The 52,069-nt window shown below is 37.8% G+C and overlaps 1 non-coding gene across 1 annotated transcript; it reads right to left on the bottom strand.

Moving 5' to 3' along the window:
* Positions 1 to 8,300: 8,300 nt before the first annotated feature.
* TRNAY-GUA lies at positions 8,301 to 8,390 on the bottom strand. Its single transcript is given in 2 exon segments — positions 8,301 to 8,336; positions 8,354 to 8,390. It is a non-coding gene; the product is annotated as a tRNA-Tyr (tRNA).
* Between the last annotated feature and the right edge of the window lie 43,679 nt (positions 8,391 to 52,069).

Raw genomic sequence — 52,069 nt, 5'->3', positions numbered from 1 at the left:
ATTCCATTCCATTCCATTCCAGTTTCTTGTTGTGTCCCATCTAGTCAGAACAGACCTGCTTCTGATCCTCCAGCTGGTTTTTAGAGGCAGTACGTCACATGAGTGGAGATTGTCTATCTTTCTCCCACAGAGCAGCTGTTGGATTAGAACCATGTACCTTTGCATTAGCAGCACAATTTCTTACCTCTAAGCTACAAGAGAAGGATGGGCAATATAGTCTCGTGTGATTAACTGCCTCTGAAAACCCACAGGAGGGTCAGCTATGGGTCGGTTGTGACTCTATGGTACACAACAACAACAAGAAGAAATTCTAGAACACCTCAAACCTTAAAAATGTCAGTATTTTTCATTCTAGATCTCACCCAAGAAATTCAGGTGCTGCACTCAACATTCTGCTCAAGATTTCCACTGGATAAGTATCAAAATTTAACATATCCAAAACCAAAGCATTTGTATTTTATACCACTTAATCTTTTCCTTGGATCACAGGTTATACACTTAGCACCAGCAGTCAGGAGATCAGAAAATATATTGTGTTGGGAAAGTCTGTAGTCAAATTGAGAAGCAAGTATGTCCAGGTGAGCACTAAGGTGCACCTGATTCAAACTATGGGCTTTTCAGTCATTTTTTTTATGCATCTGAGAGCTGGACATTGAATGCAGGTGATGGAAGAAGAATTGATCCCATTGAACTGTGGTGTTGGAGAAGAGTACTGAATATCTCATGGACTGCCAAAAGAACAAACAGATATGTCTTGATAAAGTACAGTCAGAGTGCTCCCTGAAGGCATGTTGCTAGGAAAGATTACTACTTAAAGAGGGCCATCATACTTGAAAAGGGGGAGAGACAGCAAAGGAGAGGAAGACTCTCAGCCAGGTGGCTGAGCTATGTGGTTGAGCTTGAGTGTGTCAGAGACTGAAGATGGCACAGAATAGGACAGGAGTCATATCTCATACAGGTGAGTACTCAACTCGATGGCACCTAACGGCAACAACAAACCTTTCCTTAAACATTCTTCTTTATCTGTAAATGTCAATTTCATATTTCTGGTTACTCAGATCTAAAAAGCTTCAGTATCTATGAATTATAACTTTTCCCATGTCCCATATTTAATTTCTCAACAAATTCTATCTGTTCTTCCTTCAAATAGCTAGAATTCAATTAGTTTCTATCTGTTCTATCAGTGCCATATAATCTTCCATTTGTTCTCAACCTTACTCTCTAAACATAAATGGCTCCATTGACCTTAATTGTTAATTTAAGCCAGGACAGGCGGGGTCTGCGGGGTCTGAGAGGGGGTACAGGCGTCCGACTAGCTGAAGCTGGGCAGCTTAGAGGCCAGTCTCAGACCCCGCAGACCCCGCCCATCTTCCCAGGTAATCGAAGACGCAAAAACCACGCAGGGTCTGAGACTGGCCTCTAAGCTGCCCAGCTTCAGCTTGTCAGGCGCCTGTACCCCCACTCTGAGCGGCCTGCTGAATGAATGTCGCTTGGTTTTTGCGTCTCTGATTACCTGGGAAGATGGGCGGGGTTTGCGGGGTCTGAGACTGGCCTCTAAGCTACCCAGCTTCAGCTAGTCAGATGCCTGTACCTGGAAGAGATCGATATTTGTTCCTATCCCAAAGAAAGGTGACCCAACAGAATGTGGAAACTACAGAGCAATCTCACTGATTTCACATGCAAGCAAGATTTTACTGAAGATTATCCAAAAACGGCTGGAACAGCACATCAACAGAGAATTGCCAGAAGTCCAGGCTGGGTTTAGAAGGGGTCGTGGTACTAGGGATATTGTAGCTGATGTTAGATGGATCTTGGCTGAAAGCAGGGAATACCAGAGGAATGTCTACCTGTGTTGCATTGACTATGCAAAGGCATTTGACTGTGTAGATCATAACAAACTATGGCTGACTCTGAGAAGAATGGGAATCCCAGAATATTTAATTGTGCTAATGTGAAACCTATACTTGGACCAAGAGGCAGTAGTCAGAACAGAGCAGGGTAACACTGCATGGTTCAAAATTGGGAAGGGCGTACGCCAGGGATTCATCATATCTCCATACCTTTTCAACCTATATGCAGAACAAATTATCCGGAAGGCTGGGCTCTATGAGGAGAAATGTGGAGTCTAGATTGGTGGACAATTTATCAACAATTTGCGTTATGCGGATGACACAACCCTGCTTGCTGAAACTGAAGAGGACCTGAAGCGCCTGCTGCAGAGTGTCAAGGACTGCAGCCTACAATATGGATTGAGGCTCGATGTCACGAAGACAAAGATTCTCACCACTGGACCAATTGGCAGCATCAGGATGGACGGTGAAGAGATTGAGATTGTACACAGCTTTAGTTTGCTTGGCTCCATAGTCAACAGTCTTGCCACCAGCAGCCAGGAAATTAAAAGGCGTATTGCCATGAGAATGTCTGCTGTTAGGGACCTCTCCAAAGTACTGAAGAGCAATGGTGTCTCTCTGGAGACTAAGGTGTGTCTGATAGAGGCCATGGTCTTCGTAGTCACTTGTTATGCATCAGAGAGTTGGACAATGACCAAGGAGGATAGAAGGAGAATTGATGCCTTTGAGCTGTGGTGCTGGAGAAGAGTATTGAGAATACCATGGACTGCTAGGAAAACAAACAGATTTGTCCTGGAAAGGGTTAAACCGGGTGGCTCCTTGGAGGCAAGGATTCTGAGGCTCCATCTAACATACTTTGGACATGTTGTGAGGAGAGACCGGTCCTTGGAGAAGGACATCATGCTTGGGAGGGTGGAGGGACAGCGCAGGAGAGGAAGGCTCTCTATGAGGTGGATTGATTCAGTGACTGGGATAATTGGGATGGGAGTGTCAGAGACGGTACGATTGGCACAGGACAGAGTGGAGTTTAGGGCTGCTGTACATAGAGTCGCTATGAGTCGCAAGTGACTCGACGGCACATAACAACATATATATGTGTGTGTGTGTGTGTGTGTGTGTGTGTGTGTGTGCGTGTATATTCCTTCATATATATGTTGTTGTTGTTGTTGTGTACCGTAGAGTCAGAACCAAGCCATAGCTGACCCTCCAGAGGCAGTTAAATACACAGGAGGAGATTCCCCATCCTTCTACAGCGGAGCTGTTGGCAGCCTTAAATAAAGTGCCTTCAGGATTGCAGTGCAGATTCTTGCCACTAGGGCACCAGAATAACATTATAAGGTAATGTGTTTCTATCTATCTATCTATCTATCTATCTATCTATCTATCTATCTATCTATCTATCTATCTATCTCTTGTAATTATGTGTCGTTGAGTCAACTGAAACTCATAGTGACTATACGAACAATAGTTCTGAATCCTGACCTGTCCTGAGCCAATCCCACTGTTTCCAGTACACCTTCTCTCCTTGTCCCAGTTACTGTGTCATTTCATCTCCTCCAGGGTTTTCCTCTTCTGTGCTGACCCCTTCAATCATGATGCCTTTTTCTGAGGACTCCTAGAACATGCCCATAGTATGTCAGATCCTCAAAATTCTTGTCAAAAAAAAAAAAAAATCCTTGTCTCCAAGGAGCAACTTGGTTTCACTGTCTTTAGGACAGAGCTGTTTATTCTCTTGGCCTTCCATAGTATGTATGGTCAATTGTCTTCTCTAGCACCACAACTCTAGCACCACAACTCAGATATTGATTCTTCTTCTGTCATCCTTAGTCATTGTCCAGCTCTCTGAAGCATAGCAAGTAATTGTGAAGACCATGACTTAGATCAGGCACACCTTGGTCTCTAGACTGACATCATTGTTCTTTAGCACTTAGAGAGGTCCCTGAAAACAGACCTTCCTAATTCAATTTGTCATTCTATTTCTTGTGTTGGTGCCAAGAGTTTTGATTGTGGAGACAAGCAAGCTAAAATTGTGAACAATCTAAATCTCTTTTCCATCTATCATAGTATTGCCAATTGGCCCAGTGATTGGAATATTTATTTTCTTCATGTTGAACTACAATCCACATGGAAGACAGTAGTTCTTGACCTTCTGTAGCTAAAGCTCCAGGCCCTCGTCAGTTTAGACAAGCAAGGTTGTGTCATCTTCATAACACATTGATGAGACTTACTCCTGTCTTGACACAATTCTCCTTATCAAGTTCAGCCTCATGAATTATCCGTTCCGTATTTAGAATGACATATTATGGAGAAAAGAAACATCCCTAACATACTCCTTTCTTGATTTTGAACCGTGTAGTGTTTTATTGCTGTATTCTGATTACTACTTTCTAGTCCAAGTATAGGTTTCACATAAGAATAATTCAATGTTCTGGGATTCCCATTCTTCTCAAGGTTAGTCATAATTTGTTATGATCCACACCATCAAAGGGCTTTGCATAGTCAATGAAACACAGGTAGACAGTCTTCCAGTAATCTCTGCTATTAGCCAAAACCAATCTGACATTGGCGATAATATCCCTAGTGTCATAACCTCTTCTAAACCCAAGTATTTATGGTAGTTTTCTGTCAATATACTGTTCTACTCATTTTGTGACAATGATCAGCAGGATTTTGCTTGGGTGTGATATTTGTGATATTGTTGGATAATTTTCACACTTTGTTGGATGACCTTTTTTGGAATGGAAATAAATATGGATCACTTCCAGTAAGTCGGCCAGGTAATTGTCCTAAAGACAGATTCTTGGCACAACCTGGTGAGCACATCCAGGGCTGTATTTTCTCTCTCTCTCTCTCTCTCTCTCTCTCTCTCTCTCTCTCTCTCTCTTTGTTGTTGTGTACCATTGTGTTGGAACTCAACCATAGCTGACCCTCCAGCATGTTTTCAGAAGCAGTTAATCACATGAGAGGATATTGTCTCTCCTTCTACCTTGGAACTGGTGATAGATTTGAACTGTGAGCCTTTTGGATTGCAGCAGAGCTTCTTGCTTCTAGGCCATTAGGGCTCATATGTTGTTGTTGTTATTTGCTGTCAAGTCACTTGCAACTCATAGCGACCCCATGATAATCTTATTGTCTCAGACACACCTACCATCATTATCCCAGTCACTGAATCAAACTATCTCATCAAAGATCTTCCTTTATCCTTCCAAGCATGATGTCCCTTTCCAAGGAATGGTGAGAGAGAAAGATTTCAAGGGTTCAAATTGTCATAGAGATGTCTAGGTAAGCTAATGAGCCCAAGTTGGCAGCAGGCAAGCAAGGAGGGTGAGTCTTAGGCTGCTACTGCTGGCTTCAGAGGCTAAAACATCCAAAGACAGTGTCCAAAATCTTGTCCAAAGATGGTGTCAGCAGGCAACCTGACAAGAAAGGTCATAAGACAGGTAGCTTTGAGTACTGCTGGCTTCAGAGGCTGACAGGTCCAAAGATCGTTTATTATCGTTAAGGTCACAGACAATTAGATTTGGATATTGATGAGTTAAAAATCAGCAAGTCTAGATAAATAAGTCTAGATAGACTAGATAACCAGGTGCATATGGGCAAATATATCTCCAGCTTTTTATGCCAGTGTATGAACTTACACCAAGTAGGCCATAGCTCTAAGGAGATGCCTTTCAATTAGAGAAGGCTGATCGTATCTTTATAGATCAATTTCTTTCTTTTTTTGTACATTACAAAACCACTTTTATTACCTTATGTAAAACATTTTTACTAAAATCTGGTAATATACATGCCTTTTTACTCATGTTCATTATATATTCTGGTAAAATAATTACAAGATATTTATAGGTAGTTTTCACTTCCTGTTTAAGGTTTATTTTTTTCTTTTTTTAATTATTAATTTTAATGAAAATTTATAGAGACTTTGAATTTCCATTCATTCATTGTTGCTCTTTTCTCCCTGCCTACCCCTCCCCCCAGTACGCTCTTCTCTTTGAAAAGTAAAAGAAAAAGGTTTTCATTGTTTTACAATCTCTTCCCCAAGATCCACTCCACTATGCAACCTTCATTCTGGACTCCTGTCATGACAAAACTACGTAATCACATATCCCTTTTAAACAGTTTTCTCCGTCATCTGTTTCAATGCAGTATACATTATTTATTCCATCTTTCTCAGTTTTCCCCCAATCCCAATGTCAGTCCTGTTTTACAACAGTTGCACTATGCAGTGTGTGTTCTGTTGTGACTGAGATGTTTCATTCAGCATAATGTCCTCTAGGGTCACCCATTTTGAATAATAGAGAAGCGGTGATATATTCACACAGTGGAATACTACGCTGCATTGAAAAACAAGGAACTCATGCATTATTATTCAAAACGGGTGACCCTGGAGGACATTATAGGTCAATTTCTAATCCTACCTCATTACCATTGTACAGTTTATAGTTTACAGCACATACTTACACTATATAAAGGATCAATCATGTCCATATCAACCCAAAATTTTACCATCACAGTTTGTAAAACAAATAGCAATAAATGATTCATTTGAAAAAAGAAATCAATAATCATGAGAAGATGACGATTATAAATCACAGAAATCAACCCAAAATCTAGTATCTGGAATGCATCAATTGACATGGAAGATATTTTCCTCCCCTTTCAAGTTACAAAGGAAAGGTAAAGTAATTTAGAATCTAAATGACTGAGGCAACACCCAGAAAAGGTATACTGACATTATGGCATTATAGTGGTATTATGGTTTAATGGTATTATGGCTTGTCCTTGGTCTATGTCAGTCTATTTGCTCTCTTTCATAGAATAGTCTCTCAGAAACTAGATCAACCTAAAATCTTATCCATTGGATACATTCTTTCTACTAATTGTATGTTGTTGTTGATTGCCTGAGTTGAGCACAACTAATAACAGCCCTATGAACAAAAGGCCTGAAGCCTTTCTATAACTATTGACTTTCAACAAAGTTCATAGAGATTCTGGAGGCATGTTGTTTAGGAAGTGGATGTCAGTATGTGGTGAGTATATGTTCCCTACAGAGCTTAATAAGATATAAACATAACAGAGTATAAAATCATTTTTTTAAAAATTCTTTTTTCCGAAATTCACCATCTTCCATATCAGGGTCTGCAGAGTTTCATCATAGGTTATGGCAGGTTATTAATTTTAAATTCAGGGATATGTTTCTACAATTGACACCACTCAGCACAAAGCACAGTACTTGAGAGGTCTTGGATTTTTAAAGCAACACTGAACACAACTGTGTGTGCTTCTCTGAACTATGTAATTGATAACCCACAAGATTTCCAGTTTTGAATGGAGCTCAGATCACAGAAGGATTCCTTAGTTGGTAAAACCTTGATGTAAGCACCTGTAGCATTGGGCCTTGTGATCAGTCAAAAGCAGTAATAACTGACTTCTCTATTGTGGGTAGAAAGAATTCTTTTATGTATGCGTTGGCAAGCTCTAATAGACACTATTCTACAGATGTCTAAGGTTTCGGAGTAAAGTGATGCCTTTGATAAGCTCTTTTTTAATGTTAGTAGGTTCATACAAAAGGAGAGATGGATGAATTAATAGGATGATTTTTTTCTTATGGGGGTTGACCTGATTACTACCACTACTGAAGGTAGCCATTGTTTTGTTGTTGTTGTTGTGTACCATAGAGTCAGAACCAACCCATAGCGGGTTTTCAGAGGCTGTTAATTGCATGGGAGGAGGTTACTCATCCTACTGCTGCAGAGCATCTGGTGACCTCGAACCATATGCCCTCAAGACAGGATAGTAGCACAACTTCTTATAACTAGGCCACCTGAGCTCAAAGGTAGCCATTATCAGAGGCAAGTGCTGATAATATTGGAGTATTCCCTGGAGAATCCAGATAACATCTGGTAATTATTGACTGCATCAGGCATTTTGTATCAGAGAGGGAGAAGAGATATTATCTTCAGTATAAATCTATATTCAGAATACTGATTTGCCTTCCTTATCTACAGTATACACATAAGCACAATCATTACAATCATCTAAGACTCTGTATAGTCTCAGATGATTTTAGGTAATGCCTTACTCATTGTCATAGCAAAGAAATGCTGTTGTTGTTGTTGTTGTGTGCTTGCGACTCATAGCGAACCTATGTACAACAGCCCTAAACTCCACTCTGTCCTGTGCCAATCGCACCACAGCTCAAAGGCATCAATTCTCCTATCCTCCTTGGTCATTGTCCAACTCTCTGATGCATAACAAGTGACTGCAAAGACCATAGCCTGTATCAGACGCACCTTAGTCTCCAGAGAGACACCATTGCTCTTCAGTACTTTGGAGAGGTCCCTAACAGCAGACTTTCCCATGGCAATGTGCCTTTTAATTTCCTGGCTGCTGGTGCCAAGACTGTTGACTGTGGAGCCAAGCAAACTAAAGCTGTGTACAATTTCCATCTCCTTCGAGCCGAAATCGAACCAGCGACCTAAGGATAGCCACAGACACAAGCCCTACAGTCCTCCGCTCTACCAGCTGAGCTATCGAAGGGAGATAGCAAAGAAATAACTTCTTAAATTTTCAAAATTTAAACCTTCATTTAATTTTGGTTTCTACACTGACAAATATTTCTCCATTAGCCCCCTTCATCTACTCTCTACCACAATTATTGTAATAGCCTCTAACTTGTCTTACTACCTTTGTCTGTGTTTACATCTAGCCTACTCTCAAGACAGTATTCAAAGTAATCTTTTTAAAACATGAATCTGGTCATGAAACTTTTCAACTAAGAACCTTTAACTGGTTTTCACTTGAATTCAGAATTGAAGTCCATTCCCTCATCTATCAAATCCCATATGATTGGGTTCTTTCTTATCTCCCATTCTCTTCAACTTCTTTCACTTACCCTGTCAGGGGAACTCTGTCGGCAGTTCCCACCACACACTTGTGGCTTCTACTTGGAATGCTCATCTTCAAATAGGGTGAGTGTCCTCCTTTCTCACTGCCATTATGACAATCTACAAATATCACCTTCTGAGAGATATGTTTCTAGACCACAACGTCTTACGTTTCAATTCTTCCAACACCTTCTATTCCACTTCCACACTTTGTTTCCTTAATCTACTCTTCACCTTATTTTGTTTTATTTATCTAGTTTCTTTCCCCCCCCTCTCTCTCTTAAATGCAAACTCAAACTCATGTCCATGGAGTTGAAATTGATCCATAATTGATCCTCCAGAGGTTTTTCTGAGTCTGTAAATTGCACAAGAGGAGATTGTTCCTTTTTTTCCTTCCAAGAGGTGAACGGATTTGAACTGCCAGAAAGGCTCTACCTGTAAGTTAGCTGTGACCTTCCCCACAGACAGTCACCAGATCTCTTCTGCCCTTCTGGGAAATGAATATCAGAGTTACAAAGATTTTGTTCAGAACCCTCACTCAAGAACTAGACGTGTGCCTATCCCATAGCAGCTATTCAGTTAATATTTGTCGAATGAATGAGCTCGTTCATTTATTCTCAATTTACTCAGAGTAGAAGTGAAAACTTTTTCATTCTAATATTGATTACCTCATCAGTATGAATCAATTTATCAGTCATCAGTTTGTGAACCATAGAGGAATATAAAGACATTAACCTTCCCTCCCCCCACCTCTTCTTTCTTTCAAGAAAAGTTCCATTATTCAAATTGTGTCACCTACATTAGTGAACAGGCTTTCTCCTCAATTGCTTAATTTCCAGAGACCAAGTCCTCCACTGAGAAGATAATTTTTACCACAGTTTAGACTGATAAAACGATCATGCCTGTGACAAAACATAGTTTTATGATGACCACACTGCATACAAAATTATTCACCTGTCACAGATCTTCAGGGAGTGCAGGACCATTGACAGATCTTAGAGCCCCGAGGAAGGATTTTAATCTCACAAGTGAAAATGCATTCCCTTTTGCCAAAAACCCATCACAGTACATATCAGGAATTTTGTCAGTATAACACACTAACTGCAAATGCCTATCGTATTTGTGCAATCCTATGATATATCTTAGCATTTGTCAATTTAAAATAGACCCATGAATAAGGATGAAATTTTGATTTTTTGATTTAGAAACAAGATGATTTCATATACAGTGGGTCATAAAAATAACTGGTTTATGAAAGGAACCCTTCTCAACATATTCCTGGAAAACAAAAAGGCGTTTAAGACTCTAAAGGAGTCTTAATAGCATAGTAGATTAAGTCCTGAACTGCTAACTGCAAAGTCTGCAGTTCGGACTCACCAATTGTTCTGAGGGGGTGAAGAAAAAAAAAAGGCAACATTTAAAGCTTTGTAGACTGGATGGAAGATTGCCATGAATCAGAATTTATTCCACAGCGGTGGGTTAGGGTTTTGGTTTTCAAAAGGAAGCAGATATTCTGGAATACTCTTTTGGCAGAGTGCTCAGAATTTTCAACGTGGCGTATCAAATACAATTTTCCTAGGTCTTAAAAGTTGAATGTGGAGTTCACCAAATGTAACACTATCTGTTAATGGTTGAGTATTAGAACATTCTTTCAGTCCAATTATTTAACTCTGCCAGTTCATGTATCATCAGTTATTATTCAATAACAAATGAACAAAAACAAATCTAGCTGCTATCTATTATTGCTGACTCATAGTAACAGTAGAAGGCAGAGTACAGCCACCCATAGAATTTCTAAGGCTGTAAATCTTTATAGAGCAGACTGCTTCATCTTTGTCCAGTGGGACAGCTGGTGAGTTTGAACCACCAATTTTTTGGGTTTTAGCAAAGCACTTAGCCATTATATTCCCTGGGTCATTAAAATCAGACTAATGTGCAAATTTATGAAAAAACAGAAATTAATAGCACCTGAACTGAAGACATTTGTGCATTTTCCCACATTTTTTTCCCTATTTTGTTCCTCAGGCTTAATACAAACTTGCCATTTTTTTTATTTCTCTTTGGGGTACTTTCCAGTAACTGACTCAACCCCTCTGTGTCTATCTTCTAGAGATAGTTTACGTTTTGGATAGGATTTCTACAGTGAAGAGTTCTTTAAAAGTGTGATTACTCAGATCCTATTGTGGAATCTGTCCAAAAAGAAAGGTAGAAGAGGAAAAATGCTTCCTTTGAAAACTAAAGATAACAAACTCACTGTTGTGACAGAGTAGAGCTCTGTTTTAAAATACTTACTGTCAATATCTTATACAAAGATGAAACAATGCTTAGACGTTCTCAGGAAGCTCTATAAAGGGGTTTCCCCAACTCCTCCTCCATGGCTTGACCCAATTCTTGGCTATTAACAATACCCTAGATTTCAATGTCTAATATGTAAGCTTTATATACCATCAATATTTAATTTAAAGGTATTTTTAGCTTTTTCTTAAAAAACAGAAAAGAATTTCATGGTCATGAAAGTGGATATTTTACTAGAACAGTTTGAAGAGGTCTGAATCTTATTTCCTTTTTCTGTAAATATATTTGGTTTAAAATTGTTCTAGGAAAAAATATTAAGTCAAATACTTCTAAGTTTTGCTAAAATACACCTGAGAAATATCAGAAGGGGCAGTCAATCAAAAATTGCAGTGACTTTCACTAACATATTTTCCCCAATGAGAGAAAAACTTAGGAAACATACTAAAGATAATGTTGTTTTTAACCAGAAATAAAGATGTAATTTTAAACCAAATATATCAAATATACATCATAGGTTAAATATTGGCATCCATCCATGGTAAATACAAGTTTAATATCACCCATTAAGAGATACACACTCTACTTTGGAGTATATATAGATAAAACTCCAATTCTACCATTGAGAAAATGCTAATTCCAGAGAATTCTAAGAACTAAGTTCAAATCATGTCCATCTTCCAACACCTATTCATCCAAAGTATTGCTTGTTAATTGTTCAGAGATGTTGATTTGGTGATGACTGCTGTTTCAAGTTAGAAGAATTACCCTGGAAAGTTACAGTCATGTTGTTGTGTTCCATCAAGTCAGACCCAACCCATAGCTGATCCACCAGTGGATTTTTGAGAGGCAATTAATTTCACAGGAGAGGATTTCCCATCCTTCTCCTGGGGAACAGTTGATCGATTCAAACCATGTGTGTTCAGGATTACAGCACAGCTTCTTACCACTAGACCATCAGAGCTTCCTTTCACTCTTGAAGGAGTAAGAATCAATATATAAGCCAATCTATAATTGTTAAGTTGGTTGAGTCCTAGTGACTCTAGAGAAAAGAGTAGAATGGCCCCACAGGGTTTCTGAGGATATAAATATTTTATTATTTTTATTAGTCCTCAGGTCAAGTACAACTCATAGTAACCCTATAAACAATAGGTCTGAACCCTGTCCTATCTTGTGCCAACCTCACAAGCTTTGACACACTGAAGCTCATTGCTAGTCATTGTGTCAATCACCTGACTGAAGGCCATCCTTTCCTTTGCCATTTCTCCATCCTTCCTAGCATGATGCCCTTCTCCAAGGCATAGTCTTTCCTAACAACATGCCCAAAGTATGCTAGACAAAGCTTCACCATGCTTGCTTCCAAGGAACAATCTGGCTTCACCATTCCCAAGATATAATCTGTTTGTTCTCTTGTCAGTCCATAGGCTATTCAATACTATCCTCCAACACCACAACTCAAAGATAACAATTCTTCTTGTGCCACCTTTATTCATTGCCCATCTTTCAAATGCATAGCAGATGATTGAAAAGACCATGGTCTGAATCCGGTGCATCTTAGTCCTCAAACTAACACCAACACTCAGTAATTTGTAGAGATCCCTCCTGAGTACAGGCTATACGAGTACAATATGTCTCCTGATATACTCACTGCTAGTGCTAAGTGTATTTATTGTGAGTCCAAGTAAGATTCATGGACAGTTTCAGTCTTTTTTTCTATCTATCATGATTTATGTCTTTATGGGAGTATTAATTCTTTTTAAAATACTTGATAGAACATGCCAATTAAAAACAAAAATGACAACTATGACATAAGAACACTATTATAAAAAGCTAAGGAAAGGTGTCTTTCTTCATTGTTTTCATGTTCCTCTGTTGTTTGAAATAAGGAAAAAGTGAGTGAGGGTAATCTGAAAGTATGGTCTTGGTGACAGAAATGAGACCAGAAACAGAATGATCACATTTTGTATGTTCAACGATTTATTCATCACAAATACTATCTTTTTAAAACAAAACATAAATGACCACGTCACACATGGAGCTCACCAGATGGATGGTATAGGAATCATACTGACTATATCTGAGGAGGACCTCAGTTTCAGCAATCCAAACAAGGCCAAGTGTCAACTGTGGATCATCAATTTCTCACCTGCAAGTTCAAACTGAAGATAACAGAAATTAAAACAAGTTCCTGAAAACCAAAATATGATCTTGAGTCTGACTCACCTGATTTAAAAATCATCTTAAGAATAAGTTTGAAGCATTGAACAACAATGGTCCAGGATTGGATGAGTTGTGGGATGACATCAAAGATATTATCCAGAAAGAGAACTAAACCAACTACAAAGAGAGAGGAGAGAGAAAAAACCAAAATTGACACCAGAAGAGACCCTGAAAATTGCACTTTAGAAACCAAAACAAAGGGAAAAGATTTTGAAGTAAAAGAGTTCAACAGAATATTTGAAAGGGTAGCTAGAGAAGATAAAGCAAACTATTAGAATGTGTAGAAACCTAGAATTGGAAGGAAAAAAAAAAAGGAAGAACTGCCTCAACATTGCTCAAGCTAAGAGAACTGAAAAACTAATTGAAGCCTTCAGTTGCAATACTGAGAGATACTATAGGGAAGAATGCTCCAGGGAGCATCAAAAGAAGGTGGAGGGAGTACACAAAATCACTGCACCATAAAGAATAGGCTAACACTGAAATATCTCAGAAAATACCCTATAGTAAAAAGCTAACGGTAAGTAAGTAAGAAGTCCAAGCAGTAATGAAGGCATTGGCAAAAAATAAGGACCAGGAATTGAGGGGATAGTAATTGACATGTTATAATTATATATACAGCCCTGGATTTGCTCTCAAATCCACTCCAGGAAATTTGAAGGATTAGCTGTCTGGCCAACCAATAGGATGGGATCCATATTTATTCCCATTCCCAAGAAAGGTGATCCAACAGAATGTGGAAATTATCAAATAACACCATTAATATCACATACAAGCAAAATATTACTGAAGACCATTCGAAGACATCTAGAACAGTACATGAATAAGGAGCTGCCAGAAGTTCAAGCTGGATTCAGAAGAGGCCGTGGCACCAGGGATATCGTTGCTGTCAGATGGATCCTAATGGAAGGCCAAGAATACCAGAATACTACCTATTTGTGCTTTATTGGCTATAAAAAAGCTTTTAACTGAGTGAATCACAACATGTTATGGGTAACATTGAGAAGAAGAATCCCAGAATGCTTAATTGTGCTAATGTGAAACTTGTACCTAGATGAAGAAGCTGTAGTGTGAACAGAACAAAGGAATCCTAAATGGTTTAAAATTAAGAAAGGTGTGGATCAGAGTTGTATTCTTTCTAAATACCTTTTCAATCTTTATTGAGCAAATTCTTTTAGAAGTTGGACTTTATGAAGAAGAATGTGACATCTGGTTTGGAGGAAGACTCATCAATATCCTTCAGTATGCAAGTAGCACAAGCTTGCTTGCTATAAGTGAGGAAAACTTGAAACACTGCAGAAGATCAAACACTGCAGCCTTCAACATGCACTACATCTCAACATCAAGAAAATAAAACAATTCTCACCAATGGCCTGATAGGCAACATCATGATAGATGGAGAAAAGATTGAAACTGTCAATGACATCATCTAACTTGGATCCACAATTAATACCCTTGGTACCAGCACTGAGGAAATAAGGAGACCTATGATATTAGCCTGAAAGCAGGACAAATAAGGATGCCACAAGAAAAATTGGTTCATTTGAGTTGTAGTACTGAAGGAGAATACTGAATATCCCATTGGCTTCCTAAAGCACAAACAGATATGTCTTGGAGAAAGTGGAGCCAGGGTACTTCTTGGAAGCAAGGATGGTGAAGCTTCATCTAGCATAGTTTGGATGTGTTGCTAAGATAGGCTATTCCTTGGAGAAGGTTATCATGCTTGAAAAGGTGAAGGAACAACCTAGGAGAGCAAGACCTTCAAACAGGTAGATTAACACAGTAACAGCAGAGTTGGGCATGAGGGTATCAGAGATTCTGAGATTGGCACAAGATAGGACAGAGTTCAAATCTGTTGTTCATAGCATTTCTATGAGTCATATTCAACTTGATAGCACCTAAAAACAAAAAGGAGAGTTTTATGCACATAATCAACTCTGAAGGGTTAACAGAAGGGATTGGAGGAAGAGGGAAAAATAAATAAGTGAGCTTGGTGAAAAGAAAGGCAATGCAGAATAATTTGTTGGTTAAACAATATAATTATTAGTTATGCTGATTGTTGATAACTGATGTTCTGAAACAAAATGTCTATGAATGATTATGTGAAAAATTAGTATCATTCATAAATTTTTACTTTAAAAAGTTTTAAAAATAATAAAAATTAAGAAAAAATTAAATAAATCGTTACAAGAAGACTGCTTTATTTGTCCTTGGAAGTACTGTGGACTAAAGTTGGGCAGTTATGAAAAAAATCAGGAGTTAGTAGTACTCAACGACTGTGGGTAAAAGGTAAGATCATCTGAGTCTGTAAAGATTTACAGCCTTAGAAAATCTATGGACAGTTCTACTCTGCTTTGCTGAGTCAATATTAAAATAATTTCAATGTTGGTGGGTCATGCAGTTCAAGTATCACGTAAGTTGATATTGTTGTTGTTGACTGTCATCGAGTCAAGCATGACTCATAGTGACCCTATGAACAAAATACCTGAAGCTTTGTTATAACTATCACCATTTCTCAAAATTAATTGAAGTTTCTGGATGCACGTTGTTTAGGAAGTGGATGCCACTCCTGCTCCCAAACCTGTCCCAAACTGGGAGCTCCACTAAACACTGCCCAAAATGGTTAACCGTTATGCCATTTGGCACCTCAGTGGCACAAGTTTCAGCATCACAGCAACCCCAGGCTACCCCAGCACAGCATATTGACAGAAGAGTGCTGTGCACTATAGACAAGGATTAAAACAAATAAATATGTTGACCTTTATATACGTTTAGGTCCTGCATGATTTGAAAATTAGGCTGATATCTTTACTCCAACTATATGCGAATGTTGTTTTTGTTACAGGCTTTCTAGTCAACTACAACTCACAGAGACCATATGAAAAACAGATCTGAAGCTTGCTGTATCCTGCAACACCCTCAAGATATCTGCTATGTTCCAGTCCATTGAGGTAGTCACTGTATCAATTCTTTTCTTTGAGAGTCTTCCTCTTTCTTTGATCTTTCACCTCTCTGAGCTTGATTCCTATTCAGAGAACTGCTTCATCATATCAATAGGTCCAAAATATATGATAAAAAGGGTTAACCAACTCTTATTTTAACTAAGGAGCACTCTGGTTTCATTTGTTCTTTTGGAACAAATAAGCAGTAGTATATTCAGTAATCTTCTGCAACATTAAAGACATGATTCTTCAGTTTTTCATATTCATTATCCAAATTTCAGATGCATAGGAAACAACTGAAAATACTATGTCTTAGATCATGCACAAATTAGACTTTAATATCCTTGCTCTTTAACACTTTGGAGTGGTCCTTGATGGATTTCCCAATGCAATAACTTTAATTTCTTGATTGCTACTGTCATGTGTGTTAATTATGGGACCAAGCAAAATGAAATTGTTGACAATTTCAATTTTTTCTCCATCCATCGTGATGTTACCTAATAATCCACTGGGGAAGACTTTTGTTTTCTTGATTTTGAGATATAATCCATATTGAGGGCTGTACTCTTCGATCTTTTGCAGTAAGTGCTTTAAATCTTCTTCACTTTCTGCAAGCATGAATAGATCATTTGCAAAATTTAGGTTGTTTATGAGTCTTTTTTCTAATACTAATGTCTCATTCTTCTTCATATAGTGCAGCTTCTCAAATTATATATAATAGATATAGAGAAAGGATACAACTCTGACACACACACACGTTTCCGGATTTTAAACCTTGTAGTTTTACCTTGTTCTGCTCAAACAGCTGTTTCTTGATCTATGGAATCTTGAAGAGCACAAGTAAGTGTTCTAGGGTTCTTAATTTTTTTTTCAAGGTAATTGTAATTGTGACACTGATTAGTCAAATGCTAGAATGGTTACCCAGGGTGGACAGTGTTTGGTGGGGCTCACCAATTAAAACAAGCTTGGAAGCAGGAGTGGCATCCACTTCCATAACAGCTTGCCTCTGGAAACCCCTATGAACCTGGAGAGAGGATGAAAGTTATACAGGGATCCAGGACTTTAGTTTGTAAGGTCGCTACGAGTCTCCGACAACTCAACAGCACTTAACAGCAACAATAACTGTAATTGTTAAAATCCACCCAGTTAAATATCTTTGCATAGTCAATAAAACACTTGTAAACATCTTATTACTATATTATTGACATTGTTGATAACTTCTGAACTTCCTGGGATGAACTTTTTTTTGTGGATGGAGTCAAATAAATATATTTCTAGTCAGTTGACCAGGTATTATCTTCCAAATTTCTTGTTATAGAGTAATGTGAAAGGGTAAGGAAACAATGCAATAGATGATATAGAAAAATATGAGTATGTTTGCAAGAGTAAGAGAAATACCTACACAAAACAATTATATAAAAAGTTAAACCTTAAATGAATTAAAAATGCATTGGAAAAATTAAAAATCACCAATTTGTTTGAAGATAGATAGATACATGATAGATATAGAGTGAAAGTGAGAGAGAGAGAGAGGGATAGAGAGAGAGAGATCAGTTGTTACCATGAACAACTTCTCCCTTTGTAATGGAACCAGAATTGAATGGCACCAGACAACCATTACTAAACATTTTCTTCAAAAATATCATACATGTATCCTGATCAAAAGAGAATAACATACAGAATAGAAATTTTAATTGTCAAGCTTTTTGGTGCTCTGGAGGCTGGATGATTTCTGAAACTATTTCCTTGAGATATTTTCAAACTTAAGTTAAAAAAAAAATCTCCTGAAGACTTTTTAAAACCAAACAATGGCTTAGCTTAACTAGTAAAATATGTCCGCCTTGGGCATTATACTCTTTAAGAAATATCTGTTTTCAATTAAATGGACAACAACAACTCAAAATATTAGACAGAAGCCTTAGGGGGTAGTGAATTCATGCTAAGGGATAGAAAATATCAGAAAAGAAGAGGGATAATAATTGCACAACTAGAAGAACGTAGTCAATATCACTGATTGTATCCACTTGAACTATTGAACTGCTCCACGTTCTGTTGTGTATGTTCTCAATCACAATAATGGCAAAATAAAATATAAAAAAAGAAAAGACAATTTGAATCAGAGTCTGTAGATGAAAACTAACAGTTTATCCTATTATTCCAACAAATCCTTAGTCCAGCCACTATTCAGTATATATCTTCATACCTTTTGGTAGCAGGAATCAAAGAGTGACTTTAGAAAAAGGTTTGAATACAAGGGGTATTTTCAATTGCTTCATATGCAAATGAAAGTTGAACAATGAATAATGAAGTTCAAAGAAGAATTGATGCATTTGAACTGTGGTGTTGTCAAAGAGTATTGAATATACGATGGGTTGACAAAAGAACAAACAAGCCTGTCTTTGTGGAAGTACAGCTACTGTAACTCCTTAGAGGCAAAGGTGGTGAAACTTTGTCTCACAGACTTTGAACACATCAGGAGGTATCAGTTCTTGGAAAAAGATGTCAAACTTGTTCGCAGAAGTTGAGTAGCAGTTAAAGAGAAGAAGACCCAAGGACATGAAATGACACAGTGCCTGTATGTTAGGTTTGAGCATGGTGGTGTTTGTGAGAATGGTGCAAGAGTGTGTTATGTTTTTCACTAAATTGCTGTTGGTAATAGTCAACTCAATAGCATCTAACAACATTATATTGTGTTTTACATAGAGTTCCTGTGTGGAATAAATGTTTAATGCTAAAGGCTGATTACCAAAAGTTAGAGGTTAGAATCCAACAAGAGGACACCTTAGAAAAAATATCTGGTTATTCACTTATAAAAAAATTAGTTACTTAAAATCTTTATGGAGCACAGTTCTACTCACACCTGATGTCATTATAGATCAGATTCAACTCAACTGTTTCTGTGTTTATTATTTTACTATATAGAATTAATTTTAATTTTTATTCTCTAAAGAATCTCCCTGTATCACTCTATAATTGATGTTTTTATATCTTTATTTCTTTGCATAGTTTGTTCTTTCCTGTTTTCAGCCCTTAAAATTCTTATTTATTCTTTACTACTCAACCTAAATGATACTTTCTTTGAGAAGAAATATCAGATGGAACATCACCCAGCTTGAACATGAATAGGTAATAGAAGAAATAACAAAGGAAATAAAAAGATTTCTAGGGAGCTCTGGTGACCATGTGGCAAGAAGCTGCAATGCAGCCCCAGAAACGCATGATTCGAATCCACCAGATCCTCCTTTGAAGAATGTACAATCTCCTCCTGTACCAGTCAGATAAGATTTGACAATACACACACAAAACAATAATAAGATAAAATTCTTTTAAAAACCCCTTTTTAAAGAAAAACCTCTGGGATACAGCAAATGGAGTACTTACAGGGTAATATATAGCAGTAAACAAACACACCAAAAGGGAAAAAGAATGAAATTAAAATATTTGACCCGACATTTCCAATAAATAAAAAAAAATAGCAAGAAAATGTATTGTTTCTCTAAAAGGAAACCCTAAATATGAGAGTAGAAATACATGGTATGAAAAACAGAAAAATAACTGAAACTATGAACAAGACCAGGAGTTGGTTCTTCTGAAAGGTCAATAAAATCTAGAAACCAGTGGCAAAGGCTAACAAAGGATAATAAAAGGATGACACAAATATTCCAAATAAGAGATGACAGGGGGTGATGTCACACAGAATCAACTAAGTAAATATAAATGTAAACAAAATAAAATAATGAAATGTGATAAAAACCTACAGGAAATGGGCAAATACTTAGAAACTCATATCACATCCAAATTGGCACAGACTGAAATAGAACACCTGAAAAAATACCTATCACAAGAGAAACAAACAGGTCATTTAAAAAATGCCAACAACCAAAAGCCCTGGATCAGATGGTTTTATCAGCATTTTTACCAAATGTTCAAAGAAGAGCTGTCACCAATTCTGCAAATTATTTAAGAAAATAAATAAAGAAAGAATATGTCCAGAATCATTCTATGAAGCAAATATACCTCTGATATCAAAATCAGGTAAAGACTCCACCAAAATAGAAAACTATAGAAAAATATCTCTCATAAACATAGATGTTAAAATCTTCAATAAAATCCTCACCAAACTAACCTATATTTAAAAAAAAAAAAAAAACCATCACGACCCAGCAGGATTCAAAATAGATATGCAAAGATGGTTCAACATAAGAAAAACAACGTAATTCCTCACATTGACAAAGCAAAGAATAAGAAGCTCATGATCCTATCAACTCTTGCAGAAAAGGCCTTTGCAAAATCCCAAACCCCTTCTTGATTAAAACACTCAATAAAATAAGAATAGAGGGGCATTTCTTTAACATAATGAAAAGCATACAAGAAAAACCAAGCACCAACATAGTTCTCAATGAGAGAAATTAAAAGCATTCCCATTGAAAAAAAGTAGGCAAAAGATTCCCTTTATTGCTATGCCTATGCAATATTGTACTGAATGTCTTAGGAAGAGTGATAAGACAAGAAAAGGAAGTAAAAGGAGGTAGAATTAGCTCTATATGCAGATGATAGGATAATATACTTAGAAAATCCTAAAGATTCAGCAAGAAAACTCTTTGACACAGTTGACTAATTCAGCCAAGTAATAGGATACAAGATCAACATACAAATTCAACTGAATTTCTCTACAGTAGGCAAAGAGAAAATAGAAAATGAAATAAGAAAAATAATAAAAACTGTAGTAACTATTAATAAGATTAAATACTTAGGGATAAATTTACCTAGAGGTACAAATGACCTATGCAAATAAAATTACAAAACATTACCGCTAGAAACAAGGAGGTGTAGAGAAATGGAGTAAAATACTATGTTCATAGAAAGGAAGACTCAATATTGGGAAAATAAGAATTCTACGAAAAGGAAGTTTTATTTTGGCCTAGTGGCAAGAAGCTGCACTGAAATCCTGAAGACACATGGTTTGAGGTTACCAGCTGCTCCACAGAAGAAGGATGAATAATCTTCCTCCCGTGTGATTAACTTCCTCTGCAAACCTGCTGGAGGGTCAGCTATGGGTCACTTCCAACTCTATGGTGTACAACAATCAAAAGCAATCTACAAAATCAAGGCAATCCCAATCCCAATTAATTCTTCCATGAGATTGAAATTCATTCAATCCCAATAACAATTTAATTCATCAATGAGATGGGAAAGGCAATTTCTAATATTATCTGGAATGAAAAGAGACCTTGAATATGTAAAGCACTGTTGTTGTTGTTGTTTGTTGTTAAGTGCCTTCGAGTCCTAGATGACTCAGTGACCCTATGAACGAAAGTTGTCAACACTTGCATGACTTTCATGCTTTCTCCAGGTTCATAGGCTTTCTGGAGGTAAGCTATTTACAGAAGTGGATGCCACTCCTGCTTCCAAGCTTGTAATCAGGGAGCACCATCAAGCACTGTCCACCATGGGTAATCATTATCACATTTGACACAGCAGTGTCACAGTGTTCAGCTTCACAGCAACCACAAGTTACCTCTGTACGGCAAGTGGACATACCAGGGCTATAGGACCTAGAAGAATATTTGACTTGTAACAATTAAAAACAGGCACTTGAGCCTGTGGCCCTCAGGCCGTACAGTATTTTGACATTCTGGCTCACTCAAAGCACTACTGAAAAATTAAATACCAGAGGAATGTATATCTGTGTTTCATTGACTATGCAAAGGCATTTGACTGTGTGGATCATAACAAACTGTGGCTGACTCTGAGAAGAATGGGAATCCCAGAACACTTGATCATGCTAAAGTGAAACCTATACTTGGACCAAGAGGCAGTTGTCAGAACAGAGCAAAGAAACACTGCATGGTTCAAAATTGGGAAGGGCGTGTGCCAGGGATGTGTCCTGTCTCCATACCTTTTCAACCTGTATGCAGAAAGATTATCTGGGAGGCTGGGCTCTATGAGGAGGAATGTGGGGTCAAGATTGGTGGAAGATCTATCAACAATCTGTGATATGCAGATGACCCAACCCTGCTTGCTGAAATTGAGGAGGACTTGAAGCACCTGCTGCAGAGGGTCAAGGACTGAAGCCTCCAATATGGATTGAGGCTCAAGGTCAAGAAGACAAAGATTCTCACCACTGGGCCAATTGGCAGCATCAGGATGGATGGTTGAGAGATTGAGGTTGTTCACAGCTTTAGTTTTCTTGGCTCCACAGTCAATAGTATTGGCACAAGTAGCCAGGAAATTAAAAGACAAGATGTATTGTGATGTGAAAGTCTGCTGTTAGGAACCTCTCCAAAGTACTGAAGAGCAATGGTGTCTCTCTGGAGACTAAGGTGCATCTGACATAGGCCATGGTCTTTGTAATCACTTGTTATGCATCAGAGAGTTGGACAGTGAATAAGGAGGATAGAAGGATAACTGATGCCTTTGAGCTGTGGTGCTGGAGAAGAGTACTGAGGGTACCATGGACAGCTAGGAAAACAAACAGATTCATCCTGGAGAGGGTTAAACTGGGTGGCTCCTTGGAGGCAAGGATTCTGAGGTTCCATCTAATGTACTTTGGACATGTTGTAAGGAGGGACCGACCGGTCCTTGAAGACGGTCATCATGCTTAGTAGGGTGGAGGGACAGAGCAGGAGGAGAAGGCCCTCTATGAGGTAGTTTGATTCAGTGACTGCGGTAATTGGGTTGGGTGTATCGGAAATGGTGCAACTGGCACAGAACAGAGCAGAGTTTAGGGCTGTTGTACACAGGGTCGCTATGAGTCTCAAGAGACTCAATAGCACATAACAACAGCAACAACAAAAGACATCACACTCCCTGATCTAAAATCCTACTACACAGCCATTATAATCAAGATAGCATAGTAGTGGTACAAAGACAGACATATAGATAAAATTGAGAACCCCCAAATCAGCCCATTCACACATGATCAACCAATCTTTGACAAATAGACAGAATCAGTTGAGTGGGGACAATGACTGCCTCTTTAACAAACTGTGCTGGCAAAACTGTAAACCACCTTCAGAAAACTAAAAACCCACACCTCACACCACATATAAAACCCAACTCAAGTTAGATCAGAGGCCAAGGAATCTCTGACTATAAAAACTATAAAGTTCATTAGAGGAAAACCAAGAACAACTCTAGAAGCCCTGTCTATAGCATGAACAAACCTGTAAGTACAATGTAAAACCTACAACCAGGTAAGGATAAAATAGATGAATAAGACCTTCTAAAAATACAGTCACTCTGTACATCAGAAAACTTCTCCAACAGGGTAAAAATGAAAATCACAAAGTGGGGGGGAAATATTTGACAATGACATTTATGGTAAGGGACTTACACCTAAAAATTTATAGAATACTCTAGCACTTCAACTGGTGTCAGGTGGGGGGTTGCAAGGAGGAAAACAGTCCAATCACAAAATTAGCACAAAATATGAATAGACAATTCACCCAAGAGGAAATTCAGATGAGCAACAACACATGAAGACATTTTCAAAATATTTAGCTATCAGAGAGACGTAATTCAAAACAACAGGGAGATATCATCTCACCCCAGTTACTACAGCAAAGTTAACAGGACAGCAAATAACAAGTACTGGAGAGGCTGTAGAGAGATTGTTACTCTCATTCACTGCTGGTGGGAATGTAAAATAGTGCAATCATATGAAAGGTGGTCTGGCACTGTCTCAAAAAGTTGAAAATAGAAATACCATTTGGCCCAGATATCCTACTGATATATAGCATATATACTGGCAATATACCCTAAGGAAATCAGAGCTATGACACAAACAGATGTATGCTTACCCGTGTTTATTACAGCATTATTCAAAATAGCAAAGAGATGCATTGACATGGGTGTAGGTAGGGGAAAAACAAGAAAAGAGTGGATAGATAATGAACACTGCACTGGAATAGATGAAGGAAAGAACAATATGAAAAGAATGTATGATTAAGTATTACATATATGACAACAATTTAGAACAAGAAGTGCACTTACAAGGTGAATTGTGGAGGGGAGCAACAAAAAGGAAGGAAGGAAAATGTGCATGAATGAATGATCAAGCTTTATATAAACTTTCATTAAAATCACACCAAAAAAAATTCTCAGATGGAGGGATGAAGTTGACCCCTGATTAATTCTAGCATTTTGTGATGATACTTAAATTATTTGAATCTAGAAGCATTTGCTGTATAAGGTCAAGATGGATTTCATGTCAATATCAAGAAAATAAAGACTTTCACCAACGGGTCAGTTGGCATCATCATGGTGGAGAAGACATTGTGGTTGTTAATAATTTAATCTTGCTCGGGTCCAAAGTCAACGCTATTGGCACTAGCAGTCAGGACATCGAAAGACAAGTTGTTTTGAGTAAGGCTGCTGTCAGGGACCTCTCCAGAGTGTTGGCAAGCAATGACATCAGTCTAGAAGCTAAGATGCACTTGTTTTAAGCCATGGTCTTTGCAATTACTTGTTATGCATCACAGAACCAAACAATAACTAAGGATGACAGAAGAAGAATTGATGCCTTTGAATGATAGAACTAGAGAAGAGTATTGAATGTACCATAGGCATCCAAGAAAACAAATTAGTCTGTCCTGGAGAAGGTAAAATCAGATTGCTCCTTGGAGGCAAGGATTTTGAAGCTCCTTCTCACATTGGGCATGTTGCCAGGAAGAACGAGTCCTTGGAGAAGAACATAGTAATTGGAAGGCTGGATTTGATGGATTGACGAAGTAACTATGGCAATGAGGGCTCAAGATAGGACAGAGTTGATAGCTATTGTTTGTAAGGTCTTTGTGAGTTGTAGTGGGCTGAACAACACGTAACAATGAGTCTCATTAAAACATGAGCTCTTCAAGGGATTACTGCATATGCAGGGGCCTACTACAATGTCAGGAGAACTCTAAATCAAGTTTAATAAATGAATCAATGGCCAAAAGTCCTAAGCAGCAGCAGTAAGAACATGTTTAGATCTAATGTTTAAATCAGAATTGTTTTCAGACTCCTCTGTTGCCATGTTACAGAGCACATTTCTATAAACTGATTATAGGATCATATCAAGCCATGACTAAACAACATATTTTGCAATGCACCTGGCAAAGCAAGGCCCCCGAAAATATGCAATTAATTCATAGATAAGAATGATAAATCAAGACATAACATTTTCCTCCTAACTTCATAGTGTATATACTATTCATTTCATCTCAATGTTGATTTTAACCGTCTAAAATGAAGAATTAAGAAGGCAAAATTGAGAGACATGATTCAGATACTGTACAGTTTGAAAAAGAAATACTTTTTTTTTAATTTGAAGACCTTTTCCAGAAGAGGCATTTCTGTTAATTTTACAAAGCCCCAAATAGTTATTTCAAGAATATAAAACTTGGGAATATTCCAATCACATTTCAAGGTCCTACAGAAGTCTACATTTAAAAACAACCATAAAAATGAAAGACATTTCCATAATTTTCTGTGTAAATAAAAATAAAAACTTTCTAGAAATGTCAGTATAAAATACATGGCATTTATTGAGAGCAACTTATGAGAAATGCCACATCAAAAGTAAATGGTAAGTTTGTAAATCAGTAAAATGGTATTTTAAGCTAACAAGATACATGGAAATGAATGATTTTTTCCTTTTAAAATCCTTTTTTCCCAAAAAAATTTATTTAGAAAAGTGTTGTTAGAGGTAATTACTATTTCTCAAATAGTTTCCTATGTTTATTAAAAACAACTTTACATACATTTAAGGTAGAAGCATTGGCCTTAAAAATTCTTCTCTGAAAATTTATCCACTAGTGTCCTTAATATACTGTATATGCTTTTCGTATCTATTACTTACAGTCAGACAGAATTTACATGTAGATGGGTGATCATGGTTCATCACACCAAGATGCATGTTTGGACAGGGGCTATTCATTCGGGAAACTTGAGCTGTAAGGATTTTCAGGGAAGAACTATCTGAATGCAAAATGTACATTTAAAAGGAGCTTATCAAATAATTACAAATAGATAGTTACATCCTGACAAAAGACACTAAGCCCTACCTGCACTCTTTAGTATGGTGTTGTCTTCAACTTGGAATGGAAATATTTTAGCTAGCAAGCCCTACATTGACTTCTGTTGTTAAGTGTCGTTGAGTCATAGGTGACTGATAGCAACCCTACGAACGAAAGTCCTTGACACTTGTGTGACTTTCATCCTTTCTCCAGGTTCATAGGGTTTCCAGAGGCAAGCTATTTGTGGAAGTGGATGCCACTCCTGCTTCCAAGCTTGTTTTAACCGGGGAGCCCCACCCAACACTGTCCACCATGGGTAACCATTAACACATTTGACATATTGGTGCCATGGTGCTCAGCTTGACAGCAAACGCAAGTTACCTCAGTACGGCAAGTGGACACACCAGGGCTATATGACCTACAAGAATGTTTGAGCAAAAACAATTAAGAACTGGCCTGAGGGCTGCGGATTAGAGTCACCCACCTTTGGCTTGGTAGCATCACTTTCGGTCCACTGGGCCAGCTGGTATAGGAAATAATTTTTGCTAAATAATTTTTGTGTATGTTTGGGTTTGGTGGTTGTTTTAAGCATAAATGATGAATTCTTTTTTTCCTACTCTAAACTCTTTATGACTACCTCAACCACATTAGGGAACATCTTGGAAAAACCTACTTGTTTCAGTTGCCTTTCTCTATGTATCTAATTTAAATTCATCTCGTCTGCCATTTTTGTGGGGTCATTACTTGCCTGGACCCCACAACCATGTTTTTACCTTTTGTCTGCTGATTTTCTGCTGGTGTTTTCTTCCATTTTCTTCCTATCTTTTCTGCATTCAGTTTCTTTGTTTCTTCTTAATGGCTCTTACTGTTCTTACTGACACCCTTTGTCTCATATTTCTTGAGTTAGCATCTTAGAAAGACCAAAAAACATAGTAAGAATTTTATCATGGTTGTATTTCCCTTACTCTTGTAGAAAACCCTTTCCACAGACTTTTTCTCACTCGCTTTTCTTAAGTGAGAAATCAAGTCTCCGTTTTAATGATTCTGTTAGAAGCATGGCTCCCATTACCTCATACAATTCTCTTTTGGTTGCACATACTTCCGAGGCCCTTTTTTGTTGGTATCAGCCAGGAGATGTGGGAGATGTAAATTTGCTCTTCACTCTGTCATATTTACAATATATTGATCTGCAAGAGCTAAACCAGAAACAGTAATTCAGGAGATGTGCTCTGTGTAGTGTCTTTATAGTAACTCTATTCACTTTTCAGAAATTTTTCCTCTTCTCTGTTGACATCATAGCCCCCTCTACACTCCAGAATCATCTGTACACACTTTGATCTTTGAGTGATTTCTGCCCCATTTCTTGTAATTTTCAGCAACAATTTTGTAGTGAATTGTTACATATTCCTTATCTTGTATGTATAATGGTTTGAGCGCACGCTTCAATCAGCATTATTTTCTCCAAGTAGGACTTTAAAAACCAGACCTCTAGAATTTAATAACTTCCCCCTCCCATCCTATCTGCTAGATACTCAGTGTGGTACATAGATCAGGGAGTTCGGCATCAACTAAGAGGTACAGAACAGTGGGCCTCATCCCAGAGACTGAATGTCAGAATTTATATTTTAACAAGATATCTATGTGATTTTCACATAAGTTAAATCTGAGACGTGCAGCCCTAAGTTTCTGTGTCTCTTTTTCATTAACATCAATAAAGGTGTGTTGGTCCTTTTCTAGAGACACTTGTCAATTCCTCCATTAAAACATATACTTACAAAAGTACTCTTTAACCCGTTTCTTTGTATCTTTCTGGCTTTCCAATTTTCGGCAGTTTTTCTTTCTTCACTGGTTTTAGAAGGGCTTGCTAAGAAGCTGCACTGAAATCCCAAAAGTATATGTTTCAAATCCACCAGCTTCTCCAAGGGAGGGAGAAGTATGGACTATCTCCTCCCATGTAATTCATTTTTTACTGAAAACCCGCTGGAAAGTAATCTATTGGTTAGTTCTGACTTAATGACACACACAATGACAACAGTCTATAGAGAACTCCGCGGCTAATACAAAGGCGGCTACTCTCTGACTGTTTCAATGCACCAACCACTTGACAGGAGAAAAATGGGCACTCTGTTACCTGAGCGTTACAGCCTTAGAAAGCCCCAGGCAGGGTTTAAGTTGGACAAGCAACTACAAACCAAATGGACCATTGTCCATACCTCTGAGTTGAATTTAAAAATAATTCCCAGGCACCCACATTTAAAGAGTCAAGGCAGTGTCTCAATAGTCAGGCTTTCATCAGTAACCTTTCTTGCTGGTTTTTTTTTTCCCTCTTTGTTTCTTTTTTTTCTCTTGTTCTCTGATCCTCACCTTGTTTCTTTCCTTCCTCCTTTTACTGACTGAAGATAAACAAAATCCACATAAGTTTTTTTTTAAAGAAAGAGATGAATTAAAGTTCCACTTTCTATTATATATTTCATTTACTGCTCATATATCCCTTCATTTTCTCTCTCATAATTATAAATTTTTTTAAACAAACTCTATACTTTTTATTCCCTTATCCCCTCATTCTCTTTCCCCTCTTAATTTCCTGTGGCTTTCTCTGTTTTGGTTTTACAGGTTCAAATGCCCCGATGTTTTTACTCACCACAGATACAATGGTAGGTCCATGGAGATCATGATGGGAACTTCATTGTGTAATGAGCGAAAACAGGCTCAGGTAAATGAATTTCCCCAAATCAGGTAGTTGGGCTTTTATTCAGAGATAATATAACCACGAATACCCTTACAACACTGTGAATTAAGGACCTATAGCCTAAGCTTTGGTAGGGATCTTGTTATCAGTGCAGAATGTCAAGCCCCACCCTAGAGCCCTAAATCAGAAGCTACATTTTAACAAGACCCCCAAGTGATTTGTGCACATATTAAAATTTGAGGAGGGTTTATATTACAGAGAGCACTATCAAGTGTAACAGAATAATTACATCTTTTGGAACCCATTAAACAAAGGCAAATATTTTTTAATTTGTATCGGGCTGTAATATTTGGCAACAGGATGCAATTAGCTTTGATGTGCTGTAGTGATTTTTCAGTGAGGCAGGTTGAAGCATCTTTCCAGTGTGTCAAAACCTAGAGAAAATATGTGCATCTCAGAAATTAAAGTAATTGTTTCAACCAGTGCCTTATCAAGGACTAGTACCTGCAGTTACAGAATCTGTAATGGGAGACACTCCCAATTCTGAGTTAGGATTCCATCATTCCACTCGAAGTGGCTCTTAAAAAATATACAAATCTAATATGCCCATAGTACAGATTTGATAACTAATTTCAGACCTTTTTATTTAACACTCTCTCTCTTGTCATTGTCAAGTTTAACACTCTCTCTCTTGTCATTGTCAAGTTGGAATAGACTTATCACTGACCCTCCAGTGAATCACACTAGAGGAAAGAGCCCTCAATCCTCCCTGGGAACACTCTGATGGATTTAACACACCAGAGAGGTGTCCACCTAAAGGCTAATAATACAATTCCTTATAGACTAAGCCATCAAAATCCCTTACCCAACTCTTGTTGTTGGGTGCCATTGAGGTGAAACTGTCCCACAGCTGACCCCACAGCAGATTTTCAGAGGCAACAAATTGCAAGAGAGAAGATTGTCCCTCTTCTTGCAGAGCAGCTGTTGGATTCAAACCACATGTCTTTGGGACTGCAGTGCAGCTTCTTACCACTAGGCCACCAGAGCTCCCCTTTTCTAGTGTTGTTTTTATGTGCCCTAGAGTTACCTGTGACTCGTATCAAGCCCATGTACAACAGCTGTGAAAGCCTGCCCTGCCATGAGCCAGGCTCACTGACTCTGACACACCTACCCCCATTGCCCTAGTTACTGTATCAATCCATCTCCTCCAGGTCTTCCTCTCCTATGACGTCACTCACCTTTCCAAGCATAATGTTATTCTCCAAGGATTGGTCCCTCCTAGCCATATACCTAAAGTATATGAAACAAAGCTTCAAAATTCTAGCTTCCAAGGAGTAACTTGGTATCATCTCTCCAAAACAGGCATATTTGTTTTCTTGGAGGTCTAAGGTATGTCTAAGACTTTTCTCCATCACCACAACTCAAAGGCATCAATTCTTCTTCTGTCATCCTTAGTCATTGTCCAGCTCTCTGATATATAGCAAGTAATTGTGAAGGGCATGGCCTGGATCAGGGACACCTTAGTCTGTAGACTGACTTCTCAGTACTCTAGAGAGGTCCCTGATAGCATATTTACCTAATGCAGTTCATCTTTGGATTTCTTGACTGCTGGTGCCACGAATGTTGACTGGAGAGCCAAGTAAGCTGTCACTCTTAACAACCTCAATCTGTTCTCCATCCATCAAGGTGCTGCCAATAGGCCCATTGCTGAGAATCTTTGTTTCCTTGATGTGTAGCTTCAATCTATATTGAAGACTTCAGTCCTTGACCTTCTACAACATGCATTTTAGGTCCTCCTCACTTTTAGCTAGCAAGATTGTGTGTCATCTGCATTGGTATTCTCTTTTTCCTGAATTCCTAACATATTATATATCTGAAGTGTTCAAAATAAAGTATCACTTTCTCCCTATTTTTTCCTTTGTCCTTATCAGTTAAGCCACCCAAGCCAGAACTCAGACACTGACTTGTAAGCTCTTTTTACCCTCCAATGTCAACAGAACCTGTGAATCCTGACTCACACATTTTTCCGCTTTGGCTTTTCACCACTTCTTCCATGAATTACTATAGTTTCTTACTAAAGGTAAGGTCACACAATTTGATGGGTGGAGGGAGAGGTGGGTAAAGGAAAAGGGAAAGATCCAGTGTGAAAAAACAATATGGATGAACTCTGTAAGTAAACCAGTATAAAAAAAAATAAAATAAAATGATCTCCCTGTCTTCTATCTCTCATCCCTTCAAAAGTTTAACTATGGTCTAAGAGATCTTTCTGAAGGAAATTTTGAGTGTCTCAATCTACCAAATGCTTCTTTCATGGAACCCTGTTGATACAGCACATTAATCTTCCACTATTTTCTGACAAAGACTGGCCAAGCTCTGTTTACTTGTGACTTTCTACTTGAAACAACCTTCCCTTGCCTGAGAGTTTCCCCCAAGTGCTATAGGATCTTGCATAGTCCTTGTATATGGACTGTCAGAAAAGCCAAAAATTAATTACTTCCAGGGGTAAGGCTTAATGAATGAGAGATCTGAGTCAGTGGAAATGACTGCAGTAACCTCTCAGTGAAGCAACTATGAGTATATCTTGCGTTAGTCCTTCCAGGGTCACCAGTGGAACTAAACATTAGTTTTCCACCCTACTCAGCACAGGTATCCACCAGCTGCTCCAAGAGAAAGAGATGGGCAGTCGCCTCCTTTTAGATTTACTGCCTCGGAAAATCCACTGGAGGATGAACTATAAGTGGGTTCTGACTCAACGATACCTAACAACACACATACCATTGATATTACTCTTTCCTATTTCACTTTTCACTCTCTTACTTGACTTTCCCTAAATCATCTTGTAAGGAAACTCTTTGCCCAAGAACATATCTCACAGTTTGGTACTATTTAAGCTTTCTCACCAACATGTGTAATAAAACTGTCACTGAATTACCACCCAGTCAATACTGAAACTTGATAAGGCATATGTGTCAAAGAACTGTTCCTCTGTAAGGGTTTCTAGGACTGAATTCTTCCAGAAATAGATCATCAAATTTTTCTTCTGAGATGCCCCAGGGTAGACTCAAGACAAGCATCAGCCCAAAGCTGAGTCTGAGGTAATACGTGTCAGCTATACCTCCACTCTCTAAACTTTATTTCTTTTTTTTTTCTTTTCTTTTAGTTTTAACAAATTCTGAAACCAGCCATCCTTCTTATGGCACAATATTGTTCTCTGCTGGGTTTAATAATGTGTTACAATGGCCACACAGATCTTACTCATAACTAAACAGAGAGCAGAAGTTCTTTCCTGAAATGCTTTTTCTCATTGTTGTAAAGTTAGAACTGACTCGACCCTCCATTGAGATTCTGAAGATACAAATCACACACTGGAGGTTTTTCATCTGTCTCTCAAGGTGCAGCTGGTGATTTCAAACATCCAAACACCCTATGGACACCACCACCAAAGCTCTCCCATAAAGAATAATAGATATTCAGGATCAGGATCAACTTGGAAGTAGTAAGAACAATTTAGAGTACAGTTTTAGATCAGGACAGCTTCATATTGATACCAACACACAGATCTCTGGCCTCCAGCTTGGCCTCTCTATTTCCAGACAATTTTTAACAGTTTTTTAATCTGTTCTTCCAACACAGTGACTTTGGTTTCAAAATACAAGCTGCATTTCTAATTTTTATTTTAGATAGTAGAGATGTGTTCCACGTCAATTATTGTTGTTAGGTGCCATCAGTCACCTGCGACTCATAGTGACCCTATGTACAACAACCCTAAACCCTGCTCTATCCATTGCCAATATTATTGTCTCTGACACACCTACCCCGATTATCCCAGTGACTGAATCAATCCATCTCATTGAGGGTCTTCCTTTCCTGTGATGTCCCTCCAGCCTCCCAAGCATGACATCCCTCTCCAAGGACTGATTTCACTTTGCAACGTGTCCAAAGTATGTCATACAAAGCTTCAGAATCCTTGCCTCCAAGGAGCAACCTGGCTGCACTCTCTCCAGGATGAACTTGTTTGTTCTCCTAGTAGTCCATGGCATAATCAATACTCTTCTCCAGCACCACAGCTCAAAGGCATCAACTTGCCTTCTATCATCCCTAGTGATTGTCTAGCTCTCTGATGCATAGCAAGTAATTGCAAATACCATGGCCTGTATCAGACCTATCTTAGTCCCAAACTGACATTGTGGTTCTTCAATACTTTGGAGAGGTCTCTGACAGGAGACTTTCCCAATGCAATTCATTTTTTAATTTCCTGGTTGCTGGTGCCAAGAGTGTTGACTATAGAGCCAAGTAAACTGAAGCTGTCAACAATCTCAGTCTCTTCATCATCCACCATGATGCTGCCAACTGGTCCAGTGGTGAGAATCTTTGTCTTATTGATATTGAGCCTCAATCCATATTCAAGGCTATAGTCCTTGACCTTCTGCAGAAAGTGCTTCAGGTCCTCCTCAGTTTCAGCAAGCAGGTCTGTGTCATCTACATTATGCAGATTGTTGATGAATCTTCCACCAGTCCTGATGCCACACTTCTCCTCAGAGAGCCCAGCCTCCTGGATAATCTGTTCTGCATATATATTGAAAAGATATGGAGTGCATCCTTGGTGCACACCCTTCACAATTTTGAACCATGCAGTGTGTCCTTGCTCTGTTCTGATGACTGCCTCCTGGTCCAACTAGAGATTTCGCATAAGCAAAAATTAAGTGTTCTGGGATTTCCATTCTTCTCAGAGTCAGGAAGAAGTTCAAGCTACTCTGAAAAAAAAATGGCAAAAAACAAGGCCCCAGGAATTGATGGCATACAGACTGATATATTTCAACAAACAGACACTTCCTTAGATGTGCTCACCAAGTTTTGCCAAGAAATATGGAGGACAACAACCTGGCCAACTCACCTGTAGAGATCTATATTTGTTCCCATTCCAAAGAAAAGTGATCTGACAGTGTGAAAATTATTGAACAGTATCATTGATATCACATGCAAACAATATTGTGCTGAAGATTATTTAAAAATGACTGGAACACATCAAGAAAGAATTGCCTGAAGTACGGGTTGGATTTAGAAGAGGCCATGGCACTAGAGATATTATAGCTAAAGTCAGATGGATTTTACTGAAAGCAGAGAGTAACAGAGGAATATCTATCTGTGTGTCTCATTGACTATGCAAAGACATTTGACTGAGTAGATTCCATGTCAATAGCAAGGCTGAAAATCCCATCAGATGGGTCACAGACATATTCTTTTCATATTCTCTCCAAATATCCTTGCATATTCTATCCCTGGAGAGCCAAAATAATAAGCAATTCTATTTTGATGGAAGTATGACCAGAGTAATCCTTAGAGACAAGGATGATGCAACTTGATCTCACTTACTTTGAGTATATCGAGTTCTTGGGTAGAGAAATCATGCTGGGAAAGATTGAGGGTCAGAGAAAGAGAGGAAGACATTCAGCAAGATGATTTGACACAGTATTTGCCACATGGACATAAGACTGTAAGGACTGTACAGGATAGAGCAGGATTCAGATCTGTTGTTCATAGGGTTACAATGAGTCATAGTTGACTTGAAGGCAACGAACAACAATATCCAAACCTAGCAAGATTTTTACACATATTATTTACATAATCCTAACTAATTATTTTGTAAGTTAGAATATTGTGAACAGATGACACAGATACTGAGAAAGCCATTGTCTTTCAGTAAAACTATATACAAGTATATTTTAATAAGTTATATCACATACCTATATACTAATAAACATGGTAAAACAAGGTAATGGGATAAAAATATGAAGCAGAAAGAATAAATATGGTATTATCAAATAGCCTGCTTTCTAAGATGCCTTCATATTAATGATAGCTAATGACTTCAGAGTGCCTTAAGATGTCACATGACTTGCACTGTGAGCAATGGGAAATGAACAAACAAAACCACTATCATCAAGTCAATTCTGATTCAAAGCAACTATCTGTCAGATTTCTGAAACTGTAAATATTTATGAGAAGATCTTATCTCGTCTTTCTTCTCAGAAGCAGCTGATGGATTTAAACCCCCAGCACTCTGGTTAGCAACCATAAATACAATGTGGTTACACAACCACCAGGGCTCCATGAATCCATACTTCAAATAGCTTTATTTGACCACATTGTCACTTTCCCCCATTTTTGGACCTACTTCTTGGCATCCTTTCATAGTTTATAACCTCGAGATCTGAATTATGAAACAATCAAACTAAGGGTATTAGAAAAGTCACTACTACTGACATGTTCTTTTCTGATTGTTACTTGATAAGTATTATCTTCAAGTTGATGGCTACAAACGGTCAATAAAATGCAAGCTCTCAGTTAAATCTATTATCAAATACAAATGCATTGAATGGTCATCAATACAAAGTTCTAAGAGAACAAGTAAGTAAGGGTACCACTGTAAACTATGTTATTCAGTGAAACTTCTACTTCCCCCCTAACTTATTCCATAACATATAGAGAACTTGTTTGGATGGTGGTTATGGCTTTTATAGGGTATATTCCCAGTAGTGAAATTGCTAGGTCAGATGATATTTCTATTTCCACCTTTCTGAGTAGCACCAAACTGCCTTCAATAGTGGTTGTACCATTTTACACTCCTAGAAACAGTTAATAAGGGTTTCAATCTCTCCACAACCTCACCACTATGAGCATCCATGGTTATTGCTGTATTATTTATAACAGCAAAGAGAGACGGAAGTAACCCAAGTGCCCATCAACAAATGAATGGATAGAAAAACTATGATATAGTCATACAACAGAATACTATACAGCACTGAAAAAAGAATGAACTTGTAAAACCTTACCCAACATGGGGGATCCCAGAGCACATCATGCTGAGTGAAATATCTCAGTCACAAAAGGACAAATACTGCATAGTACCACTTATAAAGCAGGTCGAACATAGAAGGTTGGGAGGAGAATAGAATAAGAGTCGATAGATAATGACCATTGCATTGGAACAGATGAAAGAACTGTCTAAAATGAATCTATGATTAGGCATTACATATACAACAACAACCTAGAATAAGAGGTCTGGGGTGGGAGAGAGATACGTAATTATACAAAAATGAGTGGTTTTTTTTTTAAAGTGAACTGGGGAAGGAGGAAGGGAAGGCGAAGAGGTAAAATGTGTAACAACAAATGAATGAATCTAACTTCTCAGTAAATATTCATTAAAATCACAATTAATAGAAAATTTTCTTTTAAAAAATAAAAGATAGAATCAGGCCTGTGTATCCTGTATTAATAAGTGTGTGATAATCAAGCCCTGTATAAAATACTTGCCAAACAAACAAACAAAAAATTTAAAAAAAAAAAAAAAAACCCAAAACTTGCCAAACTAAAAATCTTCCCTTCTTTGTCATTAACAAAATACTTAAGGGTCTATCCTCGGGCACTGTTGTTGTTTAATACCATTGAACCAGTTCTAACTCATGGAAACTTTATGCACAACAGAACAAAACACTATCTAGTCCTGTACCATCCATAAGACTATGTTTGGGTTCATTGATGCTGCTACTGTGTCAACCCATCTCCTTAAAGGTCTTCCTCTTCCTTCTTGACCCTCTATTTTATCAAACCTGATTTTCTTCTTGAGAAACTGAACCTATCATATAAAATATCCAAAGAATATGAGACAAAATTTGGAAACAGGAATGGCATTCACTTCTTAAAATGCCTTTGGAAACTCTATGAACTTTGATAAATGATGGTAGTTATAGAAAGGTTTCATGTCTTTTCTTCATAAGTTGCTATGAGTTGTGCTCAACTTAACAACTATCAACAACATGACACAAAATCTTGGCAGTCTCACTTCTAAGATCATTATAGATATACTTCGTCCAAGATAGATTTGTTTGTTCTTCTGGCAATGTACAGTATACTCAATATGCTTTACCAACACCACAATTCAAATGCATCAATTCTTCCTCAGATTTCCTTATTCATTGACCAGCTTTCACATATATATGATGTTATTGTTTTTTATTGTTGTTGTTAGGTGCCCTCGAGTTGAGTAAAAAACATAGTGACACTATGAACAACTTATTTGAACCTTGATCTATCCTTGCCATCCTCAACATTTCTGACACACTTGAGCCCATTGCTGCAATCACTGTGTCAATCTATCTTGAGGGTCTTCAATGTGTATGTTATTATTGTTGTTGTTAGCTGTCATCAAATTGAGTATGATTCATAGCAACCCTATAACAACAGATCTGAACTCTGTCTTATTTTATTCAATCCTTATCGTCCTCAATAAATTTGAGTTTATTGCTGCAGATATTGTACCAATTCATCTCACTGGAGGCCTTTCCCTCTTTAGCTGACCTTCCACCTTTCCAGTCATGATATCCTTCTCCAAGGAATGTTGTTGTTGTTGTTGTTGTTGTTGTTGTTGTTAAGTGTTGTCGAGTCGCAGGCAACTCATAGTGACCCTATGAAGGAGAGTACTTGACGTTTGGGTGCCTTTCATCCTCTCTCCAGATTCATAGGGTTTCCGGAAGCAAGCTACCATGGAAGTGGATGCCACTCCTCCTTCCACCTCCAAGGAATAGCCTCTTCTAATAATATGTCCAAAATATATGAAACAAGCTTCATTGTTTTTTCCTCCAAAGAGCATTCAGGTTGCACTTTTTCTAAGACATATTTGCTTGTTATCATGCATATGATGAAATTGAAAATAGTTTGGCTTGGATCTAGCAAGTCTTAGTTCTGAAAGTGACACATAAGGAAAACAATAACAATTATAATAGAATTTCCAGATGGAAATTCTTAGGAACAACTCAAACTAGAGAAACAAATAATCTATATAAAGAAAATTACAGAACAATACTACAAGAAACAAACAAAAAAATAAATAAATGATGCAGCCAAATATTACAGAGCTTTGTACCTTAAGACTTGACATTACTGCCAGCAACAGAATAAAGCAAAATTCTGACCTCTAAAAAAAAAAAGAAAAAAAGACAAAAGAAACAAACAAAATATAAAACATGGTACAAAAACCTAAAAATGGCCTCGAGGATGCGCCTCCTTAATTTAAAGAGAATCTCAAGGATAGATTTGGTGTATTGAATATTAATAACCAAAGACTGAATAGGTTGAGCAATGACATCAAAGTTGTAAAATATGACAAAAACAACAAGCCATAAAAAAAGGAAAATAGCATAATAAATATCTAAAGAGACTCTGAAAGAAATATATTTTTTATTTTATTTTATTTTTTACATTTTTAAAAATTTTTATTATTGTTGTTGTTAAGTGTCACCAAATTGTAGATGACTCATAGTGACCCTATGAATGAAAGAACTGAACAATTGCATAACTTCCATCATTTCTTCTGATTTTCTATTTAACTTTATCTTTACCAGCCACCTAAAATCCTCAATACCAATACCACAAACATCCTTAAATTTCTAAAATCATCTTGTTTCTTTATATTATTGAGTCTAGTACATACTCTTCCTAGCATCTGCTTAGATTTCACTCTTGTGTCAGTCAAAAGAGTCATGCTATTGTTGTTGTTAGGTGTTGTTGAATCAAGTACAACTTGGCTATCATATGAACAATAACTCCGAACCCTGTGCTATACTCATCCTCTCTGACATACTTGAGTTCAATTCTTTTGTCACTGGTCAAACCAGCTCTTTGAAGGTCTTTCTTTCTCTGAGTCTCCACCCTTACAAGCATGAAGTCTCCTCCCAAAGAAAACATATCTACAACATATCCAAAGTATGTAAGATGAAGTTTCATCATCCTTGTCTCACAGGTGCATTCTGGTTGCACTTGCTCACCTGTTTGTTCTTTAGGTGATCCATGGGATATTTAGTAATCTTCTCCAACACAGCAGCTCAAAGGCATCAATTCATCTTATGCCATCCTGATTCATTGTTCAGCTCTCAGATATACATCAAGAGGAAGTGACTCCACTGGCTTCCTCAACACAAGGCTCAACTGAAAGAGTCATAGAATCCACCATTTATGTAGGAAATGCTTCTAGTGCTTCACATCTCTGCTCCTGGCTCATATTAAAATACCTGAAGCAACTGCAGTGGACATTCAAGTTAGTTCAGATCTCTACCACTCCCACATGGTCCTATCTAAGTGTTCATAGCAAGCATTTTCACATTTTCTCAGAGACTTCTCTAATTCTGGCTCCTATGGAAATGTTTAACCACTGGCTGAAACTTACTACCAGTGGGAACCTAATCAGTTAGTAAGTTAATTCAATTGTCTGGGCTTTTTAAAAGTGAACAATTCTGGGAGATGTTCTTTGGGTTTTTCAAGTTGTACTGGTAGAATGAAGTATTCTGTCCATTGCAAGAACTTGCTAAGACACCTGTTGCTGGCCTTTTGTCCTTCCTTATTTCATTTATACTTCCTGGAATCACATTCAGCAGGAACTATTGTTGTCACTGCTACGAAGTCAGCCCCTGACTCATAGCAATCCCATGTATAACAAAATAAAATGCTGTACAGGTCTTTGTTTCTAGTTATTTTGTTTTGTTTTAGCCTAGAAGCTCTGCTGAAATCTATACATCATTATAGCAACACCTACACCTCCATTTGACAAGACAAGTGGTAGATATATATATATATATATATTCCTTAATCAGGAATTGAACCTGGATTTTCATATGGAAAACAGGAATTCTATCATTGAGCTATCACTGCCTACTGCAAATAAACTAAATCCACCTAAGTTCTTGCCTTAGATTCTTCTCTTGAAGGGGGAAAAATAAACAACACAGTATGTTTTCCTAGAAGACTATCATTGGAATTCTCAATCCTTACTCAATCCCCCTCCAATCCTTACCCACTTGCCTACCATCCCTATGCTCCAAATCAACTGAAGTATTTTTTTTCTTTGCTACCCTTCAATCTTTTATATATCTCAGCTATTTTACTGATCCAAAGCTAAAACAGTTATGGGGTAACACAGATTGTTGGGTCTTTTCTACAGTTTCCTCCAAAACTGATCAAGTAAACTTTCATATGGCCCTCACTCATAGCATGTCACTCCCATTGACTTTCTGCTAGAATGTGACATTTTGAGATTCTTGCTATCATTCTGCCTTATAGCCTCTGTGGTTACTACCAGAGTTGGCACTGACCCATATTTATTATCCCAGGTGCAGCATCTCTGCCAGATTTAGTTCTCCTTCAAGTTACTTCACCAGGCAGAGCAGTCCTGGCTGATATTGCATTGGTTCTCCAAGTCCTTCTGGTCAGGCACTGGCCTCCAGCCCTTGACAGCTTCAAGGTGTTCATGGGAAGTTACTTAAACCCCAGAGTTTTTCCCATTAATGAACAAAAGATGTATTCAGTTGTTTTATGATTGGTTTCTTCTCAATGGCATATTCATTTCTCTAAAGCATTAAAACTGAGGCTCAATGACAAGAAGACACAAATTCTCAACACTGGACCAATTGGTAGCATCAGGATGGATGGCAAAGAGATCGAGATTGCTCACAGCTTCAGTTTGCTCGACTCCATGGTCAACACTCTTGGAACCAGCAGCCAGGAAATCAAAAAACGTATTGCGATGGGAAAGTCTGCTGTTAGGGACCTCTCTAAAGTATTGAAGAACAACGGTGTCTCTCTGGAGACTAAGCCTTGGTGCTGGAGAAGAGTATTGAATGTACCATGGACTGCCAAGAAAACAAACAGCTTCATACTGGAGAGGGTTAAACCAAGCTACTCCTTGGAGGTAAGGATTCTGGGTCTTCATCTGACATACTTTGGGCATGTTGCAAGGAGGGACGGGTCCTCGGAGAGGGACATCATGCTTGGGAATGTGGAAGGACAGCACAGGAGGGGAAAGACCCTCTATGAGATGAGTGTTGACCACGGAGCCGAGCACACTGAAGCTGTCAATCGCACTGCCTCTCACACACCATCATGCTTGGGAAGGTAGAGGGACGGCGCAGGAGGGGAAGACCCTCTATGAGATGGATTGATTCAGTGACTGGGGTAATTGGGATGGGTGTGTCAGAGGCAGTGCGATTGTCACAAGAGAGAGCAGGTTTAGGGCTGTTGTACATAGGGTCGCTATGAGTCACAAACTACTGGACGGCACATAACAACAACAAAGCATTAGAACAGGGAAGTGTTCAATCAGGAGTCACAATACTCAAAATTACTTCCTTGTTTCCTTTAATGGTTAATACAGTCTCTTGGAGTTAAACTTAGCATTATCCCCTTCACCTCAAGTTTGCCTGTTGGCTTAACCAAATCATGTAAACCCTCTAGGCCTCAGAGTTTTCATTTGTGAAATGAAAATGTTAATTCTCTAGTAGGCAATAATGGATACTATCTGTTATCTGTTGAATTGTCCTATAGCCCTGAGCTGGGACTTCAATGGGCATCACTAAACTGTATGATTTTGTGATGTTATTCTGCTTGACTTTTTGTTCATTTAGAAAAGCTATATTCTTTGTGTGCTAAAATATTTGCTTCTTTGACCATTTTTATGTTTGCAACTCAGTGACATTAATTATATACTCATCACATTGAAAAGCCATCACTATGATCCGTTTTATTTTAGCTTTCTATCAAAAACTCACTTCCTTTCCTCTAGACTTTCTTCCTCTTCCTGCTTATCCAGCCCTTGACTAAATGATACCATCATGCTTTGAAGGATATTTCAGCCATTTACCTGAGGTGGGTCCATAAATACAATTGCTGACATGGATTTAAAACAAAAACATTATATCACAATGATGCAGGTACATAGGCCCAGTAAAGGATGTGACAATTACGGATATAATTTCAGGCTTTGGCATATCAGAGCTGCAGCATCCTCATATTTAGACATCAAACGAAGCTTCCATGTTGTACAAAGCAAAGGAAGAGGAAAACTTAGAGCCCACAGCATGACTGTGTTGGCTCCAGAGGGTCAGAGGCCTGCTTCTTCAGAAGATGAAAATACTCTGAGCTTCCTGTGTTTCAGGAAGTGTGCGGGTCCACCTTAGCAGTATAAAGCTCTCTGGTGCTTCAAAACAAGCGTGTTTCATATCCACAGTGCCTGGGGGCGGGGGAAGGAGATGGAATAAGAAATCTTGAGTTCCACAAAGGGAGGTGTGAATCATAACCACGAAAAAAATTAAGAAGCAGGAATTAGGATGTGTCTTTCATTTAGTCATGCTGGTTCGTTTCCTCAAGACTCTGATAGGCTCATTCTGCCTTGAAATCATCAGGGTAAAGAAAGGTTTGGTCTAGACTTGAGCACAAGACAAAAACACTTATTTGATAGTGTCGTTGTGTGTGTACACTTTATTGTGAGGAGATTACTAAAAAAAAATGGAAAGAAAAAAAAGTCTTTACTCTTTAGGTTAATAGCTGAGAGTGGTTTGCACTACCCAAATATTACTATTATATATAAAGCAAGGAGGAAAGAAAGAAAATAAATAAGAGAGTTAAGGTAAAGTAGAAAGCATTGCTTATCTAAAATATTTTGGGGGTACCTTACAAATACATGCAAGGCAATAGATGGTGTCCCACATCTCCACAATTCTAGCAATTATCAATCCACTATAGACATTTTTAGAGTTAGACACTCCTCAGCCAGTATACCAACATTTAACCAAGCCTGGAGATTTCACTTGCATTTGGCATTTTCAGCATGTGATTATTTTTTTTCCCCAAACTGTTTGTAGCAACTATAAATCCACCAAAGAGAATAATGGACCAAAGCTATGTGAGTGTGTGGGTGTTTTCCCATGCACACTATTTGTTTATTCACATAGTCCAGTCCCCAGGGAAATTAAAAAAAAACAGAAAGCAACTCAATAAGTTAGTTTCACTCTAGATGATCCAAAGTACTTGAAATTTTACAAGCACTGGGTCATTAATCCTAAAAGCTGCTTCCCTATGACATCATTAAATGGGAAATATTATTATCCCCTTTTCACAGATGAAGAAACTGAGGACTTTTTTATGATTACATGTCTGATCTGGAGCCAAACTGTGCTGGCAAGAGAGTCAAGGGGTTCCAATAAAACCCATTTATTTAACTTCTATACCAGCATGGTCCAGTAAAAAGGTATTTTGAATGACATATGTGATTTACAACTTTCCAATGGTTACATGAGAAAAAGTAAAAATAAACAGGTAAAATTAATTTTAATATTTTGTTTAGTCTGATATAACCAAATTATCATCCCAACACATAATAATTATGAAAAATATATTAATCACATAGTTTAAAATTTTTTTTTCAGCTCAGGATACAGATAGTGTTTGGAGCTATTATTCACAAGGTCACTATGAGTAGCAGTTAACTTGATGGCATGTAACAATAACAGCAACAACAATAACTTAAAATATAAGGATTTGAAGAGTCCTGTGATACAGCACAGTTAGTACATTTGGCTGTCAAATGAAAGGCCAGAGGAATCTATCCAGAGGTACAATTCTTCTGGAGGTAACTCAGAAGAAAGGCCTATTGGATTTCAAAAGATCAGCCATTTAACGTCTTCTCATTTGATGCACATGATGTAGTAATGTAAGAACCAGTTAATAGCAATTGATCTTATTTGATCTTCAGCAGATCTTAGTTCAGACTCCCTCATGTCTCAAGTTTCCGTGGTTAGTGTGTCCAAAACAGGATCAACCTTCCAAGATCATAGGTTCTCTGCTTGTCACCCTATAGTTCTCTGTAAAGTCACCTTAACCAAGATATGCTACTGTCCTTGGTTGCCTGTTTGAAAAGTCTTCTTGAAAAGTCTTCAGTTCTGTTTTAATAGTGTTTTGACTTTTAAATTACAGGTATGAATTTAAGCTCCTGGGAAAAGTGAGGTCTAACTTTACCATAGGAAAAAAGAAAAAGATTAGTTGGGCAATGAATGCACATTTGGGAAAAACTAATCTAAATTGACTTCAAATTTCTATAGCTGGAAGGATTTAATAAAACTAGAAGTGAACATATGATGGGTGAGCAAATAAGCGACTCGTTGTAGTATAAGATGTGTGAAGCTGGGATTGTTGGCATCAACTAGCAGGCAAATTATTTAAAATATACTTTAGTATTGACAAGTCAATACTTTCCACAAATTTCAGTGGTGAAGTCATTACTAGATAACATAGTTTTAGAGGAGAAACCTGAATTAGCTCAATGTTTAATGGCATTCAGATGGGCAGGGAGAGTTTCTTCTCCTATCTTAACTGAAGATTTACTTTCCCACTTGGAAGGGGTGTTCCATTTGGCCAGTGGCCCTCATATCCCACACAAAACAATATTGTATTTCTCTAAATTTCTAATATATTCCCTGGAGATCCTGGAATTTGGTGGTGCCATGTAACAAAATATCTGAAATCCCAAAGTATTTCACAAAACCAAAAGTCCATGACATACACACATACAAAGTCCATGACAACCTCAGTAAAGTTCAACGGCCAGGTCAGAGGCGGCCATTGCAACATTTCCACTGCAAAAATGTAACTGAATCCTACAAATGAGTGCTACAGGAATAAACTATAGGCTTCAGTGGAGCAAATCAAATGGACAATAATCAATAAGATGTGACTTTTTAGGGAGAAATTTCAGAGTTAAGGAGACCATCGCTGTCTACTGAGTAGAAAAATGGGACATGGGGTGTAGGGCCATGAACTTATCTCAGAAAATGTCAGAGGAAGTAAAACTACCACAGCACTTCACTGCACCAAAGCAGAAAGCAGTTAAAGATCCCATAGTCCAGTCCCATGGTGCCTCTAGAACTACACCAAAAGCAAGACATTTATTTATTTGTTTCTGACTTACAGACTCAAAGCTGTGGTAGTGAGAATGGGGTTTATTAGGGACATAAGTTGGAAAGGGCAGGAGGCAAAGAATGTTGCCCAATACATGTCCAGGTTTTAGCCCAAGTTCCAAGGCAAAATTCCTCAATTAGTCTAGGCTCTGGTTTCAGTTCAGCAGTCAAAGTCAAATCATGCAGGAAGGTTAAGTCAGCTTCTCTTTCAAGCATCCGTCAAGAACATCAAAAACCTTTAACTGTGACAAGCACAAAAGCAAAAACTCCCAGGACACACCTTCCCACAGTTTTTCACAGCAATACCACATTTTCTCCACCACCATCACCAGGATCTCACTTTCAGGAAGGTTCTGCTCCAAATTCCTTCAAGTTTGCTGCTTCAAGTCTTGTTCACCTCAAGTCTTGCTGCCCAGTGTAGTAGACACTCTTTCTCTTATCCAAGTCCCACACCTGTTGGTGATTTACAACACTATACTGATTTACAAGACAGTATGTCGGCAGTCAAGGTAGCTGGAGATCAGAGGGGGCTAATTGTAACAGGTTAAAAAAAAAAATCAACTTTTAGATTAATACTACGATCACTTAGTAAAAAACGGAAGTCTTAGAATGTAACACCGGTCACAATTTTAGAATTAACTGTAATGGATAAAAAGTAAAACATCTAAATACTAGCAAGCACACTGAATACTTGAGTTATTTCAGAGGCTTTTCTGATAGGAAAGAAGACCTGAGAAAAGCATATATAGCTGGAAAGAGATAATCAGTTTACAATCATAATTGCTGTAAGTGAAAATTAGCAAGAGAATTTCACAATATCTTTATGTCTAATGATCTATCCATCTAGGTATCTATCGACCCATCAATGTATGTTAATTCCAAGTAACTAGTAAAATATGCAGAAGGATGACAGATGAATATAATTATTATTGTTGTTATGTGGTGTTAAGTCAGAACCAAAACACAGCTGACCCTCCAGCGAGTTTTCAGAGGCTACGGCTTATATGGGAAAAAATAGGCCATCGTTCTCCCATGAAGCAGCAGGTGAATGTTAACCACATGCCTTTGGGTTAAAATGCAACTCCTTACCAATTAGACCACTAGAGAAACCCAGTGAATATAATAGGAGGTCATTAAAATGCACAAGTGGGGACCTGAAAAGACTGGGGATTAATTTTATAGAATATCATGCATGTATGAGAATGATTGTATGAAACATAATATGATCAAAAATAGTGTGAAATATGATGTATAAAAATTTTGTGAGCAAACCAATATAAAATTTTTAAAAAGCAAATAACAAAATCTTGATTTGCTAAGATCTGTTTGAGAGACAGGTTCCCCAAAAAAAGTAATTTGGGGGGCAAGATTATTTCCAGAATTCTTCAAATATTTATTTTATACAAATCACTGCAAGAGACAGAACTTCAATAACTAATATTGATCAATTGTTTTTGTTATGTACCATTGAATTGCCTGAAACTCATAACAACCCTATGGACAATAACACTGGACTCTGGTCTATCCTGAGTCAGTCTCATTGTCTCTAACACGCCTACACCCTTCACCTCAGTTTTCATATGATCCAGGATCTTCCTCTCCTATACTGTCCCTCCAAGCATTGGGTCCTTCCCCAGGGACTGGTCCTTCTTGGCTACTTGATCAAAATATCTGAGACAGAGCAAAATCCTTAAAAATAATTAACAATGCATGAGAGCTTGACTGCCATAATGGTAAGGAACTCAAAGGTAAGTAGTTTGAATTCACCAGCTGCTTGTCAGGAGAAGGATGGACAATCTCCTCCCATGCAATTAACGGCCTCTGAAAATCCACTAGAGAATCAGCTGTGAGTCAGTTCTTACACAACAGCACACAAAAACAACAATTAAACAAGGAGTTTGAAGTTTGGCTTGTACAATTCATCCAAAACCTTTTCTTTGGCTTTGATTTCCCAGGTTTTCCTTGCTGCCTTCTACCTAGGTGGAGACCTACGTGTTCCACGTAGGCCCATTTGACTTTACAGGACTCTGGCCTGAAGTTAAATGCACGAATCTTCCAGAAACTATATTTGTACAAACGGTACACGAAACCTGGGCAGTTCACCACACCAAGAAATGAGCCTCGATAATTCAATGAGTAGTGAAACAGTCAAGGGGATAAGGAATGCAAATAAGTAAATGTTTCTTGATATATCATTCTTCTTTTCTTTCCAGGGTATCAATTAGTCAAGCCTTAAAACAGCTTCTTGGGGAATTTTCCTGACTTGCATTTGAACAATCTCTAGCACCTCAGAGATTGTCTTGAAAGTTAATTTGATACTTGAATGATTATAAATTGCATTCATCTGTATATCTTTGCATATAGATAGCCCCTAAGTTACAAAAATTTGACTTATGGACAACTCATACTTGTCCCTTAAAGTTATGTGAATTTGTCATCACTTTCAAACTGCCGAGACAGCCTTTGTTGTTATGTGCTGTCAAGTGGTAAATGACTGATAGCTGACCCTCCAGACCTCCAGTGGGTTTTCAGACAATAAATCACAAAGGAAGAGACTGCCCATTTTTTCTCAGCAAAGCAGCTTATGGATTCAAACTGTGATCCTTTGGGTTGGCAGCAAAATTCTTTACAAGTAAGCCACCAGAGTTCCTTGACGTAGGGATCTACTCCCAAGAAATTCTCCCCCAAATCGGCTTCATGTGTTGTGTGTATAGCCTATATAACATGGAAACCACTTTAAGTTTTTTCCTGCATTAAATCAAAACAAACAAACAAACAAAAAAATCAAACCCACTGCATTTAAGTCAACTCTGACTCAGGGGAACCTGTAGACAGAGTAGAACTTCATACAAGGATTCTGGCTATAAAACAAAACAAAATTAGACTCTCTCATCGTTCTCTCAAAGTATCAACGTTAGTTTCAAACTTCCAACCTTTTGTTACCAGTGCCAACATTAGCCACCAGGGTTCCTGTAAAGCTAAATAGACTTTCCTACAAATTTGCTACAAAGACTCAAGAATTTAGCTTGTAACCAGAGTGTTCTGCTACTTTCATTTTTTGTTTGTGTGTTGGAAAACAAAACAAACACTTTATTTCCTTTTTCTCTCAAATGATACATACAAGATTTACTTTTACTTTATGATGCCATGACAATTCCATTTTTTTAAATTGCAAATACTCAAAAGCTGTGATGAAGTCAAAGCATCAGGCATCTAGTTGGGATTTGACATTGGCAACCACAAATAAAAGATTCTCAAGTTCTAAAGATATTCTCCAGCAATAAAAATACTGCTTCTGAAAGAGCTTCCTTTTCTCTCACAGGCTTTCATAATGTGTGGGATGAATAACTAAAGCGATGTTTAATGACGGGCTTTCTGAACCTTACATAGTTTACTTGGTGGCTCCATATCACATCTTGAACACAAATTTCTGTTCTTGACAGCCTCACATTCAGGGAACATAGTTTACAAAGACCTCCAAGCTGTTGGCTGGTAAACGTGTCCCTGAATTTCACATAACCCCAAGAGCTATGTAGCATCTGCCCTTGCAATGACATGTCCCTGTAGATTATGGTGTAATTACATGTAGGAGACAGGAAAATAATTGCACAGAACTTACATTGTGGATAAGAAGGCATAAATAATCACATGTACATGGTGTAATGATGTGTGATCATTTTGCCACTACTATGTCTCAGCTAAACATATCTAAAAGACCCAAATTTACCATCGGGTGGGGCGGGAAGACTACAGTTTTTTGTAAACTGAAATTTAAAGGGCAAGAGTACTGTCAACAACAACTTTATCATCCCTTTCTAGAAGATTGTCTCTTGAACAATTTTATAAGACCCCCCCAATTTGCATTTACATCAACAATGAAAAATCAGTCAGTGAATGTCACTTGATATACACACTTCAATTGTCCTGCCATTTGATTTCTATAAATTCAACCTCAGGGAGAATTAGTGTTTGAGGGGTCACCTTTAGCATGTTAATCATTTTACACATATGGTTCATAAGATAAATATTTGCAAAAATCTCCTTTCCCTTTAGCAGCCTCATTGTTTCATTTTTTAAAAATAAACACAAGAAGTATTTTATGTCCAAACAGCAACAAGTTCTTTCAAACATAAAAACAGATAATTTATGCATAATTTACAAAAAGCAAATTTACTTAACTATTAAAAAAAAACAAAGAAGAAAATGCATATGCATAACTTTACATAATTTTTCTTAACTTAAAAGTTGTATTTGAGCTTTTGACTTCATCAGATCTTGTCTCAATAATTATGGAAGCATACTAATAATTCAGTATTAAACTGGAAGCTTTGGAAGTCATCTTAATGCTTATTTTAATAAGATTATACACACACACGCACACACACACACACACATATTCTTTAAAAAAATGGGAGCCTTTCTTTTGAGAAATATTATTTTGAATTGTTTTAGTTATGTACTACCAAAAAGGAACCAACTCATCATTCACCCTTCATTGGGTTTTCAGAGGTAGTAAACTGCATGGGAGGCAATTTTCCATGGATTCAAACTAGCTGGATTTGAGTTGGATCTGTGAGCTACACAATGACTAAGAATGACAGAATTGATGCCTTTGTGTTGTAGGACTGGAGAAGAATACAGAACATACCATGGTCTGCCAGGAGAACAAACAGATATGTTCTAGAGATGGTGAAACCAGGGTTGTTCCTTGGAGGCAAGGATTTTGAAACTCTATTTTACATATTTTGAGCATGTTGCCAGGAGTACCCAGTCCTTGGAGAAAGACATCATGCTTAGAAGGGTGGAGGGACAGCACAGGAGAGGAGGAAGACCCTGGGTGAGATGGAGTGACACAGTGACTATGGGAATGGGGTCAGATGTGTTGGAAAGAGTGAGGATGGCTCAGGTTAGGGAAAGGTCAAGAGTGTTTTGTTCATAGGATCTCTGAGTCATAATTGACTTAACAACACATAACAACAAGAAGAATATTAAATTTAAATGAGTCTCAATGCCACTGAGTAGGTTTCGATTCACAGTGGCCTGTTTGTATAATGGGATGAAATGCTGCCTGGTCCTGTTCGATTCTCACAATCGTTACCTATGTATGAGATCATTGTTGCAGCCCTATGTCAATCTATCTCTCTCCTTAAGAGACATTCTTCCCTTATCTTACTTTCAATTTCACTGAGCATAATATCCTTCCCCAAATACTAGTAGCTCTTATAAAATGTCCAAAGAACATAAGAAAAAATCTCATCATCCTCACTTCTTTTTTTAAAAATTTATTATTAATTTCAATGAAAATTTACAGAGACTTTGGGTTTCCATTCATTCATTGTTGCACTTTTCTCTCCTCCCAACGCTCCCCCTAGTACACTACCCTCTTGGAAAAGTAAAAGAAAATTTTTTTCATTGTTTTACAATCCCTTCCCCCAGCCCCACTCAACTATGCAGTCTTCGCTCTGGACTCCTGTCATGACAAAAATACCTGATCACATATCCCTTTTAAACAATTTTCTTCCACATCTGTTTCAATGCAATATACATTATTGAACCCATCTATCTCAGTCTCCCCCCCAACTCCAAGGTCAGTCCTGTTTTACAACAGTGGCACCATGCAGTATTTGTCCTTTTGTGACTGAGATACTTCCTCAGCATAATGTCCTCCAGGCTCACCCATTTTGAATAATATTGCATGAGTTCCTTGTTTTTCAATGCAGTGTAGTATTCCTTTGTGTGAATATACCACAACTTCTCTATCCATTCGTTTGTTGATAGGCACTTAGGTTGTTTCCAACTCCTTGCTATTGTGAAGAAAGCTGCAATAAACATGGGTGATCATCCTAACTTCTAAGGAACATTTTAAAAAAACAACAACAACAAAGTTAAACAATTTAATTTAAAAATTGGCAAAGGATATGACTATCTAAGGAGCATTTGGGCTCTACTTCTTCCAGGACAGACTTGATTATTCTTTTGAAAGTTCTTCTGTCCTCCTCAGTCATTGTCCAGCTCATAGATCCATAGAAAGACATTAAGAAGACCACATCTTGAATCGGGCGCACCTTATTCTCTAGACTAACATCATTGTTCTTAGAGATGTCTGATAGCAGACTTTCCTAAAGCAACTCACAAGTTGATTTCCTGACTGTTGGCACCAAAAGTGTTGCTTGTGTCCACAAGGAGGATGAAATTGTTAACAACGTCAATATTTATCTATCATGGTGCTATCAAATGGTCAGGGTGTTAGAGTTCTTGATGTTGAGATGAAATCCATACTGAAGATTGCTCTCCTGGATATATTGCAGCAAACGCTTCAAGGTCCCCTTGGTTAGGCCACCAGAGATCCCTTCTTTCTACATACATAGCAGACCATGGTTAGAACCAAATACATCCTAGTCCTCAAAGTGAAGTCTTTGTTTCTGAACATTTACATAGCATCTTTTACACCAGAATGTCAAATGAAATATGTTATTTGGTTCACTGACTGCTACTTCTGAGTACATAGATTATGGGATCCAACAACTTCAATCTTTTCCTCATTTTTCATGATACTGCTCATTTATCCAATTATGAAGATTATTTTGATTTTTAATGCTAACGTATAAAATAGATCTTTACTACAAAGACCAGACGATTTGTACTGTAATCCTCTGCACATAAGAGTTTTGAGCTTTACATTTCTATGAGAGCAGAATGACTGTCTCATCTTTCAACCACACAGCTGCTAATGGATTCAAACTACTGACCTTTTAATTAGCAACACAACACTTAACTCGGAGCAAGTAGGGATTGTTGTTAGCAAGACATGCAATATGTCACCATCCTAATTCTATGCAAAGACCGTCTTGGGTTGCTCTTCCTGCGGTTGCTGGATTAAAGATTCCTGATTTCTAACTAGCTTCTAAAAGAGGTTAAGCAAATAGTTGTTTACTGTAACCATTTCATTCTTATATCCTGAAGAGCAGAAATACAGAAACACATTTTTGTTGTTTAATAAAAACAGCAGCAATGCAATAAACCTATTATTCCAGGATCCACCAATAAAATTATATTGTTCAAGTCAAGGGGGTATACATGTAAAGCACAAAAGTCATATTACAAAGCAGCAGAAAAGGCATTTGGTACAAGGCTGGTGACACTAACTTGTCTTTTCTCTGTGACAGAGTTTATTTATTTAGTTTAAAAAATAATATTATGAAAAGCAATAGTGTTAAACGGTAATGAGCTTAAGAGTTTTATCACATAAGTTGTATCTGTTTGTGAATCATTATTTAATAAGAACTGGATAAATTATGGATATTGCATTGAAGCCGATGAGGGAGAGAACAGTTTAAAAGTAATATATTTTAGGGCATTATGATTATCATAAGAGTTCGGAATGAAGGTTGCAGAGTGGAGTATACTCAGGGTGG

The sequence above is a fragment of the Elephantulus edwardii genome, unplaced genomic scaffold, assembly GCF_000299155.1.
Source record: "Elephantulus edwardii isolate Elephantulus edwardi_28Jun2011 unplaced genomic scaffold, EleEdw1.0 scaffold00359, whole genome shotgun sequence".
Taxonomy (NCBI): Eukaryota; Metazoa; Chordata; class Mammalia; order Macroscelidea; family Macroscelididae; genus Elephantulus; species Elephantulus edwardii.
This window is presented reverse-complemented; position numbering and strand designations above follow the sequence as displayed.